Raw genomic sequence first — 70,401 nt, 5'->3', positions numbered from 1 at the left:
CTCATCTCCAGTTCAGCCAGTCCTTGATGCCTTCACTTCCTACCAAGTCAAGGATTCCAGCTGTCCTGAGCAGGGCTGCCGAGATCAGCTTCAAACTGGTCTTCAGAACTACAGAGAAATTCTCTGGAGTCTTTACATTCCAGAATCCCTCCAAGGAGTGGTAGATTAACCACCGATCTCATTGACCTGTGGATCTATATCCTGGCTGGCAGGGCACCCATTGCCAATATAACTTATTTCCACAGATGTATCTTGGGCGGCCAGTGCTGGAGATCAGTGGATCTAGCAGGCACAGGAACTGAGGATTTGTGGGATGAGGGCTGGCCCTGGCTTTCCTCTGTTTCCCCTTGTGTATGAATTTTCTGTAGTGTGCTACCATGTTATATATTATGGAATGGGATCTCCGACAACCCTAGAAGACCACAGTAAATTGAAGCACAAGAAGTAGCAAAAAGTGCATGAGGCAGGCCAGACAGGGAGGAAACCAGACCTACCAGAGGAAAAAAGCATGAAGTGGTAGGGCTTCCAAACCCCTTATCTAGGCCCTAATGGTTGTGGTGCTAGACCACCCTCAGAGGCCCCTCTCTTCTGCTTTCTCTGTAGGTACTTGCCTCTCCATTCCAATACTGGCTATGATTCAAGAAGCGAACTGGCTCTTCTCCACAGTATCCAGGAATGCAAAATCTTCGCTTACTTTAATTCAGCCTTAGTAAAGAGTGTTTTGCAAGTATACAAGATTTGGGGCAGAAGAGAGTGCTAAGTTCAAATTCAGTTGAAAGAAGTTTTATCACTAGTTCAATGGATATTTTTTTTAAAATGGCCTTACCTGTTTACTTAGTCTGAGAAATCCTTGCAGAATAGAGTTAAACCCATTATTAAGCAAATCTTAGCGTTTGTTTATATTAGAAGAATAGAGTGAGACTATCATTGTCTCAAAAGAAAACCACATTCCAGATCTCTGCTTGCTTTGGGCTTTGAACAAGAAACAAGTATTTAATTTTGACATTTTTAAGCTTACACACTGGAAATGGTGACAGATTATTATGACTGTGATTGTTAACCATTTTCCCTGTCCTGTATTTCTTCTTCATTCACTTAATAAACTTTGACATTTAAAGAGAAATTATTGCATATGTATGTGATAGTCATAATAAAAATCTAGAAAAATGGAGGCTGAACCATCTTTCAGCACTGAACCATCATTGAAGAGTTAAATTACTGCACTGACAATAAAAGCAATACATTTGCCATTCCCCTGCTATGCTTGATTAGATCCCTAACACCTGAAGCAAGAGGAGGGCTGCAGTTCCAGCCACTGATTGATGATGTGCCCTGACTGTGATAAACTGGACTTCACAGTGTTTTTAGAAATTGTATTTACTATGGTTCCAGCTAAACCAGTTCTTCCCATGATGTGGCCAGCCGGTGTGGAAGGAGCAAAACTGTGTTAAAACCAAGTGTTAGAACATGTTAAAATGTGGTTCTAATTCAGTTTGGCCCCCATTCCTACTGCTGGGGTGTACCAGGTAAGAACCACACTTCATACTTGGTTTCGCTGGAGTCATGTATAAATGCTGTTCCTTAGTGTATTAGAAGCCCCAGCCCCTCAGGACTCTAGTCAGCTTTTACAAGGGCAGCACACAGCTCTGAACCTGACTCATGGTTGGTAAAAAGCCTTACAGTGCCCCATTGAAACATATATTGACTTGTTATGTATGTGTAAGCAGCTCTGAATGCACTCGCCTCTGACTTCTAAAGATGAACTGGGGGAAAAAGGAGCAGACTGTATTTGCATGAACACAGCTACTTTGCCTAGATGTTCAGCAGATGGAATGGCTTTTGCCAAAATGATCAGTTTTGGCTGGGTTTGGGCTATAATTCTTTTTAGTACTGAGTGCACGGGTAATGAAATGTTGTTGTTCTTATTATGCGAGTAAAGGGCAGCAGAACTGTACTTGCCATGCCCTGATTGAGGGCGTCACCCTAAACTGAACTTCACTTGCTAAGTTGGGGGTAAGGAAGCCAAATCCTAGTGAAGGGATTGAGGGAGAAGGAGATGTTTCTCTCAGAAGTTGTGGAGTGTGTCTGAAGAGCTACTATTTAACCCTTCCCTTCGTTTAAAGATAGAGCTGATGGAACCCAACTGAGCACCCTTGTTTCCTTTCAGTGATTACTAGAGCTAAATTCCCTGATGAGCAGGTCTGTGAGCTAAGGTTTAGACATGGTGTGGGGACAGTGTTACAGTGAAGAGGCAGCATCAGAGAAGTTCCCACTACAGAGTAAAATCACTGAGAGCTGGATTAAATGGTGAAACCTCAGAACACCGTATTGCAGAAGTGGCAGTGAGCAGCCAGTGGTGAGAGATAATACCACCACCAAGTGGCCAGGGGCAGCAGAGATAGCAGCAGCGATGAGCCAGTTGTACAGATGGTGGTAGCAGTGAAATTGTTGCTTGATGCTACCTGCCCCTTTTCAGGGGTGGGATGTGAACCCATCAGAATGCACCTCTAAAGTCTGGATCTTCACTGACCAAGGACAACCAAGTGCGAGTAGGGTGCAGCAAAGGGAAAAGGAAGTGGTGTGTTAAAGGGCTATTTGTTCAGTAGACTTTCTCACTGTGAAGTGGGAAACTGAGGCAAGGAACACTGCCCAATTTACTGTGGGTTGAGTGTTTGCTGATGGTTAATGACTTTGAATCATGCTTGTGGTGTTTTACCATTATGATGATGTAGTCCGATCTCCTGCATAACATAGGCTATAAAATTTATCAAGCCCATAACCTCTGATGGAGCTCGAGCAATGTTACTCAGTGGGTAGTTTGAGATGTTTAAAATGTGTATTACAATGTAAAGCAAAGGAAATCTTTCTCCCTGAACCCTCTTCCCCCGTCCTTACCTTTCAAAGTCAAGAATTTTCTGTCAGCATTTCAAAACCACCACACATTATGTAGACTTTATACTTCTTACTATAAACGTAAGAGTAACTGTAAGGGGATCACAAAATATTTGACCTCTAATCAAGGGTTGCCCATGTGAACTGAACTAGAGCTTACCTTTTAGAAAGCCATCTAAGGTAAAATTTTCAAAAGGAGCTAAGTCTTTGGCTAAGTGTCTCAATCACATTTGAAAAGGGGACTTAGACTCCAAAATCGCTTAGAAGCTTTTGAAAATGTTACCTCTAATTTTGATTTAAAGACTTGAAGTGATGAGAAATCCATCTCATCCTTAGTTAAGTTGTTTGAAGGGTGAATCTGTATGTGGCTAGAAATGGGAAAAAAATCAGAATGTTATAGGAGTGGATGGAGTGTGAAGTGAAAAGATGAGACAAGGACACCCTACGTAGGGTGACCAGATGTCCCGATTTTATAGGGACAGTCCCGATTTTTGGGTCTTTTTCTTATATAGGCTTCTATTACCCCCCCACCCCCATCCTGATTTTTCATACTTGTTCTCTGGTCACCCTAACCCTAGGACTTGTCAGAGTAAGCAAGCATTAGGACTTCCAGGAGCTACCACGATCTGCAGAAACTCAGGTTAGCTGATGGGGATGTTTCCTGTGAATTTAAACTAAAAGCTGATACAATAGACCTGTAAACAGGCCTGGGGGGTTGTCATTAAGGCAGTTGTCTGAAATGTCTCAGTAGTCAGTGTAGAATCAATTAAAATAAGTCCACCTCTAAAACAACGAAGAAATTTGTGGAAAGCTTAGAATGGATGCACAGAGCAGAAGTATGGAAGCTGCATAAGCACTTACTGCGATTATATGTCACCCCAGGATGGGATGTAGAAATAAAATTTCTAGACACCATTAATGACTGCTTCTTGGAATAGCTAGTTCTGGAACCCACCAAAGGAGAGTCAACTGATTAAAGTCCTAAATGGAGCCGGTCCAAGAGGTGAATATAGCTGAGCCATTCAATAATAGCAACCATATTATGATAAATGTAACACCCTTGGAGGTGGGGAAATATGAAATAAACCCATCACAGTTGCATTTAACTTCCAAAAGCAGAACTCCACAAAAATGAGGAGGGTAGTTAAATGGAAATGAAAAGGAACAGTCACAAGAATGAAATGCCTGCAAACTGCATGAAAGCATTTTAAAAACACCATGCATACTCCCAAATAATTTTTTAAAAAGACAATAAGACCACCAAAGAGGCCATGGTGACATTTTTTTAACAGAGTAAAAGAAACAGTTAGAGACAAAAAAAGACATCTTTTAAAACCTGGAAGCTAAATCCTACTGAGGAAAATAGAAAGGAACATAAATTCTGGCAAGTCAACTGTAAAAGTATAATTAGGCTCTGGACAAAAAAAAAATGTGAAGAGCAAATAGCAGAAGAAACACAAATTGAACAGCAATTTTTTTTAAGTCCATCAGAAGCATGAAGCCTGCCAAACAATCAGTAGGGCCACTGAATGCTCAAGCTGCTACAGGAGCACTCAAGGAAGAAAGGCCATTGCAGAGAAGCTAAATGAATTGTTTGCATTAGTATTCACTGCAGGGGATTGAGGGAGATTCTCATACCTGAGCTATTCTTTTTATGTGCCAAATCTGAGGAACTGTCCCAGATTGAGATGTCAATAGAGGTGGTTTTGGAACAAATTGCTAAATTAAACCGTAATAAGTCACTAGGACCAGATGGTATTCACCCAAGAGTTCTGAAGGAACTCAAATATAAAACTGTACTATGTAATCTATTGCTTAAATCAGCCTTGCTATAAGATGACTGGTGGATAGCTAATGTGACACCAATTTTTAAAAAAAGTTCCAAAGGCGATCCTGGCAATTACACGCCTGTATGTCTAAGAGTATGGCTAACCTCGAAACTTCAAAGCGCTACCGCGGGAGCGCTTTGAAGCGTGAGTGTAGTCGCAGCGCCAGCGCTGGGAGAGAGCTCTCCCAGCACTGCACGTACTCCACATCCTCATGTGGTTTAACTTGCAGCGCTGGGAGCACAGCTCCTAGTGCTGCGGCACTGTTTACACTGGCACTTTGCAGCGCTGTATCTTGCAGTGCTCAGGGGGGTGTTTTTTTCACACTCCTGAGCGAGAAAGTTGCAGCGCTGTAAAGCGCCAGTGTAGCCATGGCCTAACTTCAGTACCAGGCAATTGTTTGAAGCTCATGGGTGCAGTTGGGGGGGGAGGGGCAGAGGGGCATTTCCCTCCCCAAACAGAGGAAAGGTATGGCAGGGTGCAGATGGGGTCACAGGTCAATGTCCACCCCTACTCCTTGATTTCTGCCAGTGCTGAGCTGCTCTGCTTGGCCTGTTGGGGGTGGGAAGGCTCTGTCTTTTCCACGTTGCACCTCCCCCCAAGCACATTTCCGTTTCATTCAGTCCCTCTCCTTGGCAAAACAGAGCCGCTTTTCCTGCTGAGGGTGGCCACTGCAGCTGAATGCCACGTCCCACTAGGTCCTAGTGGCTATTGCTGTCATCTTCTACTGGCACCCTGCCTGACCACCATCCTGTTTCCTGTACAATGGGGAATGCCCATGGGAGTGGGGGCAGGGACAGGGTGGAAGGAGGTGGGGTAGGTGGAAAAGGCAGTAGGGAAGGTGATAGGACAGGGGAAAGGGAAGAGGGGACTGGGGCAGGGGACAGCAGAGAGCTCCACCAGGAAGGCTGCACAACTCCGACGCTCAGATTGCTGCAGGAGCTCTCCAGTTAAGCCTGCCCATTCTCCCTCTCCTTCCGCCCCTGGCACCAGCAGTCCAGGTACCACTCCAGGTGGGGGGAGAGAGCCAGTGAAACAGGCTTCAGCATGTGCCCCCTCATACAGCAGTCAAAACTATGTATATATTGAATCTACAAAACAGAATTATCAGACACACAGATTAACATATGATGGATAAGGGTCAACAAGGCTTTTGTAAAGGGATGTTTTTCTACATTTTAAAATATATTGATTTCTATTACAACACCGAATACAAAGTGTACAGTGCTCACATTTCTATTATTTGTTTCAATTCACCTCATACAAGTATGGTAGTGCAATCTCTATCATGAAAGTGTAATTTATAAATGTAGATTTTTTTCTACATAACTGCACTCAAAAACAAAACAATGTAAAACTTTAGCGCCTACAACTCCCCTCAGTCCTACTTGTTCAGCCAATCCCTAAGACAAATAAGTTTGTTCACATTTACAGGAGATAATGGTGCCTGCTTCTGATTTACAGTGTCACCTGAAAGTGAGAACAGGCGTTCACATGGCACTTTTGTAGCCGGCGTTGCAAAGTATTTACCTGCCAGATATGCTGAACAGTCATATGCCCCTTCAAGTTTTAGCCACCATTCCGGAGACATGCTTCCTTGCTGATGATGTTCGTTAAAAAAATTAAAAAAGTGTGTTAATTAAATTTGTGATGAACTCCTTGGGGAAGAATTGTATGTCCTCTGCTGTTTTACCCACATTCTGCCATATATTTTATTTTATAGCAGTCTCGGATGATAACCCAGCACGTTGTTTGATTTACGAACACTGTCACTGCAGATCTGACAAAATGCAAAGAAGGTACTGTAGCAGACCACAGACTCATCAGTGCGGCACCTCCTGCTGGTCATCCTGGGAATTAACTTTTTCAGCTCTGGAGTGCCTTCTTCTGGCCAGTGTCTCGCCTACCTTAGACCCCGTGTCCCTCACGGACCCTGGTGCCCTTTACTTCAGTGTTCTACCCCAGCAGTACTCCCACACTCTGGGTCTCCTCTCCGCGGAGAACCCCCAACCCTCTAAACCCACCTTGCTTTAGTGGCTACTGCCAGTTGTCATCTAGCCCCCGCTCACTGGGGCAGACTGCAGGCTGTAATGGCCACTCATCACTGGCAAGGGGGTTGGACCAACAGCCTCTGCCTATCCCCAGGCTACACTTCCGTAGCCCCGGTACCTGCTGTGGCCTTACCCAAGGCCTCAGCCTGGGGAGTTGCCAGGCTGGAGCTCCCTAGCTCCCTTTGCCCTTCCCCAGCACTACTCTGCTTAGGGTACCTTGCTCCCAGGCAGCTAGCCCTTCCCATTCCAGGGCTAGAGTGAGACTCCTTCCAGCTCCTGGCTCATCAGCCCTCTGATCAGGGCTGTGACAAAGTTCCTCCTCCACCTTGGTGGGTCCTGCGCTTATTGGCGGATTTGTTCACCTCAGTGATCTTCCCTTCTTGTGGAACCCACAGTCTGAGTCAGCTCCTCCTGTGTCTGATCAGGAGTTGGGAGGTTTGGGGGGAACCCAGGCCCCCCTCTACTCCGGGTTCCAGCCCAGGGCCCTGTGGATCGCAGCTGTCTATAGTGCCTCTTGTAACAGTTGCAGGACAGCTACAACTCCCTGGGCTACTTCCCCATGGCCTCCTCCAAACACCTTCTTTATCCTCACCACAAGACCTTCCTCCTGGTGTCTGATAATGCTTGTCCTCCTCAATCCTCCAGCAGTACACTCTCTCACTCTCAGCTCCTTGCCTTCTTGCTCCCAGCTCCTCACACACGCTCCTTCTCCTCTGGCTCCTCCCTGCCTGACTGGAGTGAGCTCCTTTTTAAACCCAGGTGCCCTGATTAGCCTGCCTTGATTGGCTGCAGGTGTTCTAATTCAAGTAGCTATCTCTACTGCCTTCTAGAAAGATCTTAATTGGCTCCAGGTGCCTTGATTAACCTGGAGCAACTGCCATTTGGTTACCAGGGTACTAGGGATTTGTTTAGCCTGGGGCTAACATACCTGTTTCTCAGTACTTTACTGTAGCCATCTGGCCTTGCCCCATCACAGGGCCAGCTAGGCCGATTGAACTGGCCACACCTGTGGTCAGCTGCGCTCACTGCTTTTCCCAACCACAGCCCTCTCCAGTGCTGCTTTTAACCCCTGCCTACTGGAGTGGGGCAGCTGCCAGACTACAGGTACCAATGTGAGATTTTTAAAAATAGTTACAGCACTCGACCCAAGGTTTAAGAATCTCAAGTGCCATCCAAAGTCTGAGAGTGATGAGGTGTGGAGCATGCTTTCAGAAGTCTTAAAAGAGCAACACTCTGATGTGGAAACTACGGAACTCGAACCACCAAAAAATAAAATCAATCTTCTGCTGGTGGCATCTGACTCAGATGATGAAAATAAACATGCATCAGTCTGCTCTGGTTTGGATTGTTATTGAGCAGAACCCATCATCAGCATGGAAGCATATCCTCCGGAATGGTGGTTGAAGCATGAAGACATATGAATCTTTGGCGCATCTGGCACATAAATATCTTCCGACACGACTTACAACAGTACCATGCAAATGCCTGTTCTCACGTTCAGGTGACATTGTAAAGAAGTGGGCAGCATTATCTCCTGCAAATGTAACCAAACTTGTTTTTCTGAGCGATTGGCTGAAGTAGGACTGAGTGGACTTGTAGGCTCTTAAGTTTTACATTGCACTCAAAAACAAGGTTTTTTGTGAGTACATAGACATTTGTAGGTTAAACTTTCCTGATACAGGTTGCACTCCAGTACTTATATTAGATGAATTGAAAATACTATTTCTTTTGTTTTTTACAGTGCAAATATTTGTAATAAAAAATAAAGTGAGCGCTGTAAACTTTGCATTCTGTGCTGCAGTTGAAATCAATATATTTGAAAATGAAGAAATCTAAAATTTAAATAAATGGCATTCTATTATTGTTTAACAGTGCGCTTAATTTTTTTAATCGCTTGACAGCCCTAATTAGAATGCTTCAAGCAAGCCCATGAATGTGCACAAAGTGAGCCAAGATATAATGGTGCACTTAGATTTTCAGAAAGCCTTTGACAAGGTCCCTCACCAAAGTCTCTTAAGCAAAGTAAAGAGTCATGGGTTAAGAGGGAAGGTGCTCTCATGGATCAGTAACTGGTTAAAAGACAGGAAACAAAGGATAGAAATCGTCAGTTTTCACAATGGAGAGGGGTAAATAGCAAGGTTCTCCAAGGATCTGTACTGGCACCTGTGCTGTTCAACATTTTCATAAGTGATCTGAAAAAAGTGGTAAATAGCAAAGTGGTAAAATTTGCAGATAATACAAAATTACTCACAATAGTTATGGCCACAGCAGACTTCGAAAAGTTACAAAGGGATGGCTCAAAACTGGGCAATTGAGCAACAAAATGTCAGATAAAATCCAATCTTGATTAATGCAAAGTAATGGACATTGGAAAACAATCCCAATTATACACAGCAACTGATGGAGGTTTAAATTAGCTGTTGCCACTCCAGAAAGATCTTGGAGTCCTCATGGATAGTCCTCCGAAAACATCCGCTCAATGTGTAGCAGCAGTCAAAAAAGCTAAAAATGTTAGGAACCATTAGCAAAGGGATAGATAAGACAACAAAATATCATAACACTGTATAAATACTGTGCAGTCCTTGTTGTCCCATTTCAAAAAAGATGTATTAGAATTGGAAAAGGTGCAGAAAAGGGCAACAAAAATTATTAGGGGTATGGAACAGCTTCCATATGAGGCGAGATTAAAAAGACTGGGACTGTTCAGCTTGGAAAAGATGATTTAAGAGAGAAGACAGTCTATAAAATCATCAGTGGTGTGGAGAAAGTGAATAAGGAAGTGTTATTTACCCCTTCATGTAATACAAGAACTAGATGGTGGTAGTGAGACACCCAATGAAATTACTAGGCAATAGATTTAAAACAAATATATGGAAGTACTTCTTTACTCAACACACAATCAACCCCTGGAACTCATTGCAAGGGGATGTTGTGAAGGCCAAAAGTTTAACTGGGTTAAAAAAAGAATTAGATAAAGTTCATGGAGGATAGCTCCATCAATGGCTATTAGCCAAGATGTCAGGGATGCAGCCCAATGCCTTGGGTGTCCTTAACCCTCTGACTGTTAGAAGCTGGGACTGGATCAATAAATTGCCCTGTTCTGTTCACTCTCACTGAAGCATCTGGCACCAGCCACTGCCAAAATTTAGGATACTGGACTGGATGGACCATTGGTCTGACTCAATCTGTTCATTCTTATGTTCACTTAAAGACATGTGCATTGGAAAAACCCAAAGTGGAGACATACTCTCCAATAGGAAGAGAATTAAAAGCTACTAGCCAAATTTAGTCCTGCTGGTATAAGTGGGTATTACTCCATTAAAGTCAATGCAACTAAAGCCATGTGTTGGAAGGAAGACAACAAGCCATACGGTCACCTACATTATCTATGCTGCTTCCTCCTATGTGGGATCCTGCTCTGCAGAGACAGTAGGTTTCACCAGTTGCTGATCCACCAGCTCATATTGACTTGTTGAAATGGCAGCTTCAAGTGATCTTTTATTGACAGCCCTTTGGAATGTAGGGATTGTTAAGATTGCTCACATAGACAAGGCCTGAATGTTATAAATTGAGGGCAATTAGGGGATCTAAGTATGAATTTAGAAGCTTTTTATTTGTATTACTATCTCCCCCAGCAAATTCCCTTCAGCCCCACTAGGAACTTGTTTTTCCAGAATTGGCAGAGGGTAGTCTTGTCTTTGGAACTTGCTTCCTCTGTTGCTGTGCCAGAGCATCACTCCATCAGTCTTTAGGGCACTGTGGCCCTCATTCTGCAGACAGTCAGTCTCTAGTCAGCAAAGCACTTAAGCATGTGCTTAACTTCCAGCATGTGTTCAAGTCTCATTGGCTTCAGCAGGACTTAAGCATGTGCTTTGATGCTTTGCTGAACTGGAGTCTAAGACAGACCTTAAAAAGTTTAAGGATATTCGGTAAGTCTGAATAACATAATCAGTTCACTGGAGGAGTTCTTTAATTTCAGGACATGGATTCACTTAATGAGTTGTCCAAATTATTTTTGTAGTAAATATATGATACCTAGATGATGTGATACAGCGGCTTTATAAAGGGACTGATTATGCAAATCATTACTCATGTGAGTAAGTCCATCCACGTCAATTGTAAATACAATTCAAACAAATACAGTGACACAATTAAGAAATTTAAAGATAACAAATATTGCAACTCAGGGTTTGGGAAAACATTTTATAATTTATATATAAAATCTCAGTAAGAAATCAAGTAGAATATCTGACAGAAATATGCGCCTTACAATAATAAGTAAAAAAAAACCAAAAAAACCAGAATGCTAATTTTAATTATAAAACAAGAATATGAACAAAACATTTTAAAATAATCTTGAGATTATTTGGCAACTCATCATATCATTGCAAGAGACAAATTTGATCTTAAGAAAAGCTTAACTATGTAAAACTTAACTTGAACATTTGCTCTTACGAGAGTTAATATATATTAAAAAAGAATCTGGCAATAATACCAAGTTCTACTTTTTTAATACCTGTGTATAAAAAGTCACACAAAATGCTGAAGCTCCATAGTTATCTGAAGTTAAATATCACTTCTATGGGTCCCTCTTCATTGAAAGACAAACACTGAAAGAACAGTTAAGTTGTGAAATATAACATTGTACTTCAGAATAGTTTTGGCTGAAATGGTCTGAGTAAAGCTAAACTAATACTATTTACTACTCTGAGGTTAGTACAAAATTGAGAGATGAAAAGTTAATCTGGAAAGATGCCTATTTTATACATAGTTATGAATGTAAACAGAAAAGGAAGAGAGTCCTCTTTACTATGGTAATCTACTTTAATACATGCAAGAGAATATTTTACCAGCTGTCTGAGAATATTTCAGAGAACTTCGGATTTTAGACAGCCTCCCCCCCACCCCCCCCCAAAAAAAAAAAAAAAGATTCCTACTGATGGCTGCATAGAATTTAAAATATCATTAATAAAACCTAAGGTATATACTAAAGTTTACAGACCAGTCCTCTCCATACAATAAATAAAGTGTTCATCATTGATTAGATTCATACACAGTAAAATACAACCTATTTTTACAAGTTTATATACATAGAATATTAGTAGGCCCTTGGTGCCTGGTGGAGTGGAAGCATCTGTATTAGCATGTCACATTGGGAAATTCCAACTTTCTGAGTCAGTGTTAAAATCTGTAATTGTTTTTCTTTCAGATACAAAGTAAACTTATTTTTTAATCTGTATAATATTCTGTAAAAATCATAATTTATAAAACTGTTTAAAACGTAACTTAAGTTCTGCATCTATTAACTTAGAGCTCAGAAACAAGCACATGCAAATCCCTTTGCTTTAACACAACAAAACAGAAGCAGAGACCACTCTCTTTTCTTCCAACTTTTCCATGAATATTATCAGATGGTAACAATTATCGCTTTGTTTTCTTTAATGGCGTTTCGTCAACTTTCAGCTGGCCTTTTCTGCGTACCGCTGGTGGGCTGGCTTCCCTTTTACGCTTGCTAGTCTGCATCTTTAACCTAGACGTTATAACAATTATTGATAATACTTAGAATTTTTATAATTGTTTATATTTTCAAAGAGGTTTTGGGTACACTTGCTTAGAGGCACACTCCTCCATCCCAGGGGGAGATGCCAGGAGATACTGTCTCAACTCCCCAGTGCACACCACCTCCCTCAGTTGCCCAGCATGTAGGGGGACTATATCCACTCCACCACGCCTTAGAACAGGGGTAGGCAACCTATGGCACGCGTGCCGAAGTCAGCACACAAGCTGATTTTCAGTGGCACTCACAGTGCCTGGGTCCTGGCCACCGGTCCGGAGGGCACTGCATTTTATTTAATTTTAAATGAAGCTTCTTAAACATTTTAAAAACCTTATTTACTTTACATACAACAATAGTTCAGTTATACATTAGAAAGAGACTTTCTAAGAACATTAAAATGTATTATTGGCACGCGAAACCTTAAATTAGAGTGAATGAATGAGGACTCGGCACAGCACTTCTAAAAGGTTGCTGACCCCTGCCTTAGCAGGATGCTACATATACTTACCCTCAATAGCCAGCCAGTTCTATTGACTGGTGCAGAGAAGACAGGTGGTGGGACCATGTCCCTTTCTGTTCCTCCTTGTTTGGGGCGGGTGGCTTGTGCCCCAGAAAGACATAAGCAGGGTTCAAGTTTCTTCATTCAAGACAGTAAAAGAACAGCAACTGACTCGTGTCTCTTGTGCAGGAAAGGGCATAATGGAAAGGTATCTTACCCACTCCCCTTTGTGCATGCATGTGTAGGCCAGTCATGCTTTAGCCTGACCCAGACACAACTATGGCCCGAACTACTGACCATCATAAAGTACTTAATGTAAACTGAAATCCAGCCTCTGTCAATATACAATATGTGCTTGTCATTATTGCTGCAAGTTATTTAAGCAGCGTGCGTGCTTCCAATGCCACACACTGGATGGAGGAATACTGTAGAGGTAAACGATACTGTAGAGGGTTTCTGTAGAGGTAAACAATTATTTGTGCCCTTGATTGCTCCCGTATCAGATACAGAGTTAGCCTCAAACTTAAAAATGGAAAAAAATATTTTCCTTCCCTCTCCTCCGAGTGCCATTTTTTAAAACTTGAAATACTAAATCTCAAAGGCTCCCTTCCCAAGTTCATCTAACAGAAAGAGTAGGTAAAACGGTAAAAAATGCTTCCATTTTCATACTTACTGTGCCAATGGAGGAGACTTGCTAACTTTTGCCTCACCAGGCGACCTCTTTTTTGCTGCTAAATTTTGCTGTTTTTTAGGAGAAACTGGACTTGGGCTGTTGCCTTTAGAAGCAGCACGGGTGGTTGGTTTGCTTGGCTGCTTTCTGAAACGTTAACAGAAAATTTTTTATAAAATGATGAATAAATACAGCAAAATAATCAAATCATATTCAGCATGCATCTGTAATAAGTACAGGAAATTAAAAAACGATATGGCATTTGCCATAAGTGGATCAATACTGTCAATGCAAAATGACATCTGCAAATTCGGGAGTAAAGAAGAATACATTTTAAGAAATCCAGAATTGAGGTTTGTCCTTTATTCTTGTTGTGCTTATCTTTAATTTTAAATTATGCACAGGGTACGGGAGGTGACTCTTCATCTGACTCGGAAGGGGAACCCTATGTGCAGCCTAAGAGTCCTCCTTTGACGACCACGGCGTAGGTCGCACCATGCTGCCTTCCCCATGCTTGTCCTTTTTTTGCACTGGTGAGCACCCGCTGCCAGTGCGCTGCTTTTTGTGCTTCTTCCTTTGCATTGGGAGATGGTGAACAGTGCGGGAAGAGCGCGGTGCCAGAGGCGCGCTTTGCACCGACGCCGAAGTACTCTGTGCAGAATCAGAGCAGCTTTGCTCGGAGGTTGGTCTGAGAGTAGCTTCCATTAGGATAACCTTGAGTCTTATTTCTCTGTCCTTTTTAGTGACGGGTCTAAAGTCCTGACAAATCTGGCACTTGTCCCTCATGTGAGTTTCTCATAAGCACGTCAATGGACTTGAGTGTGGGTCACTCATGGGCATAGGTTTGGTGCAGGAGACACAAGGTTTGAAGCTCAGGGACTCTACATATCGAGGGACTCTGTTCATCCCTGGGGATAATTAGTCCCTAGCTACACTATTTACACTACCTCTAAACTACAATCTCTATATACACTAAAACTATGCTTAAAACAAGAGCTAAGAATCCACTGGGAAGAAGCCTTACTGAAGCAAGAGGGATCGTTCCAGCAACATCATGGGTGGTAAGAAGGAAAATTGAGAAGATGAGTGGCCTGCGGCGCCCCTTATACCAGCGCATAAGCACGCGACTCCAGAGGGCATTAGAGCTGGCCCAACAGATAACACTGAAGGAAAATCTCTAGCAATGGTGGACACAGCGTGCACACATCTAATGTGCAAGCACCTGAAGAAGAACCTTAGTTACAAGCAAGTATCTGGTCTTGGGTGTGTTGATGTTAGCAGTATAGATAACTCCTCATCGAGGATTCACAGACAAACAACAATTGTATGACTGTTCTTCTTTTTTATAAGATCTTGAGGGCCAGAGAGTATTGCTGTTAAAGGTGTGGTGTGAACACCAGTTGAGTCCCATAAAGGTAAAAATGAAGTCCTCAGAAATGAAGCCAAGATAGTGATTACTAGAATCCCAATGAAGATGGTGGTGTCAAAGTACGTTGCCACTGAAAATGGAATCAAGATAGGATCTTCTGAGTTAGTCAAGCCCTGACATTTGATTCTGTGGTTCCATGGGAATCCTATGCTCAACATAATCATCAGGAAGACTAGAAATAAACTTTTGTTTGGCTGCACTGAGAATAGCCCTTAGAATGCACCAGATCATTCATCAGCACTGACAGAGATTGAGGTTGGTCTCTCGGGCAGTATTTTTGGTACCATTTAACTTTTGGCATCAGGAAACAAGATTTCTCTCTAATCTCAAGGGGTCACTAGAATGAAAACTTCTTGCTTTAGCACTGCAGATTGGCGCTGTGCCTCATTTTTTCCTATAATTCTTAGAAGAGAAATGGCAGTTGACACTTGTGGTGCTGTCTCCTTTTCTTCTCATGGTCTCGAGGTACAAAAGAAAAACAGCATGGAACTGAGTCAGAGGCCTCTTGCTTGCCTACTAAATCATCCAGATTCTCCTGGCCTCAAACTTGGGAGAAATCCCTACCAGGAGGGCTATGAAGAAGGGCCTGGAATTAGTTCTTACATGCCTGATACAATAAGTGTCTTTTGGGAATCTTCAGGTCTTCTTGATTCTTGAGAAGAAAGAGACAGTCCATTCAAGTTTGCTGATGTAATAATAGACGGTAGCCTAATTGTCTGCTTGAATCAGAAATACTCTTTTGGAATACTCCAATTTTGGACATGACCTCATCTGCAGGACATTTTATATAAAGTTGGACTTCTGGAGAAATCAAGTACCCTTCCCTTTATTTGGGCTCCTCATCCCAAGATGAGGGTTACTACAATTTGGATTGGAGTAGTTTGGCAGGCCTTTCCATACTGAAAATTTTATTTGCACTGCCACAACACAGAGCATCTTGAAAGCAGCTAGTTTCCTCAATGCAGCAAGAATACCAGTATGGCCTTTGGAACGTTGGGGTGTGTATATACTACATTATTACACAAGGATAAAAGGGGATTTTAGATCTATGAACTTATTAACAGCAGCACCTTAAGGTTGGCAAGAACAGATCCTTCTATGACCACTAAACATCTTAGGGACACATACTGCATGGGCGCCAGTCCAACAGGCAACAACTCACTCATTACTAGAATCAATTCCTTATCAGGAATCCAAGATTTAACAAGCAGATGGGATGCAGCCATTATGCATGTGAAGCATTTGTCAACACATATCTAGCTGCCCTCCTCTAGAAGGGGTAGGACTGTACATCTTATGGTGGTTGAACATGTAATTTCTAGATCGTTTTTATCAGATACCACAAATACAATTCTCTCCCCTATTGCATTTTCTTAACTTGACTATCATTGAGTAATATGACAGCACGATAGAAAAAAGCCTGGCACTGTGATTCAGAGTATCTGACTTCATTAAGCAAAAAGTCACTAGATACCATGACAATCTGAGAGAAGACTAAACTAATGCCAACTTCAGTACATCTACAGCTGCTACAGATGATACCAGAGGCTCACTTTATGATGACATGAGGTACAATATTTATAAGGGACAAGTCCCCACACCACGCTCACACGACTTTAAGTGTTGTAGCTAAAAAGATAAACTTTAAAGTATTAAAATCTCAGCTCTTTATATATGCAACCCACCAACATATTTGTTCCAGTTACTGGTAAACATGCTTTACCATTCCCACCATTCTCCCTGCCAGTTTCATTCCTGTGAGAACTGAAAAGCATGTCAGTTTCCAGGATGAGTGGAGGATGGCACGAAATATTAGCGTTCAATTGCAAAGACATTGCTCTGTGCTTGGTCTACACGTAAAAGTTGTATTGGCATAGTTACATTGGTCAGGGTTGTGAATTGCCAGGGTAGATGCAACTATGCAGATGGAAGACTGCTTCTGTTAACATAACTAACGGTGTTCGGGGAGGTGCAGTTACTACACCAACAGAAAAAACCTCTGTCAGTGTAGGCTGTGTCTATACTAGAGGCGATGCTGGCATAGCAGTGGTGACATAGGTTGTGTAGAATAGACAACCTTAGAGTTGCAATTTGTAGTTCAACCTGTTGAGGAGCTGGGATTTTTAACACTAGTGTTACTGTCCTGTTTTGTAGGGCTGACAGATTTTCAATATCAGACTTAAAAAAAAAAAAAAAAAAAAAGAGGTTAGTTAACTGTACGTGTCTCATAGAAAATTGGTGGCAATGTCTTTTAAAAATACTAGCTAGCTGAATATTACTTTTGAGCCTCTAATCTCGTGGCTGATCTAGTTGTGGCTCCAGAGTGTATTTCATCATCATCTTCTTCCTCTTCATCATCATCATCTTCATCATCATCTTCTTCCTGTTCTTTCATTTCCTCTTCAGCAGCAGATGCCAACTTCCGACGTTTTCTTTCCGGCTCCAGTATTTCTGTCCACGACAAATTTTACATGTGTTATAATTTCATGACAGGCCCTTCAAAAGGATATAGACACTTAGTTTAGAAAAGGCATTTAAAATAGGACTTGTAGTAAAATAAGCAATTTTCCGTTTCCTTCATCCTTCAACACTTTTAATTCACACTTGTTTGACTTAATCTCTCAAACACATTCTCAATAGTTTACTTTGGGAGTTCACAGCCAGAATTCATACAGAATTCATGGGGGTTTATAGAAGCATCTGGGATGTACCAATTCTGACATGAGATTACAGCAATTTACATAATATTTACACTAGCTGTAACCCAATGATTTTTTCCCAATGAAAGGAAAACACAATAAAGCTGATCTTGTTACAATTTAATGCGTACCTAGGCACAGTAAACTCTTCAGTCTATTAAGAGTAGCACAATTTCATGTCTTACCAGTTTCCTCTGATGGAATCACAGAACATCTGGGCTTTCTTCCTCTTCGACGCACAGTCATCTCTGCTTTTCCCGCCTCAGCCTCCTGCGGTAATGAAATGAAAGCAAACAGGATTAATGATATGTGAGAAAGTGGGCCATTTTTCAGTATACTGCTTAGAGGCTTTCTGTAAAAATGCTTGCACTTACATTTGCTGTTTCGTTCTTATTAGACGTGTCTTTAGCTAAAAAGAAGAAACACTGTAAGAACTCTACTCAAATGTAAAAAATTGAACTTCAAATCCCTTTACTAAATCAATCTTTTTAAAAAAGAAGAAGTTTCCAAACTCAGTTTGTTGGCTTTTTATAAACATTACCAAAGTAGACGGAAACACATTTAAAGGCTCTTTTTCCAGCAGGGATGCCAACCAAATGGAAACAAAAGGCAGGCTTTTTTTTTGTTTTTGAAAAGAGAGATGGCCTATTCATTAACAATATTCAGGTCTTTAAAATTAAGATTTTTAGGTCACATGACACTATTTACTGCATTTATTGATTTAAAATGAGTTGTTAATGACATTCCACTTTAATGAAAAAGCAAAGTTATTTAACTATTTCAATTGCTATCTAACAGATGAGGATGACAGCAACAGAAAAGGACAGAGTTTTAGGGTCTGACTGCAACTCTTGCATGACTCAAAAGGGACTATTCATGTAAAGGTAGACTGGGTCCTTCATTTAATACTCCTGAAGGACTGTGGTGCATGTTTTAAAAATGCATATACAATCTCCACCATGCAAACTATCCTAAGAAGCAGCTCCCAGGCCTGAAAGGGAAACTATATATGTGCTGTCACTGTAGTGGGTGCTTACAACCTCTAACTTTGGCCTGCCCAACTCTGTGTTGGAACAAAGTCTACTCCATCCCTAGGAGAGAATTTTGCCATCTGGCACCATCTGCATAATGGTACAGACAGAAATCCCTCATAACAGAAAGGAGGCTCATGACAAAAGTAAATTATTGTTTTTTTCGCCCACCTACAGAACTACTAGCTCTCTCTGCTATCTGCAAGGCATGAGAAAATCCTACTCCCAAGCCTCAACTTTGCCAGTTTGGTTCGACAAAGCTTGATCATCCTATTAGTCCATCTGCTTATCTGTCATAGCATATATAGAAAGGACATTATCCATCCATATTATTAGATTGTATGAGCAGAAACATATACTAAAACTATAAACACACATTTAAGTGCGTTGGAGTTAAGTCAATACATTTAATAAAAAAGCTCAAATTGTGAATGAAATTTATTATTAACATTCAAAGACCTGCATAATTATATTTAATATAGATATACAACAAAAACCTATGACAGTAGGCCTTTAAGAACATAAGAATGGCCATACTGGGTCAGACCAAAGGTCCATCGAGCCCAGTATCCTGTCTACCGACAGTGACCAATGCCAGGTGTTCCAGAGGGAGTGAACCTAACAGCTAATGATCAAGTGATCTCTCTCCTGCCATCCATTCCATCTCTGACAAACAGAGGCTAGGGACACCATTCCTTACCATCCTGGTAATACCATTAAGAACTTAACCTCATGAATTTATCTAGTTCTTTTCAACCCTGTTATAGTCTAGCCTTCACAACTTCCCAAGCAAGGAGTTCCACAGGTTGATCTGCGTCGTGTGAAGAATTTCCTTAAATCTGCCTGCCAAATAATTTATTGTGGCCCTAGTTCTTATATTATTGGAAACAAGTAAAATTTTCTCTTATTCACTTCTCTCCACATAATCATGATTTTATATACCTCTATATATTCCCCCTTAGTCTCTTCTTTTCCAAGCTGAAAAGTCCTAGCATCTTTAATCTCTCTTCATATGGGACCGATTCCAAACTGCTAATTATTTTAGTTGGCCTTCTCTGAACCTTTTCTAATGCCAGTATATCTTTTTTGAGATGAAGAGACCACATCTGTACGCAGTATTCAAGATGTGGGCATAACCGTAGATTTATATAAGGGCAATATTCTGTGTCTTATTCTGTATCCTTTTTAATGATTCCTAATATCCTGTTTGCTTTTTTGACTGCTGTTGCACACTGTGTGGACGTCTTCAGAGAACTATCCACAATGACTCAAGATCTCTTTCCTGATTAGTTGTAGCTAAATTACCCTCCATCATATTGTATGTATACAATATACCTTGCAAAATAAACCTAATGAATAATAAAATGTGAACATAGTTCATTCATTTTGCTGTGTTAAACTATGAATACATTAACATTTCAGTACATTTTGTAAAATCTTACAAAACACAGATGTGTTGAAAAGTACCCCACAAGATAGTACTTTTTCTTTAAAATACAGAGTGGTAGAATCATAGGACTGGAAGGGACCTCCAGAGGTCATCTAGTCCATATAGTATAGATACTCCAGCTCTGCTATAAAGCTTCAATAAAAGTATATAAACAAATTCTGCCCTGAACCTGTATAATAATCCAAAAAAATTCTTGATCCAGTAACAATCATGATAGTAATTGGTGCAAAACAGTTTCAGTTATAAATCCAGTATCATGTGCTCATAACTTTCTGAAAAATTCTTGTGACATTTTCCATGCTTAAAGTTTTGCCCAATGAAGATTATTTTTGGGAGGGTTGTGGGAAATTTGAATCAACTGTTTCTCTCCCTCTCTCTCGTTATGCAGAAAAGTCCCCCAAGCCCTATTTCCTATTGTGAACACTAAGTCTCTTCCCACAATGAACCCCCATGCAGATTGCCATTTTTAAGCCAGACTTTGAGGTTTCAAACATAGCATGGAACTAGCCTCACTGAAGTGTAATGCCTTGGTCAGGTTTGAAAAAAACCTGTTTTTATTTAATAGCTATATACATTTGAAAATACTACTTGGGCTATGGGAAGTAGTAAAAACAAAAATCACTTCATAAAAATTCTCCTTGGCTGTGAAGCCTACAAAAAACTAGAGAGTCGTCAGGCTCCTGGTTTGCTGAGACAACAGCCTATCATGCTGACCAATACCGTCCCATTGTTGCTTTTTATACCTCCCTTGGTCTATCTGTATCCACCTTTTGATCCCATTTCCACAGAAAGTGAAGTTACCCTATCTTTTCTCAGCTATGGACTTATTTTTCTATCTTTATTTTAACCTCCTTACCTTATTATTTGCAATTTTGGTATCTGATTCATGGAAAGAGATGGAAGCAAAAGAGGGAAACTGATCACTAGCAGTTGAGAGTCAGTTTTACTATAGCAGCCACTACTTCTGTGTTTTGCCCTGTGCTCCCCAACACAGTGCATATAGCATAACAATGTTTTCTGTCGTGTATCAGTCCTTACTTAACACCAGGAGCAGCACTGTTGAAATAAGTCCTACCAGGATCAAAAGAGAATAACCTAATTGCTATCTTACTATTCTATATAAAACTCATGTAAGGGAGGGACATCATGTTTCTACCAATTCATTTACTTAGTTTCATAGAGAGGAGAGACTCTTGAATGCAGAGGCAAAGCTTAGGAAGGACACTTTAGAACCGTCTGGAAGGTAAGCTTTTATAGGTCTCCCCCTTCTCTTTCCTGTTGATCTATTAAGGTAGATGGATAATTTACTTGCTTACCTGTTTGAGAAAACTTTCCTCTAGTAGCAAGAATTGGAGACTGTTGAACCTAAAATTAAAAAAAGCCCCAAACATTTCTTAAAATAGAACTAGATAAACCTAGCAAGCACTGAGATTTACTTCTATAGATATAAAAACATGTTTCCAAAACCGGAAACAATAGAAAAGTCTGATTGACATGCGGAACATTTTATATCTAATTTCTTGTAGTGACACTGGTCTGCATTTATTCCATGCATGACTGGACAACAGAGTTTAGAACAATTTATTTGTTGGGTTAGTCCATGGACAAATCAAATTATATCAATGATTGAAACATGCATTTTACACCTTGGAATGCTACTGCTTACCAAACACTTACTGAAAACAACCAAGATCACAAAAGTTTCTGAAAACAAACTTTGCACAGTCAAGGCAATTTAACAGTATGTCATGATACGTAGGAAAGGAAGGTGTAGTACAGCAATTTTATGTAAATCTACATTACTACAGAAACTCACAAAATCACTACAGCCACAAGTTAGTGTTCACTCTGGATAGAGGAAAAACTGCATAACTACAATCTGCTATAAGAATACAAAAAGAGTTGCTTTCACCACTGGATTTAAGAGTCTGCAATAAGGAATCTAAAGTTCCCTTTGAAGTGTGCATTTATCCCCAGTAGCATTAATGGATCAGAAGCTATCTCCCCTTTCTTATCTCCAGCCACTAAGGCTTCACATTATAGGGACACTATTTCTGATGGAGGGTAGATCCAGCTCCTTCTGGACCCAATATATGTTGATTGATAAATATGCCAATGTGAGTCACCACACAAAGACGCAGGACATTCCCTTATAAGGGACTGTTAGAAATTGTCAGCTAACAAAAAAAGTTGAGTGGGATTAGAGCTAGATGAAGAACAGTAATTCTGTTTCACGGAAGATTTCCAAATTTGTTTTCATTCTGATTCAGAATGAAAACAAAACGATGCTCAGCAAAACAAATCCAAAAAGGGCTTTATTGAAAAATTGCTTTTGAACAATTCTGCCAGGCAGGTTGAAGGGGATTTGGGAGCCTAGAAACCTTGGCTGAGCAGGGAGCCTCAAAGCTCAGGAGCTGGGTTCTCAGGTTCTTCAGCAACCTGCTTGTCGGGTTGCTAAGAAGCCAGGAAGATTGGGATTTTGGTTTTACATGGATCCTGGGCCGACTGGCTCCTTAGACTGCCTGACTCCTGTGGACCATTTCAAATTCCATGACTTAGCATTTACCTTTGGAAAAATGCTGAGCCAGAAAATTTCCAAATCAGCTACACTTGAGGTAAAAGTTCTGATTCAACATCACACCACACTATAATTTGACTGGACTGTACTGAGCAAAAATGCTTTCAACAGAACAGGTATCCTCTTTGGCAGCTGTTGCATGTGTTAGAATATTAATAAAATAGACAGCAAAGACTCTTAGAAGTTAGAGGGTTACCTAGGGAGCTCTTAATTTACTATTCACATATATCTGTCTTCTGAGTAGCCCTATTAGCTTAAATACAAACTGAAATCCCCCATACTGAAACTCCCAACAACATATAGGGATCACACAACCAGCTTTTTTACTAGATCATCTCCTCTACATATATGAGGCAAGTGATACTTAGATGCACTGAGCTCACTGCTGGAACTAATAGGGTGGGAAAGGAAGCAAAACTGTAAGTCTTTTCCTCCTTTCCCAATACTTAGGCCAAAATGACCCCACCATAGGTTATAACAGCATACAAATGTCTGCAATCAAGATTGGAGTTGGTGTGTAAAATTATATGTAAAAAGGTTTATATTTTTACTGCTGCTACAATTTTTGAAAGAGAATTTACATAAAATCATAGAATATCAGGATTGGAAGGGACCTCAAGAGGTCATCTAGTCTAACGCCCTGTTCAAAGCAGGACTAATCCCCAACTAAATCATCCCATCAACATTTACAATGCTGGATTAAAAAAAGTACTGCTAGACTGCTGGACACTACTACTGAGTTCCAATTGGTTAGAATATCTTTTTGCTCACAGAAATCAATTATTATATTGGATTATATTTTCTCAACCATACACTCAACCATTAATTTCTAGTTTATATATTTATTGATTTGTTTTTTACATGTAAATTACATAAAAATATAGTTTTAAATGACCAAAATGTGTACACATTAGAATCGCATCATAGGTGCATTTAACATATGCGATTTTAACTATACGCGCTCAGCAAAACAAAACAAAAAAAGAAAAAAACAACAATTTAAATACTGTACCTGCAGTGCGGGCGATTCCGCCCGCCATTCCACTCAATGAATGTTTGACTATATGCGATTTTTGCCTTACGTGCTGACTTCAGAACCTAACCCCCGCGTAAGATGCGACTCCCCTGTATCCAAATAAAATATTCAGACACTTACATTCCCAGTGTTTATGTCAGCTTCTGAATCCACCCCTGAAGAAAAAAAAAAAAAGTAGATTCAGAAAAATCATTGTTAACATTTTCATATTTTCCATGAAGGTATCACATAGTACTTACTACTCCGTACTGCTTCAAGAGGGTGTTTACGAGGCCTTCCTCTTTTCCGCTTAACTATTACAGGTTGATTTTCCTAAGAAAAGGGGAGAAACCGGCTTTAGTTACTGTAACATCAGGTTTTAAATTAGTGCAGGTATTCATTCAAACAGTGGAAATAATAAGAATGACTATACTATCCTGGCTTTAAGGGAAATCTGAGACCTTTTCTAGTACAAAGTATCTTTCCAATGACATACAGAACAGCCTTCAAATCATAATAGCCAAAAAGTCTGCAGTCAAAAAGCTGAGCCATTCAGATGATCAAAATAAGATTTTTATTTCTATTATTTAAAGACATATGTCCTGAGTAAGAATCGCTGCAGATGTAACTTATACTATACCACTAGTTGGGGTCTACATATTTCAAGGCTTTGGTAAAGAATGCAATCTTTTACCTCAAGGTCATTGGCTTGAATCTAGCCCAGGCTGTAAATAACAAAAATCATCTGATTGCTGTATTGTAGCCTCTGTGAAATAAGTTAGTGGGTGTCAGTCTAATTTTTACTGGACAGATGGCCAGATCCCAAAAACCACCACCGCAACTGGCACCTCATTGGCAGTTCCACGAGAGAGACCAAAGACTGAGGACCTGATCCAAAGCTCACTGAAGCCAAAGATAGTCTTTCCTCTTATTTCAGTGGACTTTGGATCAAGCTGTGAATGAGGAAGGAAACCTACTTCTCTCTCAGTTCTAGGGTATGTCTACATTGCAGCTGAGAGTGTGAATGGAGCTTGTACAGATGTACCCATGCTAGCTATAGTCTAGCTACCTCGCTAAAAGGAAAAGAGGATGCTGCAGTGCAAGCTTCATAAGCCCACTTGACATTTTTGGGTACATACTTGCTAATGCAGCCCACACAAGCCCACGCTGCAGTTTTCCTCACTTTTCCTTTTAGCAAGTTAGCTAGAGTACAGACAGCACAGATATGTCTACAGAAGCTGCAATTCACATCTCCAGCTGCAATACAGATGTACTCTTAGGCTACATCTATACCACAAGCTAGAGGTGTGATACCCAGCTTGTGCATGCATACGTGCACTAGTCTGATGAGAGCTAATGCAAATATAAATAGTTGTCTTGCTGCTACACTACTATTTATACTCAGGCTAGCATAAATGTACGCATATGAGTTCAGAATCACACCTTTAACTCATAATCTAGACATAGCTTTAGAGATGCTTCTTCCAGTTTTGGGTTTTGATACAATAGGAGTATTCTAAGTAAATCTGCACTGTCACTACCTGTGCTGTGTCTAGGTAGTGACTGCAGTCTCCAGGACAATCAGTCAATGCACCTTTCACACACAGTAAATTAACTTACATTTCTAAGCCACATACCTTGCAGACAGAAAACTATTTTAAATTTTTTTGTGGTACAATTTTTCATACCCCTCTGTTTGTAAAGCCAGGCTGCTTCCTTAATTAACATAAATTCAACTATTTCTCTCTCTGAAGAGGAAAAATACAAATATATTTAAACTTCTGAAAATTGCCTACAATAGCTTTTCCACATATCAATATGGCAAGATTTTGTGCCCTGATACCAGGGCTAGAAATAGAGTCCTTATACCATTGGAAAGGGATAGTTCTTGGCTTTTAACAATAAATAGCAACAATTACTGTGATTTATAGTTTTGAAGAGTCATGAGATATCAGATCTCAAACCTGTAAGTGGTTCAGAATTTACTTTTGTATATCTTTCAGGCCACTGTAGTTTGGAGGGAGAAATTCAACCTTTGCAAGGCTGGGGTCTGGGAAGTAAAGAAAAATGCTGTGCCAGATTGTGTTTTAAAAAAATCACCTGTGGCTGTTTTGTTTTTTGGGAGTAATCTTGGCAGAAATTGATTAATTGGGAGGAATGCAAATGAAGTGGTCAAAGTTGCAGGTTAAATGCAATTTGTTACACATACAGCACCAGCACATACCATGTCTCTCTTCAGATTACTCTCTTATAAAAATAAAACATCATACAAGTGATATGACTTTCCTGCATTTTTTACTCTGGTTGATGACAGAACTACTCATGGCTTATATTCTGGACTGGACATTATGGCCTGGCTATTTAATTAGTCACTCTACAATGCTCCAGGTGATCAAATCATTGTTTTCTTTTATGGCTGAGGTGAAATCAATATTGTAGTTTTATTGCTGCAGTCAAAGTAAAAGAAAATGTAATTTTGTCTTAACGCTAAACTTTCAAATGGCAATGAATTAAGATGGATAAGACTACTTGCCTCTACAGAACTTAAATTACACTCCAGACTCTGCTTTGCTTTTTCACAAGTGTCCTGCTTGCTGGTTAACTCATCTGCACAAAATACAAAGTCAAAGACACAACTTTACTGCATAGCTTCGCTTTAGAAACAAAAAAAATTGGCCACAGTCTCTGTACTGCTCAAAACTACTTTATGTGCCTGAGGGTACTATAAACTGAATGTCAGTACAAATACTATTAATAAATCAGATAATATTTGTCTTACAATTTTTGCTGTATTATGTTGTTTAGGCTGCTTCATTAGACAAGTGGGAATTACTGTACTGGGTTTTGGATTTTAAAGTAATGGAATTCCAAAGTTTGAGAGGGTTACACATATTATTATAACAAGAACCACAAAGTCAAGTTATTTAATGATACTATTATTAATTTTTTTCCCTCGACACCCACCAACCAGAAAGCTAGGGAGGTGAGCTGAATAGGTGGTTAATTGCAAAACAAACTCAGATTTGTCAGTGGGTTTGTTGGTATTGAGAATTGAAGCCATTAAACAGATCAATCCTGTGTTAGTGTCTTGGCATCATGCAAAGGAAGGTAGATGAGGAAGTCAAAGCCAACATTAATTCATAGGACACTATATAATTCTTTGTTTTTAGTACAATGTATAAAATTAATTAATAGGGCTAAGTCACCCACAGTCAGTGCAATTTATACACTTTGCTCCTACAGGCAGTTGACTGGAAGGGGGAGTTTCTCTCTGGGAGAGCAGGTTGTGGTTCTGTCAAGGAAAGGCAGCTCTAATTTATGGCCAGAGCTACACAGAGCCTCACTGGTGAAGTGTCCTGAACCTCCCACCTCTCTGGCAAACTGCCCATTTTCTGACTCCAGGTCATGTAATGGAGCAGAAGCAGTGGCTGGCTTACATTCCTGTGCGCCTTCTCTGGACAGGCCTTCCAGGGGCCTCGAATCAACTCCTTGGGAATTTCAAAAGCCAACCAAGTGTTTTTCAATGGCTACTACACTTAACATTTTTATAGACAAAACAGTATTAATGGAGAAGATAAGCAAATATTTAATTATGAAATAAAGATTCTCATTGTGTTATCTCAAATATATATATTCTAATTAAAAAAATTAACTGTGTACAGTTTCAGTAAATTGCCTTGAACTTATATTTACATTACCTTTTTCTTCCACAGTACTTGAAAGAGGTGCATGTTTCCTAATGATTTCTTTGGATACCTCAGCTACATCTCCAGAGGTCACATCCTTAATTATTTTGAAAAAATAATAAAGAGTATTTTATTACAACTATAATGTCACTCCCAGCTACTCTTAAAAAATATGAATGTAAATGCAGGGCCCCATAGCCCAGGGCCCTGCAGCCCCTAAAGCCCCTGTGTTCCAGAGGCAGAGAAGAGGAACTTGTGCAATGCTCCCTTGTAAAGTCAGCCAAATGACATTAAAAGGGAGCATTGCACAACTTTAAACGAGTACGTTCCCTAATGGAGCAGCAATGTAACTTTGAAACAACGTTAAGCAGGAAGACAGTAAATGAGGAGTTACTGTACCAAGCAGCGGGATTATCTGGTTACACAGAATATACTCAGACACACTCAGATGATGGCTATTTTTCCATCAAATGTAGGGGGAAGAAAAAATAACCTGGTATATTCCCAACTGGATTATACAAATTTCACAGTAACCAGGTGTTGTTCAGCTCTGTGACATTTTTTGATTATGAAAAATAGCTACTGGTTTCCCCTTCAAGGTCCTCCACAGCCATACATGCAAGGGAGACAGGAGCCTATTCCCATTAAAACCTCAAAAGCAGGGGATTGGGGCAACCAATGGAGAATGAGGTGCTCAAAGGAGAGTTTAGAAGGAGTGTTTTCTTCAGGGGGAGAAGTTGAGATAGCCTGGACTATGAATGGGGCTGTAGAAGAGGCTGGCACAGCCTATGAGAGTTGTTGCGTAGGAGGAAGATTTTAGGGGGCAGTGAGCCTGGAACACGCTTCACCAAGCCGTCCCTCTCCAGTCACCCCACAATCGTGCCCCAATCCTCTTTCAGCCTTTGTATCCTGCTCATTTTCAGCTCCTGCCCAATCTCTGTCCCTGCTCCCCATTCTAACCCACTGTTTTGTTGCTCCCTTTCAGTATTCCCCCATTCTGCTCCTTCCCCCTCATTTCCTCACATCTCTGCCTGCAATATATAGCACTAGCCTCCTCCTCTTCCCCCAGTTCCAGAGACCCAAGCTGGCAGGGCACCAACAGAGGGAGCAGAGAGAGGAGAAGCAGAATCTTTGGTAGCAGCAGCCTGCAATGGTTGAGAGGGAACTGGTGTTGCATGCCTGCTGTCCAGCCAAATGTACAAGATTCTGCTGCAGGCAGATTATACGGAAATGAAGGAAGGTGCGAAGAGCTGCCAAAAGTGTGAATGTCCCATCTGATGTGTGACACTTAGCAGCCTCATAACTTTGGAAGAGTACAAAATTGAGGCTTGAACAGTTTGAATCTTTTCATGGTAACATTTAACAGTTAAAATGTTATTGTAAGAATTTACAGTTACTGTAATTATGAAAATCACCCCCCAAATCAAAACATATATATCTACGGCATCAGACACGAAAATTTTCTCAATATCTTTTTGACTACAACAGTGAAAATGGACAAAAATACCTTGATATCTTTTATTTTGGAGCACTGACTCTGATTGTTTCCTTTTCTCAAATCCTGAGTAATCAGATAATCATCTGTAAAACAGTTTAAATGTTTAACTGAAATGCGCCTGTCTATGCTTATGAGAGCCTGATCCTCTTCTCATTTACACCTGTTTTGCATCAGCCAAGTTGTCCCACAAAAATGTAAATCGGGGGGGGGGGGGGGGGGGATCAAGTCCTTTCTCTTTGAACGAGCAAATACATGAAACAATGAAAAGAGACTTTCAGTTCTATATTACTCATCATAGTTTTTTTTAAAAAGCATTACAAACAACCTCAATTTCATAGCTGTGGCACACTAAATTAAACATAGACCTCAGTTGCATTCCAACCAGATTAAATAGCAAAACTGCTTTACATGCTATATGTTTGCATTCAATATATTTATAAATTAATCATTTTGAAAAATTCATTTGTTCTCTGGAGCAACAGAAGAAAAGCAGTCATCAAGAGAGGAAGTAAAAATTTCCATTAGTCCAATATCATTCACATATTTTTACTCTTCTACTATCATTAATATGTAATGTGTATAAAATAATGATGGTTAAGAGGTGCAATATTATCTTCTTTTTGTAAAACTCTTCAGTGGTAATTGAAGCAGTGCTTAATCAATATTACCGAGGGCAGATCACAGTCATAGATTCTGACAGTAGATGCTAGGACTGAACAGGTGAAACATTTTGGGGGGGGATATTATTAGAGTGGAGCTCCTTTTCCCTCTTTGCCCCCACGCCACTTCACCTCCCAGATCAAGCTCCATTGCCCTGTCCATCAGGGCTTGAATTGGAAAAAAAAGGGATATTCTCCCAAGCTTTACCAACAAGCTAAGCTCCACCTACTTCAGATGCCAAAATGAGACACCATTCGCAGTAGATTTAGTGATGTTCAAAATATGATCGTGTGTGTTCTGCTGGGATCCTCAGGCTTCCATGAGTTGGTTCCCTCTCAGTACGATTCACCTACATTTATGGGTACTGCTGGACTCGTCTCTCCCTTGGAGGAAATGGGGATTTCTTGCTGGACTCTATGGGAGTGGCTGCCCTTTGATGAGGATGCGATACCTCCCTTGGCTCTGTTCCTCCCCTCTGGCCTTTCAGCTCCACTGGTCAGATTGGGGAGAAAAAGGCAGTGGTACTCTCCTATGCGTCATCCACTCATAACACCAAAATGAAATGCCACTCAGATTATGCAGGTCTTCCTAATACATCCCTCTGCTTTCTTAACTGCTTTTAACAACAGTGAAATAGGTAATAATGTTGACATTTAACATCTGAGTTAACAGTCCACGGAGATGAAAAGGAGCGATGCCCACTTGTCAGAGTAATTGTTTTTGACTCTCTGCAAACTCAAGCAGACAGTACTGCAGGGGTCACATGCATGTTTTCAAGGTTATCTTCTCAACCATAAGGGCTATTGACTTTTTTATTTAAATTAAAAACAGCTATTGGAGAACAACAAAAAAAATACAGTATACTCCTGTTTATCTGTAACTCTATTATCCGAACGTCTGCACTGAGGAAGATGAGCCCCCAGTTCCAGGGAATGCTACAAGCTGATGAATGACTTCTGCAGCAGCACAGGGAGCCCCCTGTAGCGCTGCTGTCATGGGAGCGAGTGGGACCATGATAACGGAGCTGCAGAGGGCTCCCTGCGCTGCCACAGGGCCAGTGACACCCAATTCCCGCAGATGCTATGTGCAAGGAAGGCTGCGGTTCTGGCTGGACAAAACAAAGTCCTGGCTGGGTGTGTCTCCTCCTGCAAGGATCGGGTGCCTCTAACCTGCCTCTGCTACTCCCTAATGAGACAGTTCATCAATGATCAGTGCCAGGTATGCCCACAAATTTCTTGGAATCAAATCAACCTCTGAAGGTAGAGACTAGGACTGGAAATCAAGCCTGAGCCTAATGCATGGCTGTGCAGAGCACTAGCATCAAGTTACCCGACTGGCCCATGAGCCATTATTACATACACAAATTTGAACACAAAAGTATAAAAAACTTAAGATTTATGAAGATAAATGTGTGTGTCTGCGGTTGTTTCAGCTACCTGATTCACCTTCTCGAGTAGGCGATTGGTTTTTTTCCATTCCTGGCATGCTGCTTACTTTTTCCTGATCAGGTATTTCTTTCTGTAATTAAGAAGTGGGAGTATGTCAGATTTATCACATGAGAGAACAAAAAAAAGGCAATCCTGTTCCCAGGCAGTGGTAGTTCAAAAGTATCTGTATATGTGCCAACTTCATGTTCCATTTAGAATGTTGGTCAGAAAACCCAAGGTACAATGGTTATGTATGTTTTGCTTCCATCTGTAAAAGCTGAATATAATAAGCATGCTTACCTCTTCATCTTTTACTTCAATCTGGATATTTGCTGCTTCTGTCATATCTATGGTATTTGAAGTTTCCTGTGCTGAAACACACAAGTATAAATATATAAATGATCAAGTCCATAGTATACACTGCACATATTGGATATAAAATGCTCAGAGAAAAGGGAGTAGTAAGTGTAGCTCTGAAGAGTGTTTATGCACTGTATGTTGCATCTTGCCTGAAGCTGGACTGTGTAGAGCAGAATTCAATATTTAAATCTCCATTCTGAAGTTACACTGTGATTGATTTCCCTCAGTCCAATTCCCAGTGGACACAGTACATCTGTTGGCAGTCCCAGGGGACACGTCTAGTGATTGGGCACGGAGACTGAACTATCCTACTAATGATAATCCCTCCAAATCAGGGTTCTATGGCACTGTGAATAAGCTTGCACTGCAGCTGCATTTACTACCCGTTCTGTGAATATACAGAGGACTTCACTCTGCAGAGATATCAGAGAAGTGCCTTTTATGATCACTAACATTCACATACACGAAGGAAAATAAAGGGCACATTCAGACTTATTTTTGTCTCTATTCTAGCAGTAACAAAAATGTAGAGGAAAGGCAAGGCTTTTTTTTTTTTTCTGGTGTTCGGTCTTTCATCTATATGTTCTTCCCCTGTATTTTTAAAAAAGCAAGAGTATGTAAAGATTAATTCTTATGACCAAAAGAGTATGTTTGACCTTAATTTGACCATAAATTAACAGTTGTACAATATGCTTGTGCGTGAGATTTTTCATTACAGGCTGCCATTGTACTGTAGAAGTTACAGTGGATAACCCAACAGAAGCTTTGCCTTCAAGTGAAGCTGAATTTGATTTCTCTGACCCAATGTGAATGGTCACTAGTACCATTGATGCATCATGGGAGGGAACTAAACAAAAGAAGGGGGCAGGGAGGTGAAACATTGAGCTATTTGGGTGTGCAGGGAATTCTTATCACTTGTGCGCCAATGCAATACATGGGAATGAAAATAGGTTTGTAAAATCTTCTTAGCTTTATTAAGCACACTGCTGTTGTACTGTTCCTGCTTTATTTTGGGGGATTTGCATGCATAAAAGATTTGTGAATTCAAAGAATTACCCAACATCAGTATACCACTACGGTAATTCATGATGAAACTTCCTGAAAATTCAGGCCTAACTTTTTTGGGTTCAAAATGTCCAATAGTAAAAACAACTGAAATATCTATCTGACCAGATAATTCAGTAATATCTCTGAAGAGAAAAATGAGGGTAGGACAGTGATTATTGAGCCATTCTGATGCATCTGAGTGTTGAAAGTTATAAAGAAATAAACGGTGTATATTAGTCTGAACTACTGGTCCCAAATGGGATCATACAATCACCCTTTGCTGGTATATCCCAAAGTCAAAAATTAAAAATAAAGTCATGGTTTAGTAATTCCATGGTGAAACAATCAGTAAGAGAAATATATTTCACAAACACATTTAGCATGGAATTCCGCTTTTTGTTTAGCTATGTGTGTATACAGTAGAGTGGCGTGGAAAATGGAAATTCCATTTTGAGGAGGATTTCAAGATTTTGAAAATTTGTTTTTGTTCTAACTCAGAACAAACCCCTAAAATATTGAAATTCTCCATGAAAGAAAATTCCATAAAAAAAATTGATTTTGGTCAATTGAAACTTTTATTTCAACTCTGACTTAAATTATAATATACAATACAAAATAAAAAAAAAAAGTGAAGCAAAAAGGAAATTTTTTTGTCCCAGAAAGACTGAAACACTCTCTCCCACCCATTTTTTCTTTGAAAGGAATTTTTGGCAAAACTGACGCTTTTCAATTTTCACGGAACTACACTTTCCAACTGAAAATGGTTCTGTCAGTGTTCTAATCAACCAGCTCTGTTGTACAGTATACAAGAATATACTTACTTACCTGTTTCTTTACCTGTAGTTACTGGAGATTTAGATTTCCTTTCTTTGCAGCTACACTCATCTCTTTGTGTGTCAGAGTTTTCCACCTAAGCGTAAATTACAATTGCAAAGTTAATACACTTATTTTATTCACTGAAGTTATGAAGGCTGAAAGAGGAGAAAGTTTTCCCCAATTGCTACTCTCAAAGTAGAATATGCAGTAGAAGGAAAGAACTGAATGAACACAAACAAGTTTGTTCTTAGAGCTCCAACACCAATAATACCACAGAACAGCAACATGATGGAAGAACAGTCTAGCTCTGTTATAACTATTAGTATTTCCAGAATTTCTACTTACCATATTTTTAAATGAGGGCTTTCCTTCAAGCTTCAATTAAAACATATTTTTATATGTTTTGAAAAGGATGTAATAGGATGGACTACATATTAATCTGCATTAATGGGACGGCACACAGCTATGTGCAGATGCTAAATTTATAAATAGCAGTTTTAGGATGACCAGAAATGCAGTAAATCACCATCATAACACCATCAATAACTGGGAAATAATTCTCACAGAAAGAAAGAATCATTCTCTAGCAATAGCTCAGACAGGTAAATGCTTAGTGATTCTAAAATTTTTAAGTACATTATAGATTATTAATTTTTATACTTTAATAAATTATTTTGTCATCTGGGTTAACAGCTTTGGGTTATAAAGTATGTGCCTTTAATACCCTATGGCATTTTACATCTGCAATCTTTTCAACTACACCCTATTATATTTATCAACCTACAAATCCTTGTATGATCACAACGGATAGTATGTAACAGAAAGCCTGGCCTTCTTAAAATTTCAATTATCATCGCCATTTTTCCTCTCAGGAAATTGAATGAAATTTCTCATTTCAGTCTGTCAATACTGGTCCTGAAATGGCCAGACTGTTGCAGAGTAACGTAACAAAACCTCTTTGCTAAAAAACTCAATGTGCTTGCATCCGCAATGCTCTCAACACCTATCAGGTTAAGATCACAGGTTCAGAGATAAGAACCAAGCTCTGGATGGTGAAGTCAAGAAAGGAAGAGCTGAGGTACTCTATGCACACTTATGTGGCAAATGGATAAATAGCAATTTTGCATCAATTTGCATAGCTGCATAACCTCATTATACACAGACCTTCTATATACTAGAAATAATGTTTCCCTTTAGATTTTGGCATGCAATTTTGTCATAGCCATGTTGGTCCCAGGATATTAGAGACACAAGATGGAGGAGGCTGAACTTCTGTTGAAGCTGGTCCAATAAAAGGTATTTTCTCACCTACCCCGTCTCTCTTACTTCCCTTCAGAGACTGCTCAGTATAAATCCAAAACGTAAAATAAAGTAAATGTAACAAGAGCTTACATCTATAGGGTCTTTCTTCAAAGAAGCATTCTTCAGTGGCAAATCTGTTAAAATAAAACAAAATACTGATTTTATGGAAAACAAAAAGCTCAGCGAAAGCTTTTTGTTGCCTCATGATGTATCCAAAAAAGTTCCAGAATATGTAAAGTTCGTACTATGTAATGCAATGGGTTTAAAAAAAAAGAATAAAAAAAGTTGATTTCTAAAGGGTAAGGTAGTTTAAAATCACTAGTGTTTTATGGCTAAAGATAATTTAGATATTCATGGGTGAAATTCTGGCCCTTTTGAAATCAATGGTGCACTGCTATTTACTTCAGTCGGATTAGGATCTCACGCCATATATTTAAAATCACAAAGCTGGATCATGGGATGGTACATAACAAATGCTGGAGCATCAGGCTCAGTAGGGGAACCTAAGCTCACATGATTCCAGTAGCAAGAGCCAAGTATGTCACTTCTGTAATCTACTAAAAAGAGAGAGAAAAGCATCGTTTAGCAGTCAGAGCACAAGGCTTGTGTGCTAATTCTGGATCAGATAAAGCTCACTTTGTGCTCTTGTACAAGTCACTGACCCTCTTTGCTTCCTGACAGGGAACTATTGGAGCTGCTAGGGTCTAAAGTATTTTTGAAAATCTGGCCATTTTGTACGGATGTGTAAATGAGAGCTGAAATCTTTTTGAAAGCGGTTACCATCTGTAGGTGCTAAGCACTTTTGAAAATCCGGTCCCTGAAGCACTGACTTCATATTTTCTTATTAAAGGTTTAACGCAACTAAAAGCATTCCATGCAGTTTAAGTTTCCTATCCTACATTTAGGATACAAGAGCCAGTATCCAGCATAATTTAAATGATCCATGGTGGCAATATTGTTAATCTATTTAAAAGTATTCCACATAGTCAAACTTTTTACTGTTACACCCTTAGATTGCAAAATGGTATCTTTCAATTTTTAAAAGCACTGTCAATTGAAGAGTTAGATCCTAGCCACTCAAACAGCAAAGATATGTTTACATTCCTTGGAATCTTGGACTACTAAACTACTGTGTCTGCTGTTCATACTCAACAGTGACAGAATACACATTTGTCTTTTAAACAACTTCCTTTTACGTATGTTGAACTATACCAAACACAGCAAAGAGATTATTTAAAAAAAATTTCAACCCAGCACAACACAGCATTAAAATCTTGAATGTGTGTCATATCTAACATGATTTACACAACAAAGGGATTCTTTTGTGAAACATTTTACATTATGAAAGATTACTTTAGCCAGTTCAGTCCACACATTTTAAACTAAGTATTGTGCATCTGGATGACTGAGTAACTAAGTGCTTTGAAGTGCATGTTAAAAAGTACAGCAATCTCAAAGGACAAATTAGCATGGTATCCTGAGACCAAAATTAGTAATAGTAGTAAGAAAGAACAAAAGAAAAATCAGTCCTCTGAAGATAATACCCTGCAGCCAATATTCACGGTTTAAAAACCTTTTGTATAAATGCATATCTGAGCAATACCTATTTCCTTACATGCATTTATGAAGCAAAAGTTTTTAACATTTTTAAAGCTGTCTGTATGAATTTGATCCCCTAAAGAATAAATCTACAATTACTTTTATACCTAATGTCATGTCACCAGGAATTTGCAGATCTTGTAATCTAGAACATTACAGGTATACAAAAAAATTAAGCACTGCATGAGTGGCAATCACCCAGTGTCCACCGTGACCTTGCCATCTACGTAGTACTGGTCAAAACCTTCAAAACTGGTCAAAACCATGATTGCATTTTTTATATTAACCAGCACCACATAATCAGACTTCCGTACACACTTGTGAAGCATTCCATTTCTCCCTTGATCATTTATTAAAAAGTATTTTATTTTCAAAACAAACAATTTAAAAGAATTTAGGATCAGCAGAATAAAAACATTTCCTGGACAGATCAAATGTCACACGAGGGCTGATGATGATTTTTCAAAATAAGTAAAAAAAAATAAAAAATAAAAAATATTGTACACAAGAAAGGGACCTGGATTCCTAATTTCCTTCTAACTCTCCAAGGAGGCAGACTTCTGTCCTATGAGGAGTCTGACTTTGACAGAGATCTGCATAGCTATAGTGGGAATGCCCCTGCAGAGTTCCTGGCAGGATTGGGACTCTTAGGCCTGATACATGTTAATAATTACAGCTATTTTTATTCTGTTTTTGAGGAGGGGCTTTTTTTGGGGGCGGGGAGGGGGAGTAAGTGGTAGAAGAACACAAATAGAAGCAGAAAAAAATTCAACTATACAAGTAGGTTAGCTGCAGGCTTATCAAAGGCTCTGCCATGTTACTCAACACAACAGAAGCAGATTGATATTAAAGTCTATATCTATCTATCTACTTACCTATATTAAGAATTGACTTAAACCCCCATATTCTATTTTAGGTAAACCTACCTCTCTGCCCTCCTTGTCAAGGTTATCCTTCCGGTACATCACGTAGAAGCACAGAATCACAGGGTTAGAAGGAACTGCAAAGGTTATCTAGTCTAACCCACAGCCAACTCACCTGAATCCTAATTGTGCCTAAGGGTTCAGCTGGCTTCAAAATCAACATGGGGGGGGGGGGGGAGGGGATACCTGTATACCCAGCTGTAACACATTACTGACTCTAGGCCTTCAATGCTAAACTATTTGGGGAAGGGACTGTGTCTTTAATTTCCTTGGACAGTGCCATGCACACCTAGTGTTATCCCTGTTATCTTTTGTAATTCAGCTTAGTCTTGTTATCTAGTTGTTGCACTAACTGAAGACGATCTCTGTGTCTAAGTCATGTGGCAAATGTCCTTACAAAATTACCTGGAGCACAAACTCCATCAAGAAGACAGGAAAAATATATAAAAAAAATTCTAATCAGTACTGTTCTTTTTCAGCCTTATAGGCAAAACAAAACAATAACTGCAATAAATATTTAAAAATAATACTTGGAGAAGGAATTAAGTGAGTGCAGAAACATTTGCAGTGGAAGAAATTTCTAACAGGTTACATAGTCCTAAAAATAACTGGGCCTTTAACTCGAGAAAATACAATTTTCCCATCATTCAACTTATAAATGCTCTTCAAACTATGGGACATGGATATGAACTTACTATCTTCTGGCTAGCAAGGAAGACACATGAAATCTTCCTCTGAAGCCAGTACTAACAAGACACTCTTACTCAGCCATAAAAGAAATGCAATTACTAGTACCATCTCTGCAAAGGACTTGTTAAAATACTAAAAACAAGGACATTCTAAGTTTAGTCCTACATCCCTATGGGAAGGTTGCTGTATTTTACCTGAATACTGACAACATTATGAGAACATTAACAGTTTGTAATGTGCTTGCAATTAGAAATCTTCCATAGAGGCCAACATGGGCAATAAGGGGATGGAAATGAGAGTTAGAAAAACTACCTCTGAGATTGCTGTCTCAAGCAATTAATAGTAGCATTTGAAGATTTATGAAGCAAATTTCTAATGTATTACTGCAGCACTTTGATGCTCTGATTTAACCTTTTAGAAAGGCTATTTCCATTCAATACAAATTCATAGGATAGGTCACTTTTGTTATGTTACAATAGCATGTTTCCAACCCCCAACCCAACATATTTATTTTATTCCATTGAAAAGTGTGGCTCAGAGCTGGCCACCAAATGATATGGCAATACAGTTACCTGAGTGTGAATTAATTGGAGAGTTGGGGGGGAAACTAAGCCTAAGCCAGAATCAGTTCCCCCCTTAACTCTCCAATTAATTCACACCCAGGAGTTTTCACTAACTGCTCCTCTTGGGGTCTGCTTTACTGAACCATTCTAGTTTCATAATAAAAGTGCGTTTTCTTGGCCCTTCCAGGTTCAAATCATTCCTCGCTTAGTTGGCAGGATTCTCTGCAGCCACACTTCAAGAGACTGCAATTCTTCCCCAACCAAGCTGTGCAGGTTCCTCCACAGTCTTCCTTCTAGGGCCTTAGCCTAAATTCTGACTAGTTTCCCCAACTTGCCACAATCCTTGCTCTACTACCAGAGCCTTCCTGCTCCTCATGTCCCGTCCAGTAAGTAAACAGATAGCCTATGCAGCCCAGCTTATAGGAGATGCTGCGTCATGTGACCCTTGATCACCTGACTTCATCACAGGGCAAAGCTTGGGGCCTTTAACCCCCTGTGATATTACTTTTTTTTTTTTTTAATTTATTTATTAACTTAAATTGCTTTTCCTTGGGTATTACTTCTAAAGATTATGTTAAGATGATTGACATAAGGCAGTTTTAGGATGACTAGTTTTTCTGATTCTGATCCCAAAAAAAAAAATAAAATAAAAAATAAGTGGAAAGACTTCAAATGGGCTTCAGTGGCCTTTGGTTCAAGCTCTCTATGCATAGTCTAAATTAAAACTTATCTGTGTAGGAATTAGTAGATAAGTACTTAAACTCCCAAATATGAAAATGTAAACCACTGTCGTCATAAAAATGTAGAGACGCATAACTAAGTACAGAAATAACCAATCTTATAATCTAGTTCAGAGGTTGGCAACCCTTCAGAAGTGGTGTGCCGAGTCTTCATTCATTCCCTCTAATTTAAGGTTTCGTGTGCCAGTAATACATTTTAACTTTCTTACAGGTCTCTTTCTATAAGTCTATAATATATAACTAAACTACTGTTGTATGTAAAGTAAATAAGGTTTTTTAAATGTTTAAGAAGCTTCATTTAAAATTACATTAAAATGCAGAGTCCCCCGGACCGGTGGCCAGGACCTGGGCAGTGTGAGTGCCACTGAAAATCAGCTCGCGTGTGCCATAGTTTGCCTACCCCTCATCTAGTTTGTCCAGTTGCAGAACACAGGCCATAGGACTTCCCTGAATTAATTCCTATTTGAAGTAGAGCATATCTCTTTCAAATTAAGACTGGTTTTTCTAAAGTGCCAGAGATGGAGACTCCACCGCAAGCCCTAGTAAATTGTTCCAAAGGCTAATTATCTTAAACGTTACACATCTACACCTTATTTCCAGCTTCAACTTCCAATCATTCCCATAAATACTTCTGTCTGCTAGACTGAAAGGTTCATTATCAAATTTTTGTTTCCAGTGTAGGTATCAGACTAATCATCTTTTTGTTAAGCTAAACAGAGTATGACACTAAGGCATGTTTTCCAATCCTTTAATCATTCTTGTGGTTCTTCTCTAAACCCACTCCTATTTGTCAATATCCTTCTTGAACTGTGGACCTGAGAACTGGACAAAATATTTCAGTACTGGTTGCACCAGTACCAAACAGACGTACTAAGCCACAACAAAATAAATCTACCTTTTAGATACTCTTCAATATGAGGTTCCTCATGCAGTTCTTCCCTTGTTGGACTTCTAGACTTTTGTGGCTAAAAACAGCATACAAAGGAAACAAAATACTTCAGGTCTATGGGGGAAAAAAAAACCTGTCTCGTATCCATAGTAACAGGTATCACTGTATAGCCTCAGCAAAGCAGTCGAGAGAGCTTTGAATTACAAAATTTTAAACAGATTTTCAATCAAATATTGATACATCATATTAGTTTAGTAGTGGGGATTAGCAGTATTATATAACCAAAAAGTACAGCACCATTAGTTCTACTTAACTGTTATATCTGCCACAGAAACAATGGATTATTGTAATGTAGAGATCTCAAGAGAAATCACTTGAAATCCAGATGCAGTTTCGAGGGATTATTCTCCCTGTATGTGAAGTTCTCTGAAGGTTCTTTAGTATAAATCTAGATTAGTGGTGTATTCCATCTACAAGTCCTTCTAAAGTAGTTATCACCAGAGTGTGTAGCTGTTGTGGTAATAAAAATATCTTCCTTAGACAGTCAATTTTTCCAGTCTTCCCTGGATTTCTCTTGAAACAACTGATTTTGCAGCTCAGCACAAAAATGTGGAGCTGAGAAAATGAACATCAATAGCAGCTGTTTATTTCAAAATACCTAACTAATGGATATTAAGGATTACAAAATGTATGTATGCATAAGTATGTTCAGAAGAACTATATCATAATAAGCATATTCACATTCTATTTAAATAGTAATAAATATAAAAAAGGAAATTTCAACTTAAGATTGTGCACAACTACACAGGAGAGAATGTTATTGCTATTTTCAAAATACCTCTTTAGTTTTCAAGTTCGTTTTCAGTTCCAGTTCTTCAGCCAAGATTGGTAAAGTTTCTTTTTTGCCTGATGAAATATAAGTAGATTAACAATTATTTTATTAATTTGTATAGAACTGCAATAGGACTGCTGTTCCCCAGGAACATCATATAAACATGAGGCATGTGAGGTAGCTACCCCAGTGATGAAATGAATTAATCATTTTGAAAATAATCTGTCCCCCACAAAATAAAGTTCACTCTCCCATCCACTTTTTTACATTTTGATGGGAGAGTTGCGGTAGAGAACATTGGATCCCAGGTTTCTCTCAACTTAATTTTGATGCTTGATTTCAAAAATTACGGAAAGTATTCAATATTTTAAATACTGTTAGTAATATCAGACTTTATTATGTAAAAATCTAAACAGACCACTAAAACCGTATGAGTCAATAGATAGCTCAGGAGTTGCACTAAGGGACATAAATCAAGATTTTATTTTAATTTTTTTTTAAAAAGGTGTCTAAAGTTAAGAGTTTAAGTCCATAATTAGGCATCCAAATAAATGACCAGCTTTTCAGAGAGGCTAAATATGCAATAGCTCCAACTAATATAATGATTGTCTTTTTGTAAGATCCTGAAGAGTCTCCCCCCTCCCTACTCGACACACTCTTCAAATGGGAGCCACAGGGTGCTACCACACCTCTGAAAATCAGGTCAATTAATTACATATCTAAATATGGATTCTGAAGTCTTCAGGAACTCATTTTTGAAAATCGTATTAACCAAAAGTCATTACCATCTGAAGGCTGCTTGATGATCTATGTGAAATGACTCACTGGTTGCAGTCCATCAAATAAAATGAGTACAACTGGAATCCATGTAGGCTGTTTCAGTGGAGAACAAAAATTGAATAGGAAGATTGGACTACCCAGTATTGCCCAGAGGAGACAGGGTTGAGGAAGATTTGCAGGGCAATGAGTGGTAGTTTGCATTGTCATGGCCCATGCTTGTCCCTATTCTATACACAGTGAACTTCAGTCTTCAGGTTTGTCAATTTGACATATTTTCTGGAAACTAAATTTGTCTTACAATGTTTAATGTATTTCTTCTATCTTTATTACTGAGAAAACCTGAGAGAAGAAGAAAGCATTTATAAAAGGAAAATTACTTGACCAGTATTTTCTGTTTCCTTTACTATTAATGAAGATATACTATATCTGAGAGCTTTCTTTCTTTTACAGCCCAATGTCTTCTGAGTCTGCAATTAAGTAACTCTGATGCTGGCAGTTCATGTTGAGGTCCCCGTGTCTCAACTGACCACTGACAAATACATAGCTGGAATCACATGTGTGTTACCATTGTTAAAAGTAGTATGAAATATAAGAATGTGTTGAGACTTTATTGAACGCTTGTCAGTTGCTGCATGCATTAATTTCATTCATAACATCTGTAATCCCATATTGAAGGTAATATTTGAGCAGTTGTATTGTGAGCCTCTGTGACTGTGTAAGTCAGTAGACAGGAAAGAGACATTACTTTGGGTATGTCTACACTACCCGCCAATCCAGCGGGTAGTGATTGATCTATCGGGGATCGATGTATCGCGTCTCATCCAGATGTGATACATCGATCCCCAAACGCACTCCCCGTCGACCATCGATCCCATGCCGTAAGGATGCGAAGGAAGTCAATCTAAGTTACATCAACTTCAGCTACGCTATTCTCGTAGCTGAAGCTGCATAATTTAGATCGATCTTCGCCCCTCCTCCCAGTGTAGACAAGGCCTTAATGGGAAAGGCTGATTTTCATGAGGTATTACACCCTTCTCAAAAAATCCATCAGTACCAGACAGACCATTATAGGGCATTTCAACAGAATTTCCCCTACATAGGTAGATTCAGGAACTACAAAAGTATGTTAGGTACATGCAGTTTATAAATCCAAGGGGGTGCAGAAGGGAAGAGAAAGAAAACCTTACCTGAATTGAAGCTTGTATTTTGTTGAATAGAAACTTTGATTCCAAGGTTATCATCTACTTCCACAGTGTTCCTTTTGCCATCATTCTCAAATTGTTTATCCATATGCGACACAGGGAAGTCACTCTTTTCTCCCAGTTTTGCTTCTACAGTTATTTCACCCTGATTGGTATTTACAGTTAATTTGCTTTCATGTTCACAAAGTAGCGGAAGAATTTGTGCCCCAGGAGGTGAAGTCCTTGCTTCAGAAAAGTCACTTTCTAATAATAAGCTACTGTTAACATTATCGTCTATGTTTTTAAAATGATCATTCCTCTTTGCTTCTTCTGAAGGAATACAAGGTTCTGATGTAACTTCCACATATGGAATATAGTCTTTAGCTCTTTCACCACTTGCACCCATCTCTGTAGAAGGGCGAACAATGACTGTAGACTCAGTACTAATTTCCATACAGAGGGCTTCATCTACGCTTATGAGGTTCACTGTAGTCTCAGCGGTTTCTGCAACTTCAGTGTCTGATGTGATCTTAGGTACTACTGATTCTCTCATCATAGCATCCTCATGAATCTCCTTTTCTCCCCTATATACGCATTCATCTCCTTCTCTATCACCCACAGGCAAAGAACTATCACTTTTTTCTGGGCCTGTGGATGACAGGATGCATTCAATTTCTTTGGTACTATTAAAGATGACATTGTCATCTTTTACTTCTGTGTTTGCAGCAACGAGCTGACTTTCCTCTATGACTGAGAAGGTGAAAAGACTGTCACATTCTTCCATTGTACTGAGAGTGATCACAGCACCTTCATCTTTATCTTCTATACTTGAAGCAATGTGTTGATCTTCATTGCTGCTGGCAACTCCCATCATTGGAGCCCCACATTCTACCACCTTTCTAACAATAATCATAGAACCACCACTTTTTCCTTCTGTATTTAGAGCAGTTATTTCACGCTGCTCATCTCTCGCTGCACTGGTCTCAACAACCTCACATTCTTCTGCTGCATTTGGGGTAATCATGGAACCCTCATCTTTTTCTTCTGTTTCTGCTGCAATGAGTTGACTTTCAGCTTGTGTGGCTCCACTGATAAGGACTATCTCACATTCTTCTGTCCCACTTCTGGTGATCATGGCAGCCTCCAGTCTTCCTTCTGTTCCTGAAGCAGTGAGTTGATCCTCATCTTGTGTGGCTGCACTGGGCATAGGAGCCTCAAAATATTCCATACTTGTGGAGATCATGGCAGTGTCACTTTTTTCTTCTGTGCCTGCAGCAACATGCTGAATCCTATCCTCTGTGGCTTCACTGGACACGAGGATCACTTGTTCTTCCATTATACTTGTGGAAATCATAGCACACTCATCTTTTTCTTCTTTGCCTCTTGCAGTTGGATGATTTCCATCATCTCTACCACTGAATGCACTGGGCATGGCAACCTCATATATCTCCATGTCTATACAAAACATAGTACTCTCATTCACTTCTTTTCTTGCAGCAGTGACCTGGCTATTATATTCCATAGCTGCACTGGGCATGGGAGCCTCAAATTCTTCCACGATACTGGTGGAAATCGTTGTACACTCATCTTTTGCTTGTTTACTACTGGCAGTGTATGTATTCTCTTTGAATCCTGTGGCTGTACTAGGCATGGGAGCCTCAAATTCTTCTTTGTCTATTAAGACCACAGTACTTTCATTTTTATCTGTTCTTGCAACAGTGAGGGAACCTTCAATTTCTGTGGCTGAACATGGCATGGCAGCAACACCTTCTTCTATGGTACTGGTAGAGATCACGTCACCTTTAGCTTTTTCTTCATCAGTAGAAGCAGGAGGACTCTCATCTTTCTTTGTGACTGCACTGGTTATTGGACTCTCACATTTTCTGCCATGACTTCCATCGGCACTACTGTCTTTCTTTTCTTGAGCTGCAGCAGCAGACTGACCCTTATCTGTCTCTGTCACTACACTAATCATTGGACCCTCGTACGCTTCAACATCTATAGACATCATGGCATCCTCATCTTTTTCTGTATTTGGGGTCAGAGTGTCTTCATCTGCTATGCTTATACTTGCCACGCTGCTCTCAACTATCCCCTTTGCACTTTTGTAGATTATGCCACCACTAGCTTCTTTCTTTGCACCAGTATTGCTGTAAACCCCATCTTTATTTATACTTGTGGCAGCCATACCAGACTCAGCTTCTACTTGCTCTGCAACTATGCAGAAAATGGAACTTTCACCTTCTTCTGATGCTATACAAATGAGTGCACTTTCACCTTCTATTCCTTCACAGGTTGAAGCATGTTCTAGTTCCTCATTTCCTCTTCCTGTACTGGTCACAATATCCTCACCTTCTTCATCCTCTTCTTTTGCACCTGTGCTAGTCACAAAGCCTTCATCGTCACAAGGCCCTATGCTGATCATAGTGATAGTAGCTTCTTCTTTTGCTTCTGTACTGTCCATTGCACTTTCACATTTTTCTACGTCTAAGCCAACTGCAAAACCTTCATTGCTATCTTCTAGTCCTGTGCAGATTGCTGCAGTCTCAGCATCATCTTCTCCTATTATGCCTGTGCTGGTCACTGCACTTTCACCATTTACAGTATCTTCACCTTTGTCAGCACTTGTTCCACTCATGGTACTGTTGTTCAAGACCATTTCAACACATGCACCAGTTACAGCACTGTCTTCTTGTGCATCCACTGAGCCAATTATGAAACCATGACCTCTTTCTTCTGTACCTGTACAAGTTACAGCACCCTCATTTTCTTTTAATTGGTCAGCACCAGTTACATTGCTTTGGCATTCATCTGAATTATTGCTGCTCATGAATCCTTCACCTGCTTCTGTGCCTGCACTGGTCACAGCACCATCACTTTCAATTTCACCTATACAGGTAACAGAACCTTCAAATTTGCCTGTATGTCTACAAGTTGACGTCTTGCACTTCTCTTCCAAGCCTGCACTAGTTACAGCATCATCTTTTTCTTCAGTCCCAGCACTGTTCACATTATCCTCAATTTCTATTCTGCCTGCATTGACTGAATCTTTACCATTTTCTTCTGTATAAATCATGGTGCACTCACCAGTTTCTCCTTCCTTTGTACTAGTCAGGAAACTTTCCATTTCTGCAAATCCTCCAGTGACAACACCACCACCTTCTTCAGCTGCTGCAACAGTACACTCACCATCTGCTTCTGTGCTGAAACTGACACTTTCGTTACTTTTCGCCCATATACTTGTTGTGAAACCTTCATCGGCTTCTATGCTTGTGCAGATTAAAGTAACCTCACTTTCTTCTTCTGAGCAAGTAGTTGTGGCATCACTTTCCTTTTCAGAGTGTATTGTAGCACCCTCACCTTTACCTTCTCCTGTACTAGTGGCCATTACACTGCTCTCAATCATTTTCTCTGTGCTAGTTCCTATTGCAGTGGCCTCAGTTGTTTCTAGCCTGTTGTATATGTGATCAACACTTCCTGCACTGGTGCCCACTACATTGCTTTCACTTTTATCTTCAGTGTCAGTTATCATACCATCACCTTCTTCTGCTCCACTAACTATAAAAGAGTCTTTAATTATTTCTTCTGGAACTCTTATAACATTCACTGGCACTAGCAACAAAGAAGATTCTACCATGTTACCCATATCATGTCCTTCACTCTTTTTGACCATGTCCACCATGGTACCCTTTTCTTCCTTTGCAGCAGTGCCTATATTTAAGTTATCATAACTTTCTTTTTCCTCCAGGTTCATCAAGACAGATTTTTTCACGCTCACACCTCCATGATCTGCAGTTTGGTCAGTCATCGAGCTTTTGCCTTCTATTCCACCAGTTACATTATACGCACTTCTTCCTTGCACACTATCTAACATAGTCACTTGATCATAACCTTCTTGTATACTTACATCACCCATGTTTTCTCCTACTGCTTGTTCACCAATTAGATGAGTCTCATCATCTTTTTTTTCAGTGTTTATCATGGTGACCTCAGCTTCTTTCATAACACAACCTAGCACAGGGCTACCTTGTTCCACATATGCAGTTCGTGTTGCATTATTGTCTAAAATAAAGGAGTCTTTCTTTAAACAAATCTTATCTGAAGTATGAGATTCCTCTTTAGCTACATTAGGCAAAGAGTCTGTGAAGTCTGAGATACATATATTCATGGACTTTTTATGGGAAGCATCTTGTCTGGATGAATTAATTGCTAAAGAAAGACTTTCTTCAATAGGATTGACTTTGTTTAAATTTTTTGGTTTTCTGACATCTTCTGAAGTCTGCTCCTTAATAGGAGCATTAAGTAAGATTCTGCCACTTGTTTCACACACAATGTTCATTTGATATGCCCCCTGTTTAATGGGTCCTTGATCCTCAGAAGCTTGTTTGGACATAATATCTAGTGCATTAACTCCTTCAATAGGATTTTTTTCATGTTCAATGGTTTGTTCAGAATTTCTGTCAGCTGGAAACTCTGATACACATGCTTCAAAATCCACCAAACTGTTTCTCAGTTCATTTTTTGAACTACATAGGTTCATATTTTCTTTTGCAGTATTTTCAGAGTCCATGTCTAGTAGTGAACTACTACTACTTTTTTCTTCAATTTTAGATGCTTCATGTACCTTTGCATATGTCTGTTCTGAAGCAACTTCCATTGGCTCTTCTCCTTGTTCAGAATGTAACAAGTCATCACTAGTCCTGATTGGTCTCTGAGTCGCTGGAATATGACTGGTTTCAAATATATCAGTTACTAATTTTTCCTCTTCCATTGTCATTTCATGGGCTGACAAACTTCCTTTTTTATTTTCACAAGATAATTTTTTACTTGACTTTTTATCCATACTCATAATCCCTTGCACCTTTTCATGGCTACAGTCCATTTCTTTAATATCTTTGTCCTCTAATTTGTTACTCTCTTCTTTCTTCTTCATTTCCTTATTGCTATGCTTTAAGTTTCTGCTTTTGTGACCTTCTACTGACAGCTTTCTTTCTAGTTTGGAATAACTTAAATCTTTATCACTCTTATTTTTCTCTTTTACAGTTACCTTTTCGCCTGCTTGTAACTTAACTCTGTGACTAATGTCTTTTTGTGAACTATAAACTGAGCGCATCCCACTTTCTAGCTCAAAATCAACAATGCTTTCTTCAAAAACTTTATCTTCATTCTTGGATTTGCGTTGTTTATCTGTGTCATTCTCTTCCATGTTCTTATCTTTGTCTGGTTGTTGAACAGTCTCGTGTTTTGTAAAACTCTCTTGTAATTCTGTTTCAATTGGTTTGGATTGTTTACTGTGACTCTTAGATTTAGACTTTAACAAAAACTTGTCTTCTAAGAAGCTCTTTGATCTTCGTCTATCTCTGTGAATACTATCTTCTTGCCTTAAATTACTATCTGAATTAGTTGATTCTATTTCATGTTTATCTTCTGAATAGCTTTCACTCCTTCTCTGTGATGAAGAAACAAGTTGCTTAGAATTACCCTGAGAATCCTTCTGGGGCCTAGAATCACTTGACCTTTTGGTCTTGTATTCCGCTCTTGACTTCTCTGTTGAAATGTGTCTGTCTTTTTTGTTATTTTCTTTATGTAACATTTCTTCATTTTTTAAAGTGTATTCAGAAACATTTTTTCCATCTTTGCTAGTTGTTGATATTTTCCTTTCACTTCTGTGTTTACTTTTTCTTTCAGATTTATCATCTGATGGAACCTTTGTTTGTTGATTATGTTTTTGAACACTATCCTCGCCTTTCAAGCTTCTTTCAAAAGAATGGAGCTCAATATCATCGCTTATTTTATATACACTGTCTCCTTTATATTTATGTTTTATTAACAATTTATCTTCTGAAAGAGTTCTCTCTTTTTCATTTTTATCTCTAAATGATTTGAGTTCTTTCTTAGCAACAATTCTTAAATTTTGAATTTCTGTATCATCTTTTTTCAGATGTTTTTCATTTTTAAAGGCATATTTCTGCTTCTGCAGTTCATCAGTGCTGATCTCAGCTCTCTCCAGCTGCTTTTTGGGTTCCCTTGTTTCTGTGTCCTGCTGTGTTCCTTCTATCTGAAGAGAGGTAGATGTTTTTCTTTTATGTTCTCTTTCCACTTTAGGATCATTTTTGCTTTCCTCAGTTGAATGTACTGACTCTGAAACTCTTCTAACAGGCTTAGTCACTTCGCTTTTTCCATGATTATGCTTCAGCTCCTTTGAAGAGATTTTTTCACAGGTCTAAAACAAACAACAACAACAAAAAATCAGTACATTCACTACACTGAGGAATGCATTTATCATCTTAATTTAGATCTTTGAAATAATTAATTACATAATATTTCTTGTAAGAACCTCAAATTAATTTCCCCCCTCCCAATAGGTAAAAATATGAAATAATAGTCAGAATTAGCAGGCCTCCCTGAATTACTTCTTGTTTTAACTAGAGCTTATCTTTAAAATAAATCCAGTCCTGATTTAAAAGTTTCTAGTGATGAAGAATCTCACCATCTTTGGTAAATTGTTCCAATGGTTAAACACTCTATTAAAAAAATCGCACCTTATTTCCAGTCTGATTTTGACAAGCTTCAATTTCCAGCCACTAAATGCTGTTACCCAGTAAAAGCTTTGTTATCCAGCATATTGGGGGAATGAGGAGTGCTGGTAAGTCAAAAATTCTGGTTAACTAAGAGGGAGGAAGTTTGGGTGTGGGAGGGGGCTCAGGGCTGGGTGGCAGGTGGAGTGTGTGTGCAGGTTCTGGGAAGGAGTTTGGGTGAAGGAGGGGGCACGGGGCAGGGGCATGCGAGAGGTTTTGGGGTGCTGGATCCGGGCAGCGCTCACCTTGGGTGGCTCCCTGGAAATGGCAGCATGTCCCTGCTGCTCCTAGGCGGAGGTGCTGCCCCCGCAGCTTGCACTGACTGCAGTTCCCAGCCAATGGAAGCTGCGGACGCAGCGCTTGGGACGGGCACCCTCCTCTGCCTGGGAGCAGCAGGGACATGTCACCACTTCCGAGAGCCATGCAGAGCCACGTAGGGAGCCTGCTGGCCCCGCACTAACCCGACTTTTAATAGACTGGTCAGCGGTGCTGATTGGAGCTGCCAGGATCCCTTTTTAGCCAGGCGTACCGGTGAAAAACTGGACACCTGGCAACCCTACTGAAGATCAGAAATGCCACTTTATAGAGCTTTCTGGTTGGTAAAGATTCAGTAAAATCTGTGTTTTCTGGCAATCTGCTAGAAGAAGAGCCCTGTTATCAAATTTGTTCCCCATCCATAAACTGATCAAAATCACCCCTTAACCCTCTCTTAGATAAGCTAAACAAATGACTCTCTCCTCTAAGGCACGCTTACCAAATCTTTTATAATTCTCATAGCTCTTCTTTGAGCCCTCTCCAATTTTTCAACGTCTTTCTTGAAGTATGAATGCCAGAGCTGGACACAGTATTCCATCAATGTCAAATATAGAGATAATATAATCCCCTAACTCCTCCTACTTATTGAAACACTCCAAAGATTTTCTATATTAGCTGTTCTAAAAAGCTGCAAAGCAGCATTACTAAAATAACAAGGCTAGAAAATTAAACCAAGAGAAAGAATTACAGGGAAAAATAATTCATAAAGATTAATCTAGTAGAAGAGAAATTTAGTATATACAGATACTCATTTTTCCAATTAAAAATGAACAGATTAGAGACATTTGATAATTTCTGTACAGTAAAACAAAGATGTTTTGATATGAAATTTAAAATAAAGTTTACTAGTTGATGCATGACACAAACCTCATTTGTCTTTTGTGTTTCTTTGGAATCTTCTTCAGGATGCTCATATTTCTTTTCCCAACTATCTTCAACATGCCTAAATAGATAGTCAAAGCATTAGAAAAATGTCGTAACAATTTAGTCTAACTCATCAACTCACAGACGATTGGTTTTTAAACTAAGAAAAAACAGACATTTGCAAACTAAAGCATCTAATAAGAACTTGCTGCATAACCTTGGGCAAGTCATTTAACACAGTAAGCTTCTATTTCTCCATATGCAAAACGGGGACAATACTTACCTACTTCACAGATATGCTGTGAAGATTAATTAATGTCTGTGCAGAGCTTTGATATGTAAAGTACTACACAAGTATTAGTACTGTTAAGTATGACTAGGTGTCGCCTGTAATTTGGATGAGCAAAGACGACCACTGCACAGGCAAAAACAAACATCGCTCCCTGTATCCTTACTCTACTGCTTTCTACAGAAAAGCATTTTTAAAATACTGAATTGATCTTCCACAAACTTGGCTTCTTATGTATGTCTCGAGACTTAAAAATCAAGCCAAATCTGGAGACTGTACTGATACTCTTTGTAAGGATGCATAAAACATTCCAGTTTGCGCCGCATCATGCATTGGGTGGAAAGAATGCAAGCCAAAATAGGGAAAGAACATGTTAAAAAATATTAAGATGAATTAAATGCTTTCAAGTCAGCAGGGGCTGATGAAATACACCTTAAGGAACTAGCTGAAGCAATCTCAGAAGCCTTAGCAATTACCTTTGAGAATTCATGGAGAATGGGTGAAGTCCCCGGGTACAGGAGAAGGGAAAACATAGGTACCTATCTTAAAAATAGAGGACCAAAGAGGACTCGGGGAATTATATATTTGTCAGCCTAACTTCAACACATGGAAAGATACTGGAAAAAAAAATTATAAATCAATCAATTCGTAAATACCTGAAGGATAGGGTAATAAGTAATAACCATGCCAAACTGACTTAATATGTTTCTGTGACAGGGTTACTGGCCTAGTGGATAGGGGTGGGCTGTGGGGAGCTGTGGACATGATACATCTTCGTTTTAGCAAGGCTTGTCACAGAGTCGCATTTTCATAAGCAAAACTAGGGAAATGTGGTCTAGATTAAATTAGCATATTGCAGGGGCACAACTGGTTGAAAGACTCAAGTGTACTCAAAAGCGTTTTCAGTGGGTTTCTGTCAAACCAGGAGGACATATCTATTAGGGCCCCAAAAGGGTCTATCTTGAATTTAGTACTATCGACTATTTTAATTAATTATCTGGATAGTGACATTTGATCACTATCTTATAAAATCTGTGGATGAAATCAAGCTGAAAGGGATTGCTAGCACTTTACAGGACAGATTAGAATTCACAACAACCCTGACAAGTTGGAGAATTAATCTGAAACCAACAAGGTGAAATTCAATAAAGACACTTAAGAAGGAAAGAATTCCAATGCACCACTACAAACTTGGGAATAACTTGTTAGGTGTGGTTCTGTTGCAAAGGATCTGGGGGTTATAGTGGACCATAAATTGAATAAAAACCAACAGTGCAATGCAGTTGCAAAAAGGCCTAACATAATTCAGGAGTGTATTAAAACAGGAGGGCTGTATGTAAGACAAAGGAGGTACTTGTCCCATTCTGCTTGGTCCTGGTGAGGCCTCCACTGGAATACTGTGTTCAGTTCTGGGTGCCAAACTTTAAGAAAGATGTGGACAGATTAGAGAGTTCATAGGAGAGCAACAAAAATGAAAAAAGGTTTAGAAAACCTCACCCATGAGACAGAGTTAAAAAAACTGGGCATGTTTAGGCTTGAGAAAGACAACTGAGGATGGAACTGCTAATAGTCTTCAAATGTGTTAAGAGGTATTATAAAGAGAACAGTGATCAATTGGTCCTCATCTCCACTGAAAATTGGACAAGAAGTAGTGAGCTTAATCTGCAGCAAGGAAGATTTAGGTTAGATATTAGGAAAAATTTTCTAACTATAAGGGTAGTTATGCTTTAAAATGGATTTCTATGGGAGGTTGCAGAATCCTCATCTTTGTCAAACCTATTTTTTAAAACTTCCAAACACTTGTCAGGGATGGTCTAAGTATCCTTGGTCTTGTCTTGGCACAGGGGGCTAAACTAGATGAGAGGTTCTCAATCTTTTTCTCTCCGAGGTCTCCCCAACATATTATAAAAACTCCATGGCCCATATTTGCCATATCAACTGTTTTTCAGCATATAAAAGCCAGGGTTAGCATTAGAGGGTAGCAATCAGCCCCATGCCGCCCACAAAGCTAAGTTGCTCAGGTTTCGGCTTCAGCCCTAGGTGGTGAGGCTCAGGGCCCCAGGCTTCAGCCCCATGACATGGGGCTTCAGCTTTCTGCTCTTGGCCCCAGAAAATCAAATACTGGCCCTGCTTGGTGGCTCCCCTGAAACCTGCTTGCAGCCCCCTACAACCCTGGCTGAGAACCACTGCACTAGATGACCTCTTAAGGTCTTTGAGTCCCACATTTTTATGGTTCTATGACGATATTAATTAATAAATAATTTATATTAAAACAATTAGTAAGGCATTAGCCCAAGGGGAAAGAATTAAAGTACAAATCTCAGGCTTAACTCTCCACTTCATGATTACCACGTGGTGAATTTCTCAGTCTCAATTACACCCCATACACTTTTATTTTCATTGTATGTTTTAAATTGAAAGTTTGTGAAAAGTTAAAGAAATATACATTATCAGTCAATGAATTAGTCTGGTTGTGTTATCGATTGAATTGACAGTGGAAGACTATTAATTCACTTCAGCATACTTCACTGGTTAATTCACTCTTCCCACACCCACGGTGCTCAGAGACATTTAGGACTGGAGAGAGACACCGAGAGAGAGAGAGAGACATGTTGAGCTGGGGGCTGGAAGTCTGACATTAGAAGGATCACAAAAACACACACTTAAATGCACATAAAAGAAAGGTTCAGAGGCATTCAGAATACACACTTTAATTATACTGTAACATAGCAGGAGCTGGCTACTAGGGTGTTAACAATACATTAAACTAGAAGCATAGTAGTTAAACGGGAAAACTCCATGATAAATTAAAATAAATATCTTAACAATAAATAAATAAATAAATAAATATTTTGTGTCTCAAATTAAGCTTACTTTGCTTTAAGGGGAACTTGTTATAATGGGTATGTGGTGACTGCAAAAGTGAAGAGAACCTTTTTTTATACGCAAAAGTGAGTTTATGTATTAATCTAATTTCTTTAGAAACAAATATAAGGAATACCTTGAATCTCTTTTTCTTTTCCTGCTCAGGGCTACTTTTTTTTCTAAAAACTTCTGTTCTTTAAGAACATCCTTAATGCTGGTACCAGTAAGTTTCATTTCAAAATCTTTTGTCGAAGACTCTTCCAAGTTCAGGCCACTTTTACCTAAAATATACAATAAACGGTTACAGTGTTTGAGAAGCATGTATTTTTATTATTTTTGTAAGTGACACTGTAAAACAGTGTGAGAATTTTTAATCCTGTTTTTTGTTATTTTTCAGGAATGTCACTGTGGACACGAAAAAGTTGCATATGGAATTTTGCACAATATTTTAGTTACTACAGACTTAGTTATATTATGATGAGAGAAATTCTGCCCATACGGAAGTCAACTGCAAAACTCCCAATGACTTCAGTGGAACCAGAATTTCACCTTATTTGGTTAAAACACTCAAGTCTAACTTGTAATTTTAACATCACCTTCAGCACCCTGACTCCCACTTTTCAGAGACTTTGTTTTCTCTGCAGCTTTCTGTTTACGCTTCTCTTCAAGTCTCTCTCTATTAATCTGCCTCCTTAAGAGTCTCTCTTCTTTTTCTCTGGCCTGAAGACAGAAAAACAATGAAAAGAGTGATTTATTTGTAACAATGAAGAATGACAGAAGTTGTTAAAAAACAATAATCAAAAAACATTATACAAGTAAATTTCTACATTTCTGCAGAATTCAGCGTTTCAGTATAACAGCAAAAAAAAATCAATAAGTTCTCGAATAGTGCTGTTTACAGTTTACAAAGTACTGTACAAACTTTAATTAAAAGTAAACCTCATAAAATACTTTGAGATATTAACCCCTTTCCAAGCCTATAAGGTTTTATCCCCATTCTGCAAGTGGAGAATGAACAGGCACGGAGACTATGATTCCATGTCAGAGACAGCATTAATCCTAGGATGTTCCTGGTTCCCAGCTCCAATTTCAGCCCACTAGACAAGGCTACCTCTGCTTTCAAAGAACTTTATAATTCTTTTCTTTCATCCCTCAACTCTGTTGTACATAAGAATTACATGGCCACACCCAGAACACAATTTAACCCAGCGGTATTGTGGTGCAGAAACCCAGAGAAGCTGCATAAAATGAACGTCCAGCAAGCCAGTCTATCCTAGAAAAGTTAAGGGATGGGAGTGGGGTGGTAGAGGATGATAAACTCAGTAGGTTTTCAGGTTGCGATGGGAAGGTTTTACCCCATTCTACAGGTGAAGAAATAGGCACAAAGACTATGAGACTTGCTCCAAGTTCGTGTCCATAACATGTAAATGAGATCCTAGCCCTCCAACCAGGCCAACATGTACACCTGAACATCTCTTCCCCCTCATGCTGGTCAGAGACAGCAAGAATTACTGCAGCTGAAGGGCTGTACTAACTGCATCACATGGAAGAGGAGTGAGGAAGATGGTTGGGGCCAAACAGGTACCAGTTCTTGTTACATTAAAGATATGTACAATCCACCTTGATAGATGGTGGTAAGTAGATAAGGGATTTCTTCTCTTTCCCTTTCCCTCAACTGGTAGAGTACACTCAGCTTGCTGGCCCCAGACTCCCCTATCTGTGCAGTCTCTTTCACTTCATTCTTCTCCAAATTACTCAGTTAGCCAAGAAAGAACCCATCCTTTGAGATGTTGGGAAGACACCGCACACTCAGTGCTTCATCTGACATTATCATCAGCCAGAGTTTGTTGTAAAACAGGAGGAGCGGGATAGTTAGATAAGTCAGTCGTTCTCAAAATGACTGTCAATGAATCACTGCCATGAAATATTGACAGATCACATGGTGCTGGAGACAGTCTATGGAAGTATTAGCGGTGTCCAGGAAAAAACAAAATTAATAAAGGGCATAATTTTTGTATTGAGAAAACAATCAGATGGAGTTAAAATGTTAATAGTGATTGTATTAAAACTTACAATAGACTGACGGTGTTGCTCTACAGTCCGTTCATCATCGGAATCACTGTAGTACTTAGAGTACAGAAAAGGCTTGTGAACATATGCATGACGGACAGGTTTGGCTTTTCCATCGCAAACCTCATTAGTCTGAGGCTTTATTTTACTCTGATTGTTCTTCTCTTCTTCATCTAGTAGTAAAAAAGCGGACGTAAATTTAAGTGACATTGTTATGGTAAAATTTAAGCTTTGTAAAAACGAACTTCCATAAAAAGACCAACAGAAATGTTTCCTTTAAAAAAATGGTTTCAGGGAGATTCCAATTCAGTGTTTACAGCCAAATGTTACTAAAGTATGAGAAGTGATCAATCCATTCACATTGTCGAGAGAAAAATGCAAAATATAAATAAACTGCACAAAGTAAGAGAAGCAATTAGATTTAAAAATTCATTCCATTTTGGTACTATAAAGGTGTCATTTAACATAGTTAAGGACATTTTAAATATAATTTTACCCATGAAAAATTATGTACAGCATTACATCAACTATGGCTAAATTTTATAATGAAGACAATCCCCACATGTATTTTAGGGATGCAGATACACTGCATTGGTAAAGCCTCATCTGTAAAAATCAAACATCATTCATATACAAAAAAAAATAATCAGCACACTATTTGTGGATTTAGAAACCATGGATTTTTTTCTGTACAGGAACTATACAAGTGACCTAAGCTCATGTATGGATCAGTTAATGCTGAGGTACTATGCTGGTTGAAATAACACAGCAAATCTATCATTTTATTTTGCCAGGTTTATTCAGTAAACATATATACTGTATGTTTGGGCTTTACCAATGCAACAGAGCCGCATCCCTAAAAATACTTTACAAAATTTAGCCATAACTGACAATTCTGAATCCAATTTGTCATGGTTTACGTTGACTGCAGTTACAGACAATGTCATGTTAGTTAACTCAATTCTTCCCACTCATTTCTGGGCACAATGAAATTTTACAGTGGTGACAGGCTTACAGAAGCCTACCGAAATGGTTTCAAAGTAGTCAATCCGAACTAGGAGAAAATTCTGTTGACTACAGGAGCCACCATATTTCCTAAATCCTCAATGTATCAAAGAATTTCAGAGCTGCCCAGGACTAGGAGAGTACAGAAAGGAAAAGATCACAAATGAGAACCCTCCACATCCACTAACCCTAAATCTGGACCTATCCCAATCTTCTCCACCAAAATCACGAAGCCTTTTGGAATTCCTGCAATCCTAGGGCTGTGACAACTCCCTGATCCCCAAATGGTCTGCTCACACAACACCTGGGTTCAAGTCAGAATATCAGTCTAAGGCTACATCTACAATACACACCACTGGTAGCGCCACATAGTGTATGTGCAGCTACACGCTGTAGTGAAAAACAGGCTGAGTCCCACTGTGGTGTGTAGTTACATGCCAGTGAAAGGCTCCAACAAGGGGAGGCAGCAGGGAAAGCCTCCAACAGCTCCCAGAGCCTTTCCCTGCAGCAAGGAAAGCCTCCAACAGAGGGGTGCTGGCAGAGTCATTCCCTGGTGCCTTCTCCCTGCCAGAATCTTTTCTTACAGCAGCGAAAGACTCCAGCAGTTCCCTGTGGTGGGGAAAGGCACTGGCACCAGAGAGATAGCAGGACACTACATTGCTAAAAGCAGCAGTCAACAGAATTTTCTCCTGGGTAAGATTGACTTCTTTGGAAACATTTCGGTACTCTTCTGTAAGTCTGTCATCACTGAAAACAGCAATATAGATAAGGGAGACATAGGCTTGAGAAAACAGACATCTTGTAGGATATGTACTTGGGTACATACCCACATCTTCGGGCATGTCTCTACTCAATTCACCTAAGCTGTGCTCACCATATATGCTGCTATTTACATTCATACCAAACAAGCATGCAGTGCAGATGTACATTTACACAAACTTCACATAAAAGGAAAAAAAAAAAATTAAAAACAGCACAAAAAGCAGAGGCATTTTTATGAAGTGTCACCACTACATCCTGAAATAACACACACAAATAAAGTAACTTTGAAGTACTGGACTATATAAATATTTTTTATTTTAAAATGCCAAATTACCTATTTTGACTATTATTTACTAACAGCAGAAATGCTATGAATTCTACCTCCAAAAGAAATATTCTCTATTATCACCCTACACATATATGATAAAATATACTTCAAAATAGATCAGTCTGTAAGGTACTGTGTTTTCAAATGGCAGGGAAATACACCACCCAGGATATTGCTAACAAATGTATTATTTTTACCGTCTGATGTGATCTCTCCTTCTTCAGTGCTATCGGAAACCACAGCTTCCTCTTCACTTTCTTCTTCAAAGGAAGAGAGGTCACTGGTATGGACAGAGCTTACAGTGATATCACTGAGTAAATCCACATCTGAATCCTCCAAAATATGTTCTTTAAAAAAAAAAAAAAAGAAAAAAAAAGTTATACCATTCAACTTATCAAACCAATGTGTTTAGCTCATTTCCTAAGAAAAGTTTATTGTTATTTTTAGAACTATGGTACACAGAACAGATACATTATTTCTGAACTCAGTTTGAATTACAGACCAAATTTTTGCTTTAACCACAAGTATAACCCCACTGACTACAATGGAGCTATTCACGTTGTGTTAGTAAGATAAGCAAGATTTAGGCTTCTCTTACAAGTCCATCTGTTCAGATGAGGGTTCTGACCTTTGTGGGGAAAAAGCTAGCATTACTGTTGGTTTTATACTCTTACTGTTCCATGGCTAGTTCAAGAGGACTACAGTTACCAATATTGTTGGGGCAACATCTTTTCACTCTCTAAATTCACCTTTGAAAACCCCCACACCAACACAAAGTGCCCCTCCATCCCACAATACTTTTTAAGTTGCCTTTTCTATACCTTCTTTTACACCTTCTGTTATCTTGTGTTTACTGCTGCTTTTTTCAGGAGCCAACTGTTTTACTGATTCTGCCTCTCTCTCTTTCACTTGCTTCTCTTCTTTTGCTTTTAGGGCATCATCATTCTTCTTTGAATGGTCAAACTTCTTGTCATTCTTTTCTTTTTTCTCTTTTTTTCTTTCCCCTTTCTCAGTGCTCTCTGGTTTCCTGTCACCTTTATCTGTTAATTTATTTTTTTGGTCATCACTTTCCTGTAGAATTTCTTTGCTTGGATGAATTAAATTGTTAACATCTTTTGTTGAATTTTTGATTTCTTCACTTGGACAGGGGAGTTCATTTAAATCTTCACACTTTGCAACTGCTTCACTTCCTTCTGAAGAATCACAAATGGGTTTCTCTTGGTCTGGCAAGTCTTCTGAGTTTCGCTCTCTCTCTGTGCTACCATCAACACTCTGTTGAGATGAGAATCTTTTTGAAGTTCTGTCACTGTTCTTGGAATTTGTATTCTCCGCTGAAGCCCTGGCAGCACTTGCTTCCTGGTTAAGAGAAGTTATTGTTTCCAAAATTGACATGGCATCACTAGCTACATTAGTACTAGGAGCAGTAGTAGAAACGCCTTAAAGAATGAGAAAAGAAATAAAAAGTTTTAGCTAACCAAGTTTTCCATAACATTTGTTAAAAAGAAATATGTATTTCTACATTGACTGGTTATTATTTTTGAAGGGGAAAGACTTTTCAAATTAAACTGGAATCTCAGAAGTCTGTTAGGGGAAAAATTGAATAATTAGTCTATTATAATACATCTTAAGGACAGCCTAAATGCCCCAAAATCTTTCCAAACAAAAGAACTGCATTAAGACAGTTACATCTCAGTACATAATTGGCTACTCATCTTTTACAGCCTAGATCCTACTTGATCCTGTTGTGAATGTCAGTATTTAACTTTGAGACTGTCACTTCTAGGACAGACTGATTTCCTGGAAACTTTAAGTAGTAGTGAAATTGTGATAAGTGTTCGCCTCTTCTCCCCACCCCTCACAGCAGCAGCAAATTGGAATCCTGGGCTGTTCTCTCTCACAAAGCTCATCTTGCTGACACCACAATTATTTAGAGATAACAGCAGAACTAGTGATGATCAATAATACCACTTGCCAAGAGGAGAAAACCAGGTAAAAAACTGACAACATAGAGTAATGGCAAAATACCTTGTACTGTGATGGAAGCATCTGCTTTTTCCTCACTAGGGGCTGTACTGGGGCTTGCTTCCTCTTTGTGATTTAATGTGGCTAAAAACTCATGAACAGCTTTTTCCACCTGAGGTCTGAATGTGTGGTTGATCTTTGGATCCACAACCTGAGAAATAATTCTGTCAATTCCAGACTCCAACATTCCAGACCTGAAACAAAATCATTTTAATACTTAAATATAAGGAAATTTATTCCCACAAGCTACCTTAAACAGATCTGGCTTATCTAAAGGGTGTTCCTTCCACACACACAACTTTCAATAAAGCACTAAGTAATTTTTTTTCCGCTTGCTTCAGGAACATCCATAGCGGACTTGTGTCTAGGTAGTACTCAAAATGTCTATCAACACACATAGGAATAAACAGTTTCTGTCCAAAAAAAAGCTTGCAGAATATGAAAGATAGTAATAAAAGCTATACCAGCAGCCCTTTTACCGCGCCATTACTAGCTAACTTCTTGTAGGCACTGCAGTAATATTGGGTTTTAGGCAGGGACTTAGATAAGAAGGCATTTATCTTTATAAATCAGTTTGAGGAGGGATTCCATGCAGAAGGGGCAGCTTGGAATGTGTCAGCACTATATCATTTGTCTTCATAGTCCCAATGTCAAAATTTCTCAGTATGGCATTAGGTGACAGCTACTAAACAGTGGAGGTCAGATAATTAACTTACCTGTATTTAATAGAAAGGTTAAGTGTTTAATCAGTTAGCTTCCGAATGGCCTATCTTTTGTTCATCACACTCTAGAAAACTCACTCTACACCTCACTTGAGACCTGGTTTCCATTTACAGTGTTATCAAGTCTGAACTATAAAACACTTGTCTTTGCTCTATCCTCAAGTGCTGATTCCTACAATCAACTTGCGCAACAGGTGGCAAAGGCTCACTATTCACACAGCCAGTACTTTTGTTCTCAAGTTTCTCATCTGTCACTAAAGTTGGCAGGAAGACACCCCTAATTGACATGTTAGTCTGGGGCAACATTAGGCTGTTTCTTATATTGGTGTATCTGGCAACACTATGCAGAGGAGGTAAATGTGTTTATAGCACAAATTGTGGTCACTGTAAATGCTTATTCTAAGTTATTTTGATATGACTGTTTACTGGCAGTCTTACAAAACTTTTTGCTGTCTGTAGAAATAATGTCTAAGGATTCTTGTTTTGGGAACATGACTTTTGAGTAACTGACTTGTGCTTCAACATACATGGATTATCATACCCACAATCCTATTAATAACCAAATATTTAACCCATAAAACCTAACAACTAGTAATTTGCTGAATCATCTACTTATGAGGTAGCAGTAGTGCTAGAATCCCTACAGGTGAAGTTATTACAACATATCACACAATTGACTTTAACCATTATAATCTGATGCAATGCCAACCCTTCAAGCTAAGTAAATATTCTCTTTTCGTAGAAGTTGTGGAACTTCTTTGTCTAATTAGGTTTCCATTCATCTGTCACTGGGGGATGAATACCTTTTAAAAACAGCAGAATATTAACTTAACTTGGGACTTACTTGAGAACCTGCTGCCTAATATTATTTCTCAGCTGATTCTTGTTGAGATGAGGACTCCAAGTGTGAGTTGCCAGGTGGTTGGAAACAAAGTTGTCAACACGTTGTCTCAGATTTTGATAGGCAGGCTAAAAGGGCAAAAAAGTGAGATCAGATATTAAAAAAGAGGTGCTTGAAACTCATTTTCCTAAAGACAAGTGCTGAGAAACTTAAAAAACAAACAAACCCTAGATCTTAACTGCTGAGTTGATACAAATACCAGGACTCGTCTACCATCCTCCGATGGGCAAAGACCATATATGAAAACCTAGTTACCTATAACTGTTTTATGACCCGTATTGGAAGCACGTTTATATAACCTACACAAACAGCATGTTCTTCTAAAACCAGGGCCCACTGACCAGCCTCTCTAAACAAATAACACGATCTTGCACAAGTCAGTCATTGGCAACTGATTTCGAGGGCAACACGCTGGAGAGCTCATTCCTTGGGCAAGTAGAACAAGGAGCCGCCACAGATCTGTCGCTAACGAGGATGTCAGCGGTCTAGTGCAAAAGACAAAGCGCTGCTGTGTGGCTGCGATGTGTCCCCTGCCCATGCGGAGCGATATTTCCCGGACACTTTAGCCAGGCAGGACTCTCTGCAAGGCTGCGAGCACCCGCCGGCTCCGTGTCCTGGGCAGGACTGCTTCGCCTCCGGCAACACTCCCGGCTCACCAGAGATGACGCTGCTGCGCGACTCGAGGAGACAACCGGCCCCCCTCCCCCGACCGGGTCGGCTCCAGCCCAGCCAGCGGAGGAGGATGTTCCCGCAGAGCCGGGGCAGGTCTGTGTCCCTCATCCCCTCCTCAGACCTGCCCAGCCTCCGCCCGGTACCTTGGTGTCCACGTCGGCCAGGCAGTCTCGGCGGAACTGGTCGAACAGCCCCTGGCTCTTCAGGTGATTAACAATCACGGACACCAGCTCGGGCTCCACCGCGCCGCCCCCTCCGGAGGCCCCGGGCAGCGGCNGGGGGTTACTGGCCATGGGGGAACCGGGGCCTTCAGAGAGCGCGGGCGGCTGCCGGCTCCGCTGCCGGGGCTCCAGACAAAAACTGGTTACCGAGTAGCAGCCGCGGCAACTCTGACCCCGGAAGTGAAAGGGAACGGAGGGAGGAAGCGAGAGACAACAAGTGGGAAAGAGCAGCGACGGGGAGCGGCGCCAGGGCTGCGGGAAGGGACTGATTCGCACAGTGAAAGGGGCGGTGCTACTAGCCCTTTAAGGGACGATGGGGAGGAGCGGCCGTTGCTCCTGCTCATATGGCGGGAACATCCGAGCCGAGCTCTGCGGCTCTGGCCTCCCCTGCCGCAGCCCCATCGCTGTCCGCAGCAGCGCCGCCTTTACCAGCCTGTTGAGCTAGCGGCGCTTCCAATCCCCGCTCGTGCCTGCCACGCTGCGAGCCGCCGGGGTGCCCTGGCAGCGAGCACCGGAGACAAATAGGAGGGGATGGCACAGCTGGTTCTGAGCATGCGCCAATGAAGTGAGCATGCTCAGTAACGGCTGCTGAAGCCGCTGCTTTCACGCTGCCCTGACTTGGGAATTGCTGCTCTCCGGACCCTAGAGCGGCAGGTCTCCGGCGGGAGGGGCCCGAAGCGGTGGCACTGGCTGGCCAGACACCTGGAGGCGGGGGAAGGGCTGAGGGGCGCGATCAGAGATGGGAGGTTCGGAGCTGGGGTTGAGCACGGGGTGGAGGCCAGGCAGAGGAGCTTCCCCTCATCGCAGGGCAGCATGGCCAGGGCCCCGTTCTGCAGAGCTCAGCGCATCCCAATGCCTAGATCAGGCAGCTCTGCCCTATCTGATGCCCTGTGCGGAGCGGGTAAGGGGGACGCGTCCTACCTGCCCTCCCGCCACCCCTCTGGAAATTAGCACGGGCACTGTTTAAACACACCCTGTGTCAGTGTCCATGTCTGTGTAGAGCCTCATCGCGCTTCACAGATGTGTCCGAACTGCGTTTCTCACTGCCTGAATTGGCCTGCCCTTTTTCTTCTGCTCGCCTGGGTGTCAAGTTTCGCTCCTTTAAATTCTTTACTTTTAAACTGTTATTTTTATTACTCTTAGCAGTTCATTCACCTTCCTTAACCCATGGCAGAGGAATGTCATTGTGCTGTTTAGATGATATTTTAGGAGCAATAATCATTTTAAAATGTTCATAGTTGCTAGTAGGTTCAGCAATCACATCTCAGTGTTTCTAGGTAGCACTTCCTGTTTATATTGTGAGATTAGTTTTTAATTCTGTTTTTTTTTTAATACAATGGTGTATTCTTTAGGATCATATCACATCAAGGCTGACTGATTTCCAGGGTTGATGTCAAACTTAAGTTTCCTTTAATCCACCAGTCAAAATTGCTTTTGTCACCTTTATTTTGCCTTGTTATCCAGCACTTTCCTCCTTTGTCACATGCTACCACTGGTGTGTAGAATATGGTTTGCAAACAGTCTCTACGGGCCAGCTTTTTAAAGGCTAAAAGTGTCTCAATGCTTTTGAAAGTCCACTAGTCACCTAAATACCTTTCAAAATCTGGCCCAGAGGGCACTATACTATCTTCTATGAAGTCTTTCTCAAACATAAATTTCTATTGTAATTTTTTCTAAATATAAGTACACAACCATAAGTATTCAAAAATCATGAGTTATGCACCCCAAAGTCACAAAATTAAAATAAATACATTTTAGGTTCTTTTAATTTGCCTTTTTGTTTCTGAGCCTTTAGGTGGCACTAGCTTCATACTTTTTCCATTATCTCTCCCAAAGAATCCATATACCTAGAACAGTTGTACATTCCTATAACATTCAGAGCCGTTTTGGTCTTCCAGTAAGATGTGATTTTTTTTCTCTGCACCCTTTGGAAATGAAAACTTATTAAAAATCCTTATTTCTGTAAGTAATTTGCCGTCCTGCAAACACTGAAGTGCACACTTCACTGTTTTATTGCTTTATTGGTTACATACATAAATGTTAACATTTCTACTGAATTGTTTACACATATTTTAATTTCATAGCCTTTTATGTATGCTTCATGTTTTGATATGATATATTTTAGTGATGTTCTTCATTTTGACAAGTTTACAAGGATTTTTTTTGCAATGAATTATCCTGTTCCTCCTTTGCATTGTAGGGGGGGTGGGCATGGAACTGACCTCACCTAATTTGCCTTTTGTTGAAACTAACGTGTCCTGTCTCTGCTATCTTTTTACAGTGGGATAGCTAATGCACATTAGTTATCCCATGGTAAAAACTCACATTTTCTTAGCACTGAGGACACAAGCTATATTGATGACTGAGATGTTAAATGAACCACTATTATTCATTGCTTGACAACTCTGATGCTGATTGTGTGACTGCTCCTTTGCCAGCAGAGAGATTTGTGTCTGATGAGGCTACGGTTACACTAGACAGTTTACAGTGGGGAAACTGCAGCAATGCAGCTGCACTGCTGTAAGCTCTCTAATGTAACAGCTCTGTGCTGACAGGAGAAAGCTCTCCCATTGGTTTAACTACGTCAGCCCCATGAGCAGCAGTAGCTATATGTCAGCAGGACAAGCTGTCCCACTAGCATAGTACTGTCTACACCAGCCCTTAGCTTGATGTAACTTGGGTTGCTCAGGGAGGATGGCTTTTTCATACGCCTGAGCAACATAAGTTAATCCGCAGTAAGTGCTAGTGTAGACATAGCCTGAATATCTGTAGACCCCCATTTATGCAGGTGTCATGGAAAATCAGTTAAAAACATTTTATACTAAAGGAATTAAGATATCCTCCCCCTATTCTCTTCCCTTTTTGAGTGATTATCTAGATGGTGTGGCAGTAAAGGTGTGAAGTTAAGGTGCATAAGGTACAGTGCAACACCAACAGCCCCTGGTCGTTGGTGGGTGGGATTGAAGCTGAGATCTCTGGAGCTTAGTGCATGAGCCGCTACCACATGAGCAAAAAGCCAACTGGATGTTAGCTAAGGCTGTAGAGCAGACTCATTTTATCTCTCCCTCCTCTTTCCAGGTGGTCTTGGTGCCAGTAGATGGGCTAGGAACACCACATCCAGGAGGTCTGTGGGTTACAACAGCATCTTAAACCTCTGTGGACGGTCTCATTCAGAAGTAAAGTGGCCATTTGTTGTGTTTGCACCTTTCTTACATTATGATGATAATATTATTTAATCCATTATTGTGATAGCCACAAAGTTGTGGAGACACAGTCTGATAGGCTGCAACAAAAATAATTTCAGTTTACCTAAAACATTTTGATGTTGTGTCTCGGTGCATCTGCAGAGTGTAGGACTGATCACCTGGTCCAGAAACATCCACAAATGGTGTGGCAGTCACAGGCACCGACTTACCATTGTGCTGGTGGGGGGGTGGTGCTTGACCCCTGGCTCTGCCCCAGGCCTCACCTCTGCCCACACCCCCCTCTTTCCACCCCCTCCCCTCAGAACACTGCGTCCTTACTGCTTCCCCTCTTTCCCTCCCCCCCGAGCCTCCTGAACACTGTGAAACAGCTGATCGCAACGGGCAGGAGGTGTGGGAAGAGAGGGGGAGGCACTGATCAACAGGGCCTGCTGGCATGCAGGAGGTGCTGGAGGGATGGGGAGGGCCTTCCAGTGGATGCCCAGCACCCATCATTTTTTTCGTGTTGGTGCTCCAGCCCGGTGCATCCCATGGAGTAGGTGCCTATGGTGGCAGTTACTACATGTGCTCTGTATTGTTTCTGAAGCTGTATAGGATATTTTTTATTGTAGGCAAGCCACTTGGGCAGTATGATGGACTGTATCCCTGTATTCATCCCTGTACCCCTATATTCACACTATTGTAATAATCTTTGTACAAGGTATGCTTGTGAGGTATCATTTCAAAACTCCTAATTTTCTTGTCATTGTTGTCCGGGTAAAATGTGTGGCACCATTGTATGTAAAATTATAAGATTCCACTTGGTGTTGTTACTAAAATATTTTCCACATCTGGGGAGTGGACAAACCAGTTCCTCAGAGACAAAGGGCAAGCTGACACCTCAGTCTAGTGTAAACAAAGTCAATAGGCAGTTATTGTTAAGTGACTATTCTTTGGCAGGAAAGAGGACAAGGGTGAAAAATCTTCTTAGCAAAGAAACAGCATGGAGTTCCCGTCCATGCAGTCACCTGTCACCATGCTCCCAGCCAGAAATGGTTCTCCAAGGGAAGACAAGACTATGAAAAGAAGGGGCAGACACCCCAATGTACCCCCTCCTCCTCGCTCTCTATCCATTGATTCACTACACACAAAGGAAGCAGCCATTAAATAGAAGAAGGGGTCCTGGCCTAAGAAGTTTGGCCAGTAAAACTGTTCAGAGCACATGGTGAGAAAAACTTAGATTAAGCACTAGTTACTTATCTTTATTTCTTCTAACCATTTCTGACTTTTATGGCTTATTACTTGTACTCACAATATATATCTTTTTGTAGTTTAATAAACTTGTTTTATCTAATACAGTATGGTTAAATGAAGTGTTTGGGAAACTCCATTTGGGGTAACTAGATAGATGCATATCATTTCTGTTAATTAAATGATGGATTTTTTTATAAGCTTGTATTGTTCAGGAGAGAGCTGAACAGGACATAGGTTTCTGGGGAAAAATCTGGGACTGGGACTGTGCTGGAGTCACCCTGCAATGTAATTCAGGCTGATAAGAGACTAGTTGTGATTCGTAGGCTGCAGATGCACACACAGCTGAGAGTGACTTACATGTTGGCGGCTATTTTGTGAACAGTCCTCACTGGAGGCTGCAGCAGCAAAGCAGTGTCAAGGGCACCCCAGATTAGAGGGCAGGGGTGGCACGGATACTCACTAGTCTGTATTGTACCTCACATATGTCACAACAGGTCGCGCCTTATTTACTCACTTTATAACAGAAAATCAGAATTTGAGGGGTGGAGGACATTTTTTAAATATCTGCTGAAGACAGCCCTTTCACATCAGTGGCTCATTGATGCAAGCGCAAAACACAGAGAAATGTTTTGAAAATGAGAATGCAGATATTCTTACGAAGATCTGAAGAAGCTATGAATGTATGCTACATATTATGACCACTTTATAGAATCAGAAATGTAGGGCTGGAAGGGGGACCTTGAAAAGTCATCAAGTCCAGCCCACTGCACTGAGGCAGGACCAAGTAAACCTAGACCATCCCTGACAAGTTTTTCTCAAACCTATTTTTGAAGCCCATTCTGGAACTCAACTACTCTTATAATTTGAAAGGTTTTTCTAATATCTAACCTAAATCTCCCTTGCTGCAAATTAAGCCCATTAGTTCTTGTCCTATCCTCAATGAACGTTAACCCAAGGTACTTCAATATTGGTCTGCCTATAATTCTAAATTGATTTGTTAATTTATACCTGCCGGTGTTTTGAGTCATCCTTCTGAACTTTGTTCAACCCTTGTTTATGATTTGCTATTGGTCAATTTAGTCTGTGTCTCCATTTTGGGAATTCCTAGTAGAAAATAATAGTGGTAGCCATGTTGGATTTTTAACTATAAACTATCATTAATTATAATTTCCCTAAAGCATCTAGCCTACTAACACTACCTTTCTGTGTTTGCCTTCATTGTTCTTTTCATTACCTTCTTCTGGGGTTTAATTGTAGTTCTATACCTGAATCCACCTTCTCTTCCACACTCAATAAATTTGGTGAGTGTGCAATTATTTTTAATCTTTCTAATAGTGCACACTGCTATGGTCCTACCCTAACTAGTCTACCATGTGTGGTTCTTATTCCTTCATCAGACTTCCATGTACAACTTGAAGGTTGTGGTGATTTCTCATCAGACCTTTGCCACATCAATACTGCCTTTCCTTGATCTCTGAATAAAATACTAAATCTGTGGGCATCATCTGTGATGAGTACCATACCCATATAATTTTGTGCCATAAACTCTATAATTCGAACAGGTCGCATTACTACTTCTATTACTGTATTTCTTAATTTAGGAATTGAGAAAATACATTCCTCTATACTATTAGCTAAAACCTAATCATTGGGCTGACACTTGGCCCATCAGATCATTAGTGTTGTGTCTGAATTCATATCACCATAGTAGAATCCTGTAGACACAAATACCCAGAAGAGCCAAGATGAATAGAACCGCATCTTCTACCATTTGGCTTCTTGTTCTGAATGATATAAAGAATGAGAGACACTTTTCTTTTCAAAACAATTTCATAATTTATTTTAACCATAAAAAAAATTCCCCTCTCACCCCTATGGGTGGTATGTGTCTTCCTCAACCTCGGGTCCTCTACCAGAGGCCTGGGAGTTTGAGGGTTCTGCGCAGTATCTTAGCTGTTCCTAGCACTGCACTCTTCTGGACAGAGAGCTCTGATGTTGTTCCTGGGATCTGTTGGAGCCACTCACCCAGCTTAGGAGTCACAGCCCCGAGTGCTCCTACCACCACTGGGACCACTTTGGCCTTCACTTTCCACATCCTCTCTAGTTCCTCTTTCAGGCCCTGGTACTTCTCCAGCTTCTCATATTCCTTCTTCCTGATGTTGCTGTCACTTGGCACTGCTATATCTATCACCACCGCTGTCTTCTGGTCCTTGTCTATTACCACGATGTCTGGTTGATTGGCCAGTACCTGCCTGTCCGTCTGGATCTGGAAGTCCCACAGAATCTTAGCCCTGCTATTCTCCACAACCTTCTGTGGAATCTCCCATCTGGTCTTGGGAGGGTCTAGCCCATACGCTGTGCAGATGTTCCTGTACACAATGCCAGCCACTTGGTTGTGCCGTTCAGTGTATGCTGTTCCTGCCTGCATCTTACATCCTGCCACTATGTGTTGGACTGTCTCTGAGGCCTCTCTGCACAGTCTGCACCTTGGGTCCTCTCTAGTGTGGTATATATACACACCTCTACCCCAACATAACGCTATCCTCTGAAGTCAAAAAATCTAACCGCGTTATAGGTGAAACTGCGTTATATTGAACTTGCTTTGATCTGCTGGAGTGTGCATCCCCGCCCCCCCGGAGTGCTGCTTTACCGTATTATATCTGAATTCATGTTATATTGGCCACAATATATTGTGGTAGCTGTGTGTGTGTGTGTGTGTGTGTGTACATATATATGTATATATACACTTTTAGTAAAAGCCTTTAACTACAAAACAGAATTCCTTTGAATTTATTCTAGCAAAAACTTTTAATAACATTAATTTTCCCTGTATCATTCACTAACAATATTTGTTTCTTACGTTATTTTATTTACCCTTCCTACCATCTATCCTAACAATAACTTTCTATCTTAATTATACTGCCTCTATCTATCTCTCTATCTATCTATCTATCTAAACATTTAAATAATGAAGAGGGAAAAAAACCCAAAATTTAATTAATCTGTGCTCCATAACACCTGGCTATTAGTGTCAATAAAACAATTCAGCATTTCTGTAATATCCATTCCCAGAATCCCGTGTGCCACTGCTCCTTTGTACATAAGGCCAAATCTGATATCCAATTGCCTTTGGCTTATATTAATTAGTATTGGTACACTTAAAAGCATGAAAATTTGTCCTCTTATGTTTAGGATGCATCATTCTTGGGAGGCAAATTGTACTAAATTAATTTAGGTATCAATATTCAAAACTGACAAGGTGAAACACAGATCAATGTGGCATAGCATTCCTGCTCCAATACTAGGGTCATTAAAAATAATCAGCACCAGTGGTCATCTGTTTTGATCTAGATTCAGTGGTGTTTGTTGTTTCTTCGTCCTCCAACTCTTCTACTCCACTATTTCCACTATCCTCCTCTTCTTCCTCTATCTGTTCTATGTCATCAATCATCTCCTTTAGTTCCTCTTCTTCATCCATATTAAGCAGGTTCAGCATTTCTTCCTCATCTATGCAGATTTTGGAACCAATTCTTTGCCATTTGTATCTTTCACTCCCTTTCATTTATTTCCTTTTGTTTGTCTACCTTTCTCTCTTTCCCTATTTTTTAAGATAAAAATATTGTCACTTTACTATCACTAATTTATTATCTTACTGTTAGTA

At 39.9% G+C, this 70,401-nt stretch overlaps 1 protein-coding gene and 1 long non-coding RNA gene across 9 annotated transcripts; one reads left to right on the top strand and one right to left on the bottom strand.

Moving 5' to 3' along the window:
• Positions 1 to 10,717: 10,717 nt before the first annotated feature.
• On the bottom strand, positions 10,718 to 61,435 carry BOD1L1 (biorientation of chromosomes in cell division 1 like 1). Of its 8 annotated transcripts, none has more exons than XM_032776195.2 (27): positions 61,355 to 61,435; positions 59,792 to 59,982; positions 58,588 to 59,202; positions 57,964 to 58,113; positions 55,675 to 55,844; positions 54,198 to 54,321; positions 53,738 to 53,882; positions 51,213 to 51,275; positions 50,451 to 50,526; positions 42,697 to 48,913; positions 40,736 to 40,803; positions 39,904 to 39,973; positions 34,584 to 34,627; positions 33,201 to 33,285; positions 31,269 to 31,339; positions 30,978 to 31,059; positions 28,891 to 28,964; positions 27,396 to 27,480; positions 26,231 to 26,304; positions 23,958 to 24,030; positions 23,839 to 23,873; positions 21,421 to 21,469; positions 17,998 to 18,032; positions 17,809 to 17,893; positions 17,204 to 17,375; positions 13,499 to 13,642; positions 10,718 to 12,299 (listed from the first exon to the last, which is right to left on the bottom strand). In XM_032776195.2, exons 2-27 carry the CDS (start codon positions 59,973 to 59,975, stop codon positions 12,191 to 12,193), a joined length of 9,099 nt encoding a protein of 3,032 aa, XP_032632086.2. In that variant the 5' UTR covers positions 59,976 to 59,982; positions 61,355 to 61,435; the 3' UTR covers positions 10,718 to 12,190. The 8 variants fall into 8 exon arrangements, 5 of the variants coding, with proteins under 5 accessions (XP_032632086.2, XP_032632087.2, XP_032632088.2 ...); XM_032776196.2 differs by having other exon boundaries at positions 30,987 to 31,059; XM_032776197.2 differs by lacking the exon at positions 51,213 to 51,275.
• Positions 61,436 to 62,797: 1,362 nt separating this feature from the next.
• On the top strand, positions 62,798 to 65,991 carry LOC142046901 (uncharacterized). The gene is made up of 2 exons (XR_012655986.1): positions 62,798 to 65,692; positions 65,953 to 65,991. It is a non-coding gene; the product is annotated as an uncharacterized LOC142046901 (long non-coding RNA).
• The last annotated feature ends 4,410 nt before the right edge of the window (positions 65,992 to 70,401 follow it).

This window comes from Chelonoidis abingdonii, chromosome 5 (genome assembly GCF_003597395.2).
Source record: "Chelonoidis abingdonii isolate Lonesome George chromosome 5, CheloAbing_2.0, whole genome shotgun sequence".
Classification (NCBI taxonomy): domain Eukaryota; kingdom Metazoa; phylum Chordata; order Testudines; family Testudinidae; genus Chelonoidis; species Chelonoidis abingdonii.
Note: the sequence above shows the minus strand (reverse complement) of the source record. Positions and strands in the feature narration are given on the sequence as shown.

Coding starts and splice junctions, on each gene's coding strand:
- BOD1L1 (XM_032776195.2), bottom strand. CDS start 59,975: ATGTTGGAGTCTGGAATTGACAGAATTATTTCTCAGGTTGTGGATCCA. Junction 21,470..23,838: donor CTGACATAAACACTGGGAAT/GTAAGTGTCTGA, acceptor TTTTAATTTTAG/GTTCAACAGTCTCCAATTCT. Junction 17,376..17,808: donor GATTCCATCAGAGGAAACTG/GTAAGACATGAA, acceptor TGTCGTGGACAG/AAATACTGGAGCCGGAAAGA.